The sequence below is a fragment of the Athene noctua genome, chromosome Z, assembly GCF_965140245.1.
Source record: "Athene noctua chromosome Z, bAthNoc1.hap1.1, whole genome shotgun sequence".
Taxonomy (NCBI): domain Eukaryota; kingdom Metazoa; phylum Chordata; class Aves; order Strigiformes; family Strigidae; genus Athene; species Athene noctua.
The window spans coordinates 4,477,962-4,538,909 of record NC_134077.1 but is presented as its reverse complement, the minus strand read 5'-3'; the positions used below and the strand labels follow the sequence as shown (position 1 = coordinate 4,538,909).

At 42.7% G+C, this 60,948-nt stretch overlaps 1 protein-coding gene and 1 pseudogene across 16 annotated transcripts; one reads left to right on the top strand and one right to left on the bottom strand.

The window, feature by feature from the left end:
* The first annotated feature begins 9,164 nt into the window (after window positions 1-9,164).
* On the top strand, window positions 9,165-24,193 carry LOC141973188 (elongation factor 2-like; annotated as a pseudogene).
* Window positions 24,194-25,210: 1,017 nt separating this feature from the next.
* On the bottom strand, window positions 25,211-57,515 carry PIAS2 (protein inhibitor of activated STAT 2). Of its 16 annotated transcripts, none has more exons than XR_012635653.1 (15): window positions 57,134-57,510; window positions 46,380-46,854; window positions 42,602-42,686; window positions 41,915-41,965; window positions 41,706-41,796; window positions 39,238-39,372; window positions 36,237-36,342; window positions 35,546-35,619; window positions 34,487-34,647; window positions 33,753-33,886; window positions 33,157-33,328; window positions 30,769-30,905; window positions 30,209-30,267; window positions 28,931-28,968; window positions 27,160-27,235 (listed from the first exon to the last, which is right to left on the bottom strand). XR_012635653.1 is itself a non-coding variant. In XM_074933208.1 (14 exons), the coding sequence occupies exons 1-14, from the start codon at window positions 57,155-57,157 to the stop codon at window positions 27,079-27,081; spliced, it is 1,521 nt and encodes a 506-aa protein (XP_074789309.1). In that variant the 5' UTR covers window positions 57,158-57,515; the 3' UTR covers window positions 25,211-27,078. The 16 variants fall into 16 exon arrangements, 10 of the variants coding, with proteins under 10 accessions (XP_074789309.1, XP_074789301.1, XP_074789303.1 ...); XR_012635649.1 differs by lacking the exon at window positions 30,209-30,267 and adding an exon at window positions 29,289-29,450 and having other exon boundaries at window positions 27,164-27,261; XR_012635652.1 differs by having other exon boundaries at window positions 27,192-27,261.
* Window positions 57,516-60,948: the final 3,433 nt, after the last annotated feature.

Sequence of the window (60,948 nt, the reverse complement as noted above, 5' to 3'; positions counted from 1 at the left end):
TGATTCTCTGAATTTCAAGATTAGTGGGATAGTCAAGGGCTCAAACCCACAGGCTGCTTGAGATGAGGGGTTACAAAGTTAAAAAAAAAAAACAACTATGGCAACAGATTAAGGAAACTTCCAGTTTTAAAAGCAGTGCTACCCTTGAATATCCCAAAAGCTGGTAGTGAAATTATTCACTGCCTTTCAAAGATTATTATACCATACAGCTTCAATTTACAGCTAATAGGATTTTCTTTTCACAGTCCTTAAAATAAAAAATTTTACACTTTTTCCGCTCTTTACAGGTTTACTGGCATCAGTTTCACAGATTTGCTAACACTGTATTGGTCAGGTACATTTTTGCTGCCATAAGCGCATCCATCACAGGCTTTTATTCATGTAGAAATATTGTAAAGCAGAAGATTCACAGTAGCATTTTGAAGTAAATGGTTCACTGCTTCCTTGGTGAAAAATTTGCAGGATTGGTCCCTGTTAGTGGTCAAAAGATTATGTGAATCGTCAATTGTAAAGAAACAGTTGCCCCATCAGGTATCTTAACAACAGTGACAGCTTTTCTTGCAGAGTGGCTTAGTAATAAATTTGCATTTTTTTTCTTCTCATGCATCATACTGGAGATCACATCCAAAGAGGTAATCTACTGAAATATGGATAAACCTGCTGTCCTCAGAGGATCCCCTCAGAGTTGTTAATTAAAAAACCTCAGAGGTAGGTTTGGAGAAGTGTGATAGGTAAATAAAACAAATAGGCTACAGATTGACCTCAGTTAACTGTGGTGTCTTACCAGCACTAATACTGCAAATCAGAAAATATTTTTGTCAATACATTTGAACAACACACAAATAAGACCCTGGATTTACAGAACAAGCTACATTGTTGTCTAAGAGGGTGCCATTCTTATCCAGGCAGGGTTCAAATTTAAACTGTTCTGGGGGAAATTCTATATACAAGTAGGCAAAGGCAGACTTGACCTCTTCAGATGCACTCAGAATTCAAGATCTGGGGCAACACCAGTGTGGAAGGTATAGAGTAATGATAATGGAGTGCCAGCCCTGAATTAACATGCTCCCTGAGAAAAGATATTGCTAGTTCAAAACCAGACCGATTGGGCTATCTGGCTTTCAGGTCAGAGCTGCCTTCTGCTTGGCTAACCTGGATGATAGCCAGAGAAGGTCCTGCCTGTCTACACAGGCCCATGTACAAATTATGATGGATAATACCCATCCTCTAAACCACTGAATGATATCAAAATTAATCTGTATAGACAATGGGACCATTCGGCTCAGTTACAGTCATGGAAAACCAAGTATTCCATGCACTACAAAGCAAGGCAAATCTATCTGAATTGAATGGAAAGCGGAATCTAGATCAAAGTGCATCATGCACTACATAGGAAAAAAATATGCACGTGTATGAGAAATAGTGGATCCGGAGCAAAATAGGGTAAGTGAAAACAGATTAAAAACTCTGAGAAACACTGGAAGCAGGAAATGGCTCCTCCTCTTCCATGATGGCTTTTCCTGTCACACAGGTATTAACTAGCAAAGCAATCTTTTTCCTATGTTCCAATACATCTTAGTGAATAAGGACCCTGGCTCTTTGTACCCTCAACACAACAGTGAAGAAACACTGGGTACAGTTTGGACCAACTTCTTTCCTTGAAGCCTCAGCTACACTTTTACAAGCCTCTTTTCAAAGTTTTCCAAACCTCCAAAATTTGCTATGGTCTGCTCTTATTTACACTGCTCTAAACACAGAATAATTAATCACTTACATGAAATCATTTCGGATTCTTCTAGGCATACCACAGCATATGAAAAAACTCAAGTCGGTGCAGAAGGCAGGTACAAAAATAATGTATCACTTCAATTTCACTTATGCCCTTAAAATGTGTGCTGAATGGCACACAGCCCTTGGCTGAGCTATTTCTATAGGCACAACTTTTATTCTTCAGGCACAATTTAGGAGGGAGAATAAGGTGGAGAGAATAAGGAGAGTAATTGCTCCAGAAATACAAATGAAGGCTGTGCTCTTAGCAAAAAAAAAAAAATGTGGGAAGAGGAATGGTTAGCACCTGTAGGATTTTTGTAGGTAGTGTATAGCCTGAAAGATACCTTGTGTAAGAGCTGACGTTTTAAAATGGAAAGGAGGTCATATAAAGAATAAAATACCCATGAAGATGGCAAGCCAGTAAACACTGAGGGTTTTGTTTTTTCAGGGAGCCTGTTAATTTGGAAACTTTTCAACAGTTCTGTAAGGTTCGTTTTCCTGCACAGATTGGCATAAATTGGAATGCAGTAAAAGACAGAGGAAAATAAATTTCATTTCAGTGATATTTATAGGAGCATGGCTGTGCAAAACAGTCCTAAAATTGTGTTTGTGTGCACACGCAGTCACAAGGAAAAGCTGGTTTTATAATCAGCCATCAGGTCTTCAGAAAAAGCTCTCCGTGTGGACAGAGCACTGCGCTTAGAAGCTGCCGTTGTCCGTGTAAGGAAGTCCAACAACAGTGCTGACCAGATTTTCAGAACAAAACAACAGTGCTTTTGCTCTGTTGTGACACAACTAGCTTGATTAAAGGAAGCTATTTGATGTCTGCTTCACGATCCCTAGAAGATATGCTAAAAGAAAAATGAGCCCTTGGGTAGAAAAATCTTGCCAGCAAAGTATCTGGCGAACATTTCCTCTTGTTCCAGGAAAATAAATAAAAGAGCACGTGTAATGTCACAGGGGCTGAATGACAAGAAGCTTTCAGCCTTTTTCTTTCTTGTCCAGGTAAAGGACATTGGTAAAATAGACTGTTTTGGTTTGAATACAGGTACTGACCAGGCAGCAAAGGCTTTGGGCTTACAGCCTATTCAATAAGTTACTAAACTTCTGGCCAAAGGTCTGGAGCTCTCAGATCTAGTTTTCCTCTGTTACAGTACCACTTTGGGTGCAGCTAATACCTGCTCTTTAATAAAATGAGCAATGCCTCTGAAGCAACATGTAATTCTCAACTTCCGTGGGCCATTTATTACCACTGAAATTGCTGTTTAATAAAAAAAAAAACACCTGCAGGCCAGAATTTCCTAAATGACATTCCCACCTTCTGCTCCTTTCTGAGTGGTTGCTCTCGTTATTTTGATGTCTTAAATGTATTTGATTGTATTAAACTCTAGCTAATTGAGTAAAATCCTGCAAATTCTCCTTGAGCAGAAGCTCTGTTAGAAGTAATAGGACAGTGTTTTTCCACGCCCGAGGCTGGAAGCGGTTTCTGAAAAGGACTGTTCATGCTGTATGGCTGATACAGCCATTATTCCACTCATAAGGGCTTTATTTATAATAAAGCGCTTGCATCATAGTTCGATTGTATATTTTGCTTTTCTGATCTTCCATTCTTGGGAAGTATTACTGTTTAAATTTTCCCTTAGTCTTATCCCAGGAGTCGGTGCTTTCAGTGTAGACATTCACGCGCTCACTCCGCACTTGACAATTTAATTACCTCATATTTCTGAAAGACGTTTTCGGGTGAAAGTCTGTATTAAAAATGCGAAGCGCTGTTATTACTTCAGTGTCTTTCATGACAGCGAGTTATTTTTTAGAAGGCACGCGATGTCATCTTCGCGTTTCAACAGGGAACCGATCAGTCACTTAACCTATTCTTAAAAGTAACTAATGAGGGGTTATGGCACCGATCCTGACTGCCTGCTCAAAGCAAGACATCAAACCAGCCGCGCTGACACTCAACATCCCGAGAGGGAAAAACCTACCGAGGCGGTCGCGGCCGCCCCGGCACCCGCCGCCGGCCTCGCTGAGGGCAGGGTCGGGGCTCCGCCGAGATTTCCCCGGGCTCTGGCGGAGCCTGAGCGAGTGTCAGGGAACTGTCGCGGTGGCGCGGGTCGGGGCTCCCTGTCACGGGAGGGTTAACGATCCCCAAGCCCGCCGTGCGGGCGGGGGTGCCCGTCCCCTCCCGCCACCCCTCGGAGGAGCCGGGCGGTGGCTGAGCGCGGGGGTCACGGCGGCGTGAGGGGCGCCGGCCACCGCCCGGCCACAGCTGCGGGGGGGCTCGCAGCGGCAGCGGGCAGCTCGCCTCCGGGGAAGGGTCGCCGCGGGAGCAGGCGGCAGCCAAGCCCCGCCGCCCCGGGGGGGAGCCGCCCGCCCCTCGGCACCGAGCCCTCGGCGAGGGGAGCGGGGCGGGGAGGGGGATGCTCAAGCCCGGCAGCAGCTGATCGCGGCTCGTTCCCGCCTCCCGCAGCCCGGCTGAGGCGGCGGCGGTGCCGGTGGCGGCAGGTGGGACCCGGAGCCATCCGCCACGATGGTGAGTGCTCCCGCGGGGCGGCCAAGACGCCGACCCACAGCCGTGCCCTGAGGCCGCGGGGCTCTGCCCGCGCCTCCACAGCCGGCGGCTGCCGGCGCCGCGGCGGCCATTTTCCACTGGCAGCGCTGCCTGCCGGGCCCAGCGGGCAGGGAAGGGGTGGCGGGCTGGAGCCGCCCAGCTGGCCCTCGCCGGAGCACGATACTTTTCGGCAGGTTCTCCTTGTTCTCTCTCAGCCCTGGGGGCTGGCTGAGGCGGGGGGGAGGCGGTTCCCGCCCTCCCAGTGCTGACAGGAGCCCGGGGAGGAGGCGGTGGCGGCCGGTAGCGCTGAGGCGGTCCTGGCCGCGTCCTTTACCGCCCGGGGGCTGTGGAACAGGGGCACCGCTGGGCTTCTTTTATTTGTTTTTATCCCCTCTTCGTGCTCTTTTATTAGAAGGTTGCAATGCGCACGAGTAGGGAGGGTGCCGCTGCTTCTCTCTTTCTCCTCCTTCCGCAGGTATGGGGAGCACACCTTGTCCCTGTAGGTCACGGATTTGAACCTTTCTGTACGTTTTGCCCACCAGCATGTGTAAACTTTGGGGTTAAATCCTGATCATCTGTGTTTGTAAGGCTAGGAGATGAAAGCATTGCTCCCAGTGATGCTTGGGAAGGGCTATGCATAGCTGTGAATACTTGTATTACGCAGTGCTGCACTGCACCGGTTTTGAGGAAAGATAGTCTGACCTGAACCAGACCAGCAGCATTTTCTCAAGAAAATCAATTTGTCAGAAACTCTGGAGGACGGGTTGTGTTGGTTTGGTCTTAATTTATTCTTCCCCTTAAGAAGCCTGCTCCATTATTTTAAATCACTGCAGTTCCGGTAATGCATTTCACCTGTTTTGTGTCTCTTTTTTTTTAATTCTAGTGAATCAGAATTTACCAGCCTGTTTCTGTGACGAGCAGATGCTTGTTCACCTTTGCATTTTTTAATGATTAATGCTATTGGATCACTTTTTTTCCTAGTCTTGTAATCTTTCCTTGTGTAAGTATTACTGTTTACTGAAATGGACATCCTGGTTACCTATGTCAGCTTCAGTGTGTGTTTTCATTTTAATTTGTTTTTAGAATGTGTATTTCTGATTTGAAGCTGTGTAATGATTCGTTACAATAAGAATTTGAAAATCGTTAAGAGAAAGATGCTCTGCAGAAGAGGAAGGCAGTCTAACCCGGAGGCGTTACTGATAGCCAAGGATAAGCAACACTGCAGTATGGGCTACCCAAATGATGTAATGCAGTAGTTAAAAGGAGCAAGGTCATTCCCTGGCCGTAGTGGCTGTGAAACTTGAGGGTTTTGGCAAAATCGATGTTCTGCTTGTAATAAAGCAGTAATGTTTCTCCCTTTTATAAATACCGCTTTCATCTTCATTTTTTCTTGCTTAAGACCTTAACCCCTCTGCAGCAAGCATTTTGTAGGAAAAGAACTTTGATCCTGTTGCTGTCTGTCACTGCAGAACAGAAACTCTGTAACAGCTCTTTAATGAAAAATTCATTTAGGATTAAAATTGCTATTAATTTTTAATCTGGCTTTGTGTTTTCAATTGTATTTATGACCAAAAGAATTGCGATGCAAGTGCGTCTCTCTTACAGAACAGCACATACGGTCAACTCTGTTTTGGCATTTGTGTAAATGAAATGATAAATAAAATGGAAGTGGATAGCATTTATTAATGCATAATCCTGAAGTTCCTGCCAGAAGGCCTGGTAAGGCATTAGTATTAATGCTTGAATTGAACTCTTTATCTTTTATAATAGACTATGCTTTACTGACAAGATAATTAGCAGAAACTTAAGTATGTTTTACTCAGTTATATTAACAAGAACAGTTGCTATGATATAAGAAAGTGAATTAAAAGTCAGCTAGCAGTGTTAAGCTATTAAAAATACTCATTTAGGCCAAGGGATGAACCAGACAGTAATAAAGGAGTGCCAGTTACCTAAATTTGGCTCTCAGTATTAACTTCCTACGGGCTGAAATATTCATGCCCAGGTGCATTGTATTGTTGTAGGCCTGGCAAAAAGTACTAACACAGTAATACCTAAGACAACAGACCTTTGGTTTCTGGGAAGGGATGCGGCCTCGTAGTTGAGCAAAAGGACAAAGTTTCAAATACAAATATGATCGTGTTGTTGGCGTTGGCTTGCCATGAGACTTACCAGCAGAAGCTGTGAGGTCACTTACAGAGGCCTGCCTCTGCTTCCTTAAGTGTGATGACTTCTTTTGAGGTGTAAGACTAGATCTTTGGGTCCCACAGTCTGTCCAATCCCTTAAACTTGGTTGTAGATGTCCCTTGTCCTTTGCCTTACCCCCACCTTCTACCCCAGTACTGCCTGACCTGTTCTCTTGTTGTGTTTCTCAGCTCTCCTTTCCTTCACCGTGACATAGTGATTCTTATCCATCTCAAACTCAAGCTGCTCCAGCTCCGCCACAAAGTAATAGTAATGTAGCAATGATTTCTTGAAACACCAACTAAATCCATCAGACTAACATTCTGCATCCATGTCCTGTATAACAGTCACACCGCGTACCTGTTTATATTCTGCTTTTGTAGCAGTGGGACATAATTATCCCAGCTGCATAGTAAGGCTCCATTGTTTTTAGGCACAAATCAAGCTTTTACAAAAAACAGTACCCTCCTTTCTCAGACTATATGAATAGCTTCAGCAGCCCGTAGGAGAACATCCAGTTCTGTCAGAGGAACATGTGCATGAAGTTAACATTTAGAATTAATGAAAATAGACGTGCATAGGAAGCCTGTGTGCTTAAAATATGAGGAAGAAATAAACTGTTACAGTCATCTCTCTTTCTTGCCCTGAAAGAAACCTACAACATAGCCTGTGTATATAAATGTACTGGAAACTTGGAGGCAATGGGAAAAAAAAAATAGAGTTTTTAGTTCAAAATGCGACATCTGTACTAGTTAAATATTTATCAGAAGTAAATTTCATTTGTTCCATTAAGGAAATGTATAATTGGCAAATACAAAGAGCACGTAGGTACACATGTCAACACTTAAGTATTTATTTACATTATGAAATAAGTGTATCTAGCACAGCTCTAGCACTATACTTAATTCTCACTAAGTACTCGTGGTTTTTTTAGCAAAGCACAATTTAAAAATAGGGAAAATGATAAAAGTAGAAAAGAAAAGTAGTGGTGCTGTTTTCCCTAAAATGGAAAAGAAAGATTTCAGGTTCTACAGAAGAATGTAAATTTTGCTGTGGAGGCCAGGATACCTCAGAACATTCTAGAAAAGAAATATAATTGTTTTTTATTAAACTGAAGAATAATGTAACGGAACAAAGTCAGACATGAAGTGCCTTCACATGAGGTCGATCACTGACAAAACCGTAAGCATACTCTAAAAATTTCAGCAGAAAAAAAAAAGGGTGGGTTGGTTATTTTCTGCATTGCAGGCTTTGAGACAGGAAATAAACTATAAATGTAGGAGAGAGTATTATTTATAATACTTTTTGGGGGGGAAGAGGCCAGGCTGCTGCTTAGTTTGCATATTTCTCATCTCTAAAAAGAACTTTTAAAATTAAATATTCCCTTTTTTAATAAGAATTGTTTTCTTGAGAAAATGTACAATGAAACAGTTGAACTGAAGTTTGACAGTATGGGAATATGCAGTAATGTTATATATCAAAAGTGTATCTGTTCGTGTGAAAAAAAAAAACATTTTGTCTCCTAGCTTTAATTATATTCTGAGCTGGATTGGGATATTTTTATTTAAGTAATGGCTTGTCCTTGCAAGAAGGCAGGTTTCCTGTGTTCAGATGCACTCAGTAAGACCCAGACTGTGTTAGAAACCTTTGTTCGTGTAGCAATAGAAATGCATGTTTCATTATTTCTGTGTCATTTGCAACTCAAACACAGATGAGGAGCCTATTTAAGTGTTTTGAATAGTACATTTTTCTTCACTTGAGCAACTAGTATAAACTACTGATGTGATACTTGATTTTTTGTGTTTGTTTAATATCCTTCATCATTTTTTCCTCCCAGTTCTGTCTTTTTCTGTGGCCCTATGAAGTACTTCATGCATTAAAGGGATTTGCAAGAATAGCCACGTGCACTCCTGTGACCTACAGGTGACTGACTCTTATTACAGAATGAGATAGACCAAGATGAGATAGATCTCAGCTTCCTTTGCGAAGTTTTCATGTGTTTAATACATAGATACCAGGGCTTCTGAGAGTCAAGATTATTTTTTTCTTCTGCAGATTGAAGGAGGGGAGTTGTTCTTAGCAAGAAATAGAAGTATGTAAATGAGAAGAATTTCTGTGGTCTTATTTGTGAGAGTGGCTCTAAAAATGTTGCTTTTTGGTAGTTTAGTCTTTAAAAAGGTTTTTGACTGAGCTAGCCCACCAGTTTCTGGAGCTGGTATATTGGCTACAAAAGGAGAAGACCCAGCCTCTTCTGGAAGCCGGGAAGAGTGGCTCACCCGAAAAGCCTGGGGAGATGGAGAGCTGGTGTGGGAAGAGGACTTGGCGAAGTGAAGGGCAGGGCTGTGAGGAGAGGAGAAGGATGTGTGCGGAGCTCTGATGAGAGCTGTAGCTTGCAGTTGTGTGCTGCACTAACCCTCCAGTAACATTTGGTAGGGATGAGCTGTTCTGTCTCCACAGGTGGATTCTTCATTTTTGTGGTAGTTGATATTTTGTGATATGAAAGCTGAGCTGTTTTAAGTTATGCCTCTGCTCTTACTGCTTACAGAAACATGCCAAAAATGTGAACAACTATTTGTAATACTAAGCTTAAAAGTATGAACAACTTCATTTCTTCCTTAAATTGCGAATTTAATAACTAATAGTAAAAGTTTAAAATTTCACATGGACATTTGTCTACTTTAAGAGGAAGCAGTACTTGTTTGGTTTTTTGTTTTTTTTTTCTCCCCTCCCCATCCAGGTGAATTTCACAGTAGATCAAATCCGAGCAATCATGGACAAGAAGTCCAATATTAGGAATATGTCTGTGATTGCTCACGTTGATCATGGCGAATCAACCTTGACAGATTCCTTGGTGTGTAAAGCAGGCATCATTGCTTCAGCCAGAGCTGGAGAAACACGATTCACAGACACGTGGCAAGATGAGGAAACGTATATCACAATCAAGTCTACGTAAGAATTTGTATCTTCCTCTTCTTATGTTTTCTTTTTAATCTGAAGACAGATAAGTGGTTTGCTCAAAGCTTTGCATCTTGTCAGGTTTTTTTTTAAGTTGACATGTGAATCAAGCTGTGCATTACAGAACAGAAGCTCACAGTCTTCAGAGTGCAATCTGGGCAATGTTGGATAAAGCTTCTAAGTGGTATCTAGTGACCATTCTTCCTTGCTTCTCACTATGGAGAAAGATGCATTCAGATTCTTAGTAGTAACCCTTTTTTTTACTGGATTGCTTACAGACTAATAACCTGTTCCCCCAAGCCACTGTGGTGGGCCGTGTCTTTTTATTATTACCCCGTCTTTGAGTCTGCAACTGCAAAGTTAACAAGTTGTAAAGTGATTTTGAGCAGGACTCTTAAGTGTCTGACAGTGATATGCTGTGACTGCTATCTTGAGGTGCTGATTTTGCATAAGAATTAAAAATAATTACACCCGAAGCAGAATTTTAGATTCTAAGAACTTTAGAAATTGAAATATTGAAGTTGTCTTGTGGTTTTTCATTTAAATACATCAAGAAATATTGGCACGGTAATAGAGCAGGTATAGTTCCCTGACCAATGAAGATTTTAAAATCAGCAAATGATGAAACTTTATTAAATTTTAAAAATTAATTTTCTTCTCTCACAGGGCAATTTCTATGTATTATGAACTCTCAGACAACGACTTGGCCTTCATCAAACAGTGTAGGAATGGTTCGGGTTTTCTTATTAATAGACTCCCCTGGACATGTTGGTTTCACCTCTGAAGTTGTAGCAGCTCTCTGTGTCACTGGTGGTGCCCTTGTTGTGGTTGACTATGTTTCAGGTAAGCATGCTCTTCTAATTAGAAAGACCTCAGTGTATTTTATTTTCCTCTTCTTAAGAAAAAAAACCCCATGAGTGATGGAAGAAGCTTCTTTCTCTGAAAGTTTAACTTCTAATGGTATGAATTCTGATTTGCAGTTTTAGCCCATGGCCTTTCCTGTAGTTTAGTGGATTATATCCACTTTGTATCCATCTTGTGATTTGAATGTAAATCAACTGAAGAAATAGTAAATCTTGCAGTAAATTCCTAGGGAGTGGAGCTGCCTGTCATTCTTTTCCTCCTCCAGTTAGAAAATGGAGCAGTGCATGCAACTGAGTAATGATGGTTTCAGGGAGCACTGAGACTACCATCAAATTCTCAGTTTGAATTCCCAGTCACCACTGTGCAAAGTACATTAGAGATCTTGCCCATGTATATAAGGCATGTCTTAATTGTGCTTATATTTAAGGGGTCTGTGTACAGACAGAGGCTGTTCTGTGGCAGGCTGTTGCAGAACGTATCAAACCAGTACTGATGATGAATAAAATGGATCGTGCATTGCTGGAATTGCAGCTGGAGCCTGAGGAACTTACCAGACATGTCAGCGTATTGTGGAAAGTGTCAATGTCATCATTTCCACGTACGGAGAAAGTAAAACTGGACCAATGGGTAATATTATGGTAAAGAAAACGTTAAAACTTTGCTGTGGTTGTAATCCTATTTTGGAGAATACCAGCCTTGAGATGAAACAATTGCATACATTTGTGGCAGTTAAGATCTCTGGCCAATCTGAAGGAGCTGTTCTTCAGTCCCTTTCCACCCCCACTGTTTCATACTTTTTCTTTCAGGGATATTATTTCAAACCAACCAACTGAGGAGTGAAAATAACTAGGAGAGAGAAGAGAATTCACAGAGCAGATTATCCTGCAGTGGTAATTTCTCACTAACAAAATGTGTAACCTCAAGCCAGTTGCTCAGTGTCAAACATCAAATGTCAGACATTTGCCTGGGGCAAACTGCTGAAGGGAGACTATGGTTTGAAATTTAAGGCAAAAGACCAGAAACCAGAAGATTACCTTTATGTGCCTGGCTTTGCTGCTTATGTCACTTACACGACAAGAAACATGGCCTTACTGCTATTCCTGACTGTTAAGACAGTTCATTTGCTCTTTTCTGATCTGAAGGTGCAAGTGTCTGTTATTCTACCAGCAGTTATATCATAATATGCTGGATATCTCTGGAAGGATGGTTTGAAACTAGAAAGGCAAATCATATTTCTTATATTGGAGCTGAGAATTGTCAAATAAGAAAACAAAGTCAATTGCAGGTCTTCTCTGGTGGTCCAGATGTTAGAGTAAGGAATTGTCAGAATAAGGCTGCTTCAGATATTATTTTTTCCATCAAATATCTACAAGACAGATGTTCTCACCAGAGTTTTCAGACCTGGTTGCCATTGTTTAAATGTGACCGTCCTGTACTAGCTTGTTTTATGGCTAAAACTGACTGCAGCTTAATCTAATTACTGGAACAAAGGACCTTGTCTAGGATTGTATTCCGATTCTTATATTCCATGAATCTCGGCCATTGTTAAGTCAGACCAGTTTTATCTGTGTGGCAGGAATGAACCACCTATATTTCAATTTCCAGACAAAGTCCACTAACAATTCAGCTGATATTCTTAATGAAGTCATAATCCTCTAAATCCTACTTAGCACTTTATAAATATATTTCAGAAGTTTTTATTTCAGCCTTTGTTATAAGTATTTTCACTGTGTGATACAAAGTAAGGTTCTCGCTTCAAAGTAATATTTAATAGACCCATTTTAGGGGAAATACTTCCTTGTTCTATGTTTCAGAAAATATTTGGCATCTTTACTGATCCTACCTGTCATTGAAAGCAATTCATACGTTTCAAATCTCTGTTTTGTGAAATGCATTCACTTTTTTTCCCCCTTCAAAGATCGATCCAGTTATTGGTACTGTTGGGTTTGGCTCCGGTCTGCATGGTTGGGCATTTACTCTGAAGCAGTTTGCTGAGATGTATGTAACCAAGTTTGCTGCCAGAGGTGAAAAAGCACAACTCTCTCCAGCTGAGCATTCCAAAAAAGTGGAAGAGATGATGAAAAAACTCTGGGGTGATAAGTAAGTGACACAGTACACATGGAATGAATGTAGATATATGCTTAGATACTACGGTAGCTCTCCAAGAATATCAGTGATGCATACCAGTGTGTCTTCAGTTTGTGCTTTCACAGGCAGCTTAGCAAGCTAGTTAGAGACATAACTTTGTAACTCCTACAACAAAAATATTTGTGTATCTGGGAAAGGCAGTTGCTTGTAGCGCAGATATGCTGTATGTGCCTTCTGTGGTGGGTTCTGATAACCTGCTCCGTAAGAGCAGAGAGAGAAGATTCACTCTCAGAACATAAATGCTTTTATTGAACTGCGTAGGTAAAACTAATACACAAGACAAGATTATGGACCATATCCAGTCTTTTGGTACCAGTGAGTATTTCTGTGAATTTAATGAACCTTAAATTGTATCCCATAGACAATGTGAGTTCATTTCCTATTAGATGTGTACAAAGCTTGCTCTTAACTGAATGTTTTATACATGTGTGAAAATTTAATATATTTCTGATGCCTTACAATAAATTAACCTACCTTGACTCATGTAGCTCATAGGGTCTCCCAAGATCTGTCTTGTATGGTATTTAAATGGTGTTAGCAGTGCTTTGAAAGACAGTTATAGATAACAGGGTGAAGTAGGAGAATTCTTGGCAACAGGTTTGCTTATAGTACCTACTTCCCTGTAAAAGCCTAAAAATGCACACTGAAGTCTGTTTTTAAGTGTAGTAAAAAACCTCAACAGCCTAAGCAAACAAAAAGCCATCCTTTGCCTCCTCAAACATCTAACAGTTATTACTACATTCAAATAAGGATTAGCCACTCTTCTGCTGTTTTAATCTCTGCTTAACTTTGTAAAAAGTTAAAAATATGCTTTTAAAAATAACTAAGTGGAAATTTGCAGGAAAATTGAGTACTTCTTAAATTCAAACTGCATGAGTAAAAATAAACATCTTCTTTAGATACTTTCATCCAGCAACTGGAGAATTCAGCAAATCAGCCACTAGCCCAAATGGAAAGAAGATGCCAAGGACATTTTGCAGCTTGTTCTGGATCCTGTCTTTAAGGTAAAGCAATATTCTGTCTTGATTTGATTGCAAGGGCTTAAGGGGAGACATTTTTTAGTTTAGCAGGTTACCTCTTAGGAAAGCCATTCATATTAGAAGGTAGGTCCATACCTTCTGTAGAGACTAGAAAAATTCTGCAGCATAAGAAAAATGTGCAAAATGTGGGACAGAAGTAGAAGGCAGCAAATGTAAATGGTCTGTTCACTGAAATGTCTATTTGGCGTATCATCAAATTAAAGATTTGTATGTCTTGTGTGTGAACCTCTTCTGATAGGCATTTGGAATTTCTTTTGGAATTAGAAATATTTAATATAATTTGTGAATCTTGAGCTGTATGATCCTTGCAAATAGTTTCTCAAACAAAAGCCCAGAAAAGAGAAACCAAAGGGTTTTCAGATGTACAACATGTTTAAGATAAATGGCAAGCAAAACCTGTCTCTGTTATATTACTTACTCTGGTCACTATAAACATGTTTCAGATCTTTGATGCCATTATGAATTTTAAGAAGGAAGAGGCAGCCAAACTGATAGAGAAACTTGATATCAAGCTAGACATTGAAGACTGAGATAGAGGGAAAATCACTTCCTAAGGTAACTTGGCCTTTCTACTTCATTAGGATTGCCAGTGTGGTAGCGTTTCTTATCCTTGAGCTGTGTAATGAGAACAGTTTTGCAAGTCTTTCTAAAATCCGCAGAAAGTTACCTTAATTGTATTTTTATTATCTGATCAGTGGTTAATTTGTGAGTCAGGAATGTCATGATTTGAAATAAGGTGCTTGGTAAGGTATTGCACTGAATTTGCTAGAGAGATAGCAGGACTTGTGTGTTGCAGCATACAAAAGGCATATACCTGTTTTGATTTAAGAAAAGGTAGAAAATTTTTGTTTCATACCTGGAAAAAAAACCTCAATACTGCCTCCCTCCCTCTTCTCAAGGTGTAAATGCAGTGTCGATTGCCACACATGTATGCTGTGGCTGTGTAATCAGAAACGTGGTTTCTGGTTGGCTCTCACAAATTCCAACATATTCAAGAACATTGACAAATTCTGGCCAGCCTTTTGAAGAGTAATATCTGAAAGCACGTGATCCCTTTCTATGCAGCACTGAATGCTAAGAGCAGAGACTTTAAGAAACTGTCCGGTTCCTGTGCTAACTGGTGTTCTCCTCGGGTATGTTAAAACCCACAAGAAAAGGGAGCCCAGGGCATACATGTGGAAACTTCCTGAAGTAGTCACTGGAGAAGGGAAATCCAACCACATCGCTGTGGCAAATGGCTAGAGATTTAATAAAACATTTGGGTTTATTTTATCTTCCGTATATGAAATAAAATATGACCATTCATGGACCTTTTGCTCTCTATTATTGTAAGCAGTTGTTATCAGAGAAGAAGGACATTTATGTCAGGATATTAATGTAAACCAAGAATCCTAACCTTTCTGTTGAAATGTAAGTCACTAGCCCAAGGAAAAAGAGACTGCAAGGAGTGCTGCTTTTCAGTAATTCAAACATACAGTTATGTTCATATTGCTTGTTCTAGAGAAGTATTTTACTCCTCGCTTTTAACAAGACTTAAGTAGTTATAGGGAAATTTTAAATGGTTGTCATGACTTTTTACACTGTACCCCTAGGTGTAGTCTTCTACCTGCTACCCAGAAGGTTTATCTGGGGGTCGGTTATTATGTTTGTGGAAACACTTTTTAATTACGTTGCGAATTTTGGGTCCCTAGGCTGTGATGCACCGCTGCCTACCTGCTGGAGATACCTTGATTCAAATGATCATCATCCTCCTACCTTCCCCTGTAACAGCACAAAAATACCGTTGTGAACTTCTTTATGAGGGGCCACCTGATGATGAAGCTGCTACGGGTAAAAAAAACTTTTCCAGCTTACCAGCACTGTCAAAAATACAGCACCCCTAGTGCACAGAGGAGTAAAACTGCCTAAAATTAATTTGGCTTACGTTTCCATGTTATAATGATAATTACTAATTTGAGGCTCTGTTAGAGCAGAGTATTATAAAAAGTAAGAAAGCAAAGGAAAAGCCTTGGGGTACTACACATAAAACTTGCTTTAATTTATACTATATGCTGGATGCTGATGTGTGTGAAACCACACTGTATTTATTTTAGATTCAGAGAACATGCGGTTGAGATGAGCAGGAATATGGTATGTAGACAGATGGAGCAGCAAGTTCATTACCCTCATTCTCTCTGCAGCTTTGATTATGGTCTCCTACTGAATCCTGTGGTTTCTCCTCAGTCACAGTCAGAATCATAAGATCCTTTGCTTTTGAACACTTCTAACGTGTCGCCTGGTAGCTGACATGTTGTTACTGTTCTCTGATTCACTCTCAACCTTCAAGGTGGAGGATGAAATTCTGTTAAAAAATGAAACCATCTCTGAGTTATCTGAAGGTGTGCCTGAGATCATCTCTCGATAAAGAACAAATAGCTGAAGCTGAATCTGATACAGGGCTGTTGGTCTGATGTTGATAGGAAGGAGTTAAGTTTTGAAGAATTCATTTGTGATATGATCATCAACTTGAGTACTTTCAAGAGGATTTGCATTTTTTGGATTTGTGTAGATTTGTCACTTCCCTCAGAAATCCACAAATATTGAAATAAATAAATCATATTTGAAGTCATTTTCTAGTCCATTATTAGCAGAAGAGAAGCTTATCTGTGATGACTCCCTTCCAACCCAAACTGTTCTGTGATTCTATGGCATGTGTGTTTAATCCTCTGATAAATTGTTAACTCTTTCTCACAAAGCCAGAAAAGGACTTCTGGTTAGACATCCTGCTTCTGACCATGTCATCCCTATGATCACTGAGGATGCAAATTTCTAGCGCTGTGTTTTGTCTTCTGGGTTCTAATGGATTACCGGAGATCTTTAAATTCCCCTATTCGGAATTTCTCCTGAGACTAGGTCATGTTAGTAGAGATTTAGTGATATCATGGACCCTGCTACCAGAAGAGGGAAGCTTGGGCAAGCAGGGAATAAGTACTAACAGAGGTCTCAGAACTGAAAGAAACAACAATAGTGATGATTTGTTACCTTAACAAAAAAGAATCTTTGATAGCTACCATAGCTATAATTCATCTGTCAGCACACCTTTGTCCTTTACTAAATGAAAAAAAGAGGAGCTGTTAGTAAGGTTCACTGCATTTTGGGAATCATATGTATGTAGTTCTAAGTTTTGAAGTCTAACAGAAAATGTGTCTGATGCAGTTACATATTTCATTGCAGGTGCCAAAAACTGTGATCCCAAAGGCCCTCTGATGATGTATATTTCTAAAATGGTCCCCATGTCTGATAAGGGGCGTTTCTATGCCTTTGGGCGAGTCTTCTCTGGTATTGTTTCTACTGGACAGAAAGTTCAAATTATGGGACCAAACTAACACCTGGCAAAAAAGAAGATATTTACCTAAAACCCATTCAAAGGTAGATGGAAATAGTATATTTGTTTTGAATAGGAATGCATACAAAAACAAATACTTGCTTTTAGTTTCTGGAATCCTAATGAAACAAAGATCATATTTCTTTTGAAGAGTCTTTTTTTCCTGTTTAATAAAATCAGTAATCCAGAGGGATTATAGGCAAATAATAGGCAATTTTCCTTTGTGTGAAAAGGCTTAGATTTTTGGAAATACTGGGGATAAAACAGGTATTCAAGGCTTGTTGCTCATCCTCTGTAGAACCATTTTGATGATGGGTCGTTATGTTGGGCCCATTGAGCATGTACCTTGTGGCAACATTGTTGGTCTAGTTGGTGTTGACCAGTTTTTGGTGAAGACATGTACCATTACCACCTTTGAACATGCCCACAACATGAGAGTGATGAAATTTAGTGTTAGTCCAGTTGTACGTATTGCTGTTGAAGCAAAAAAATCCTGCTGATCTGCCAAAGCTAGTTGAAGGTCTAAAGTGTCTGGCCAAGTCTGATCCTATGGTTCATGTGAGTGTTATCTGTAAGTTTTAGCTTTAGAGTTATGGGTTTGCAGCATTCAGCTTCATTCACAGAGAGCAATTTATGTGATCTAATGGCATGGCTGTAGGCTCAAAACAGTTTTCAGTTGTGATTGTATGAGCTAAGACAAGATAAACAGGGCTAAGTTCAGTCAGCATTTGAATAGGAAGATCCTGAGGAAAAACACAAACTCTGCAGCAATTAGTGTTGGATTTTGAGCAGTACTTTTTCTTATACTTTTTTTTAATGTTCATGTACCTCAGTAGAACAGGATCTATGCTTAACATGAAAGTACCCAGTTTTGTTGGTGAAGAGATCTATGATGGTCCTGGAAACAATATAGAGATAATAATATGCTAAATTGTGTGAATATTTGGGGTTGAGCAGTTTTGGGATCTGACACTTTTCTGATTTAATGTGTGTGTTTTTCTGTTAACACTAATAAATTCTTAAAATATTTACTCCTTACTCTTTCCTCTTCTAGTGTATTATTGAAGAATCTGGTGAACACATCATTGATGGAGCAGGGGAGCTGCATCTAGAAATTTGCCTTAAAGATCTGGAAGAAGATCATGCTTGTATTGCAATTAAGGTATTCAGGAATCTTTGTGGACTGCAGTGTATGGAATATGACTAAATATCAACCTTTGAATATATCATCTTAATTTGCTGTTGTTGGTTTCCTTAGAGCAATTCCCTTAAATCAATTTGAAATTTTTTAGACCAACCGATTAAGTAATAAAAGGAATTCTTTGTTAGTTCACTGAAAGAGCTTAAAATTAAGACAGAGGTGCGAAGGAAATCCAGTGAACAGGAAAACTGACTTGAACAATGATGTTAACCATAGATGTGCTACTGAAAACGTTGTTTCTCTTGATGAAGCTAGTGGAGCTTGCCTGAGTGACTGAGTGAAGCTGGCATTAACACACTGCCTTAGGAGGGTGAGACACAGTTTATTGAATGGCATTTGATTGGTGTATGGAAATCATCAGCTTCCTACTTGGGAATTTCTTTGTCTTTGATCTGCTTGACAGAAATCAGACCCAGTTATATCTTACCGTGAGACAGTTGGTGAAGAGTCAAGCCAGGTGTGCTTATCCAAATCTCCCAACAAACGCAACAGGCTGTATATGACAGCTCAACCTTTTCCCGATGGCCTGGCAGAGGACATAGACAAAGGGGAAGTTGGTTCCCGTCAAGAACTGAAACAGCGTGCACGTTACCTGGCAGAGAAATACGAATGGGATGTGTCTGAGGCTCGTAAGATTTGGTGTTTTGGGCCTGATGATACCGGTCCAAATATCTTAGTTGACATCACAAAAGGTGTCCAGTATCTAAATGAAATCAAAGTGTTGCTGAGGTTTCCAGTGGGCTACAAAAGAGGTAAGTGTAGTTCTGTATGTTGTATCTTGTGTTACTGAAATGTATCTGAGCTCCGTTCATGTGAAATCTTCAGAAACTGTCAGTAACTGCTAAGAGGGTAGTGAGCAAGCTGGAGTTTGTACCCACTGGAGAAATTATGTCACTTATCCTATGTAATGAAGACATTGTTGACTGTGGGTATTTTAACATTTGTTCCGAGTGCAAGTTCTCACACGCTAGAGGAGCATTTGAGTCCTTCCTAGAAGGACGTTGCTGTGTGTGTGGTGAACGCTGCCTTGGTTCAAATAGAGCTGTTCAGCACCAGCATGATTTAAATCAGGCCAGAATCCTGCTAAGTGAAGGTTCCTATCTTGGAAACTCCCAAGTAGTATCAAACCTCTGGTCTTCCCCTTTTAATACTTCAGGGTGCCTTGTGTGAGGAGAGAATGAGAGGTGTTCGTTTTGATGTCCATGATGTCACTCTGCACGCTGATGCTATTCACCGTGGTGGTGGGCAAATCATCCCTACTGCAAGGAGAGTTCTCTATGCCTCTTCTCTTACGGCACAACCCAGGCTTACGGAGCCCATCTATCTGGTAGAAATACAGGTAGGCAATGGGGTATTACATACAATATCATAGAATCACAGAATCATTTAGACTGGAAAAGACCCTTAAAACCATTGAGTCCAACCATTAACCTAACACTGCCAACAACAGAGACGCATCAGACAGATATATAATCATGTTTCCACATTCTCTTCCAGGAAACCATGATAGCTCTGTTCTGTGTCCTTTAGGTCGGTGATGCAGAGACTTTGTTTGAAAAGAGGTTTTTCATTCCAATGTTAGGAAAAAGTTAAACAGAAACAGGAAAATACAGAGGTGAATTATACTGTTCTTTATGAACTGTCAATACCTGTGGGAAGTTATAATTTGGAGGTCTTTTTCTCCTCCTTTCATTCAGGAGAATAATGGGCATTGTAAATAAACAGAAAGAGCAGCAAGGATTTTTTTTTTATAAGGTTTTTTTGAGCTCTTTAAACATTAACTTCTGTCCTTTGAGTAACTGTTTTTTCTTTTAAAATTAAATTCTTCTATAAAATAACCTGGAAAATATATTCCATGCTACAAGTATTTATTTATCGCTAGATACAGCTATTGACATGACAATTTGTCTTAACTGTCTTAAAAGGAATTGAAAGATTTAAAAACCTGCTTTAAAGACGAATTCCAGACTACGGTGCTGAGTGGTGAATGTCACATACTGCTCAGAAGAGGGAGACAAGGGACTTAGATGTGTAAAACCCCAACAGAGTAGACAACAGTGAGAGAAGTATCAAAGTCCAGACATAAACACTTATTAATTTCCCACAGTGTGTTAACTGGATACACAATAATTGTCTAAGTGTATCACAAATTATGGCAAGCGATACGATATGCCCTGCATTACTTAATGATAACAAAGAAAAGGGGGAAAAGAGAAAAGAGGAGACACAGAGAGAGAGGAGGGGGTGGAGATAGACATCCCTGGGCCAGTTTCCTGCGTTGATCCCTTTGACAAGGGATCAAGGATGCATCCGTTGTCTTCATCACTTCACTGCTTCTTCATTCCACTTCATTTCGTCTTCACTCTACTGTTGTTCCCCTTGCCCCCCCTCAGTTTGCACACACTTTCCTTGGGTCTGTGCCCCAGGCCGACCTCGTATCAATGTATCATGTATCTGAGGAGGAGTAAGGTGCTTCATGGGATGTTGTAACTGGCATGATATTGTTACTCTTCATTAGACGTTAGGGTTGTCAACTTTAATACGCATTTCACGGATAATGAAGCAAAGGTCGTTCACCAGACAGATGGTCCTGAAACTTTACAAGATACCCCAGAGCAGAACCCTCCTGTCTCCACAGGGCTCCCCCCGCAGGCCATCCTCTGATATCCAGGCAGCTTTGTCGGCTCCCTGAGCGCAAAGCCTGCGTTGTCCAGACTCCACATTATCCACCCCGTGACTATAGTTTTGTCTTGGGGTGCTTACGAGTGTTTGAGACGTTCCTCAGGAAGGCTCGGAGGGCCTCTGTCCCCCCTCCCTGATCTTTACCACGTCTCATCTCTCGCCATTGTTTGTGCTTCTCTCAGGCTGCTTCTCTCAGTCCTTGTTTCAGAGAGTTACAAGTTGTCTCTTACAGTGGGCAGAAAATCTACCAGCTCAGTTGCTTAAAAAATGTTTTAGACCCAAAGGCTGAAGGAGATTTAGTGCAAGTAAGGACAAAACCGCAAAATGGAGAATTTTTTCACCTCTGACTTATGAGACATGTCGTGACAAAGCAGAGGAGTTTTACAGCCTTAGTGCTAGGTTTCTAAGCAAATGCATTTTTTTTAAGTACAGTTTTTATCAGAATGCTTGTCAGCCATGTTTAGTTCTAGGATAAGGTACAGTGAGATCCTGTTCGTATAAAATTTGCATCCTGTAGTAAATGCATTGATAACGAAGCACTGCAGGACTCTGCTATCTTGTGCCCAAAGATAGCCAAAGGTACTTCACTGAGCGTATGTACTTTTGCCTCACTTTGTTTATGTGGACTACAATCTGGTACAGTCTGTAGCATATACAGTAATTGGAAACTTCACGGTCATGTGAGATAAAGAAAGCAGGCAGAGCTTCTGAAAGATGTCTTGGAAGTGAAAGTGAAGCCACTTGTTAGAGGAGAGAAATTTCTCTGAGTGAGGAGTCATTGTGTGAAAAACATCAAGAGAGCTGTCTAGAGGGATTGTCTAATGCTGCCTGGCTGTGTTTAATAAGTGGTGATGATCTCCTTTCATCTAACGCCATAGAATTTTCTTTTTTATAGTGCCCAGAACAAATGGTGGGATCTATGATGTGTTGAACAGGAAAAGAGGACAGAGACAAAAAGATTTTTGAAGAATCCCAAGTAGCAGGAACTCCGTTGTTTGTGGTCAAGGCATATCTACAACTCATTTGGTAAGATTCTGCTTCTTTTGTTACACACATGCAATTAAAGAAAGACCTCTGTGGGATCAGAGAGACTTAAGAATTCCCACCTATTAGCTCCAAGCTTTTTCCTGTTGTCTCTTTGCATCTTCAGAACAGTTTACTCCTTTTTTTTCTTGGCAGCCTGCTTCATGGGGCTTTCCTGCCAGCAGAATGCCGAAAAGATGTGGCAGTTTCTGCACACTTAGACCTTTCAGTGTACACCAAATTCAGTTTCCATCATTTTAAATCGAGGTCTTCTGTTGAAGCAAGCCTGAAAGAAAGAGTTGGTTTGTGACAGCAGGCTAGAAAATTTGGTAGTGATTTGAATCTTCAAAAGGACAGAGTGCCAGTCTGAGTAGATTAAATGACACTACACCCTGTTGCCAATCTTAAGACTATTTTAAAATAACCACCTGATCTTTCTTATGCTGCCCCTGAAACTTCAGCTTTTCAGTGTGGTACAGAGCCCTTTGGTGTTGTGGTTTGTTCGTGTCCTATTTCCCTCCTCCCCATTTAAAAATGCGCTTCAAGAGTATGACAGGAAGTTTACCAGCTTCATGGGGTGTGTTTGGAACTCCCCATACAGTAAAACCGTAAGAAATGTCATGTTTTATTTTGGAGGGGGACTCTTTGCCAAGTGTGGTGACTCCTCAAGTAATCAGTGATGAAATAAGAGATGCTTAACTTTTAAAGTCTAAACTGTCAATTTAACTTCTAAAAAGAACAACCTATATGTGTGTGTGTGGCTGGGTTTTGAGTATTTGGGGTGTTTTTTCCATAAAGCTTAAAACAATTTGATAGAGACCCATTTTCCAAACACGGAAAAACAAAAAGCAGTGCAAGCTTAGACTGGGTAGAATGTGTATTACACTGGGCTCTCAGTCTCAACATACATAGCACGTTAACGTCTGTATTCTGTAAAATTGCCTTTCTAGTTCCTTGCCAAAGCTGCTGTTGAATCTTGCTAAAATAGCAATCTAAAAATGTGGGGAAATACCAGTATTCCTGTAAACTAGTGGTTAGAAGCGGTTGTACAGAAGTGAAGTCTCAGTTCACAGGCAGCAGCTTTTCATGGGACTGAATGTTTGGGAGAAGGGGATGGCACTGCTATGAGGATGAGGAAGTGGGAAAAGAAACACCTAAATATAAAGTTTTGGTTTTGGTTCCTTCCCTAACAGCTGCTAGCACTTGACTCCTCATTTTGACTGCTGCTGAAGACTGAACTAACGCTTCTGTGCTACTGACCATAACCCCGAGATCTCAAACTGAGGGGTGTTGGTTGGTTCAGGTCCTGAGACACATAGAACATCATTTTCCCCATATACTTTTCTATCTGTCTGAATTGAACTTTGTTTGCCTTTTTATTGCCAATTTACTTGGCCACACAAGATCTTTCTGCAGTTCTTTGGAGCTGGCCTCATTTTTACCTCTGCTTGAAAGAATTACCTGCAAAGTAGGGGTTTCCTAACAGTACCATACCCAGGCTCTGGAAGTGTTTTTAGGGTGTTGTCTATGCAGAAATCCACAATAAACCGGTTTTATTTTTTTCCTGTAGCTGCCTCATCCCTTTTTATTTTTTTCTTCCCATTAGGTTTTACCACTGACTTGCGATCCAACATTGGTGGCCCGGCTTTTCCACAGTGTGTCTTTGATCACTGGCAGATTTTGCCTCGAGATCCCTGTGATGCAAATTCTCGTTCTTGGCAAGTTGTGGCTGAAACACGTAAACGCAAAGGTTTGAAGGAGGGTATTCCACCTCTGGATAACTTCCTAGATAAGTTATAATCACTTCTGGTTTATGTTGTGTGAAGTACTGCGCAGTTTTGTCCTGATACCATTTCCTCATAAAACAAGGAAGGAAATGGAAAATTGTCACAGTGAATACGTACAGAGTGTTAATATGTTGTGAATAATGGCACAATCACCTACTAAATAAATAAAGACACGCTAATTTGATGTATGGGACTGTTATTGCCTCTATGTTGTCTGTGGTCACTGATGCCTGTGTCAAAAATACGTATTTAAAAAAAAAAAAAAAGTTGCCTAGTACTAACGGTGTTCTTTATAGTTTGCCTAATCCACAATTGTCTTTTAACCTAGGAAGCAGCTCCCTTCGTTGTTGCTCTTGCAGAAATTCTTGAACTGTCAGGTTTTGTCCTCTCAGCCAGAAGATGCATTCTTTCATTTCCAAACTTGAATCCTCTGGGCTTTTGAAGACTGATAGTGAAAGGCTTGCAGTTACAGGTAAGCTTTCTAGCATCCAACACCTAGATTTAAAAGCAGAAATACAGAAAATCCCCAGTAATGTTGGAAATGCCTTCAATTCTTGCTGCTGGACCAGTGCAGAACCTCCTTGGGGCTGGTGGTGTATCGCTGGGCAGCAGAGTCCTGCCTGCATGGCTCACAACTGTTTCAGACAGCTGTATCTGACGTGGGAGTATGAAAATCAGAAGCCAGCTCAGGCTAGTAATAGCCTTTATGTGTGTGGGTATAGCATTTTTGGAACTAGTATTCTAGCTGCTAGCTCACTTCCAGAAAATGCAAAGAAAGATGTGATGGGTGGGGAAAAGGCCAGCTCTTGCAGCATGCCTTTCACTGCCCGCTGGTTGTCCATGCTGTGGAGGGACGTTGTGTTGGTCTCATAAGCTTTGATTTCCTTCTGCAGTTGGGTTCACGGTATCTTTGCTATAGTCCGCTCAAAGCGGTAACCAGGTACTACTTCCATAGTGGAAACAAAGAGGTTAAGAAGTCAGCTAACCCTTTCATCTGAGGTTTTTCTCGTGGTAGTTCTTGGATAGACATTGTGATGCATTTTGGAACTTGTTGAAGGAAGAACAAGCCGAAGACCTGTCTAGCTGCAGCGGACAGGTTTGCTTTGAGCAGGGCCAGAGTGGCACAGGCCTCAATTAAGTTGCAACTCCCCTGTCCCCTCTCTACCCACCCCTGTTTAAGTCAGTTTGTTGTCTTGTGGAAGGCAGCACATCAAGTGGGTGCTACAACATCCACCAACTCGAGTGAATTAAAGGATTTAGGCATTACACAAGCCTAGTAATTACTTACTGTGTGTCCATCAGCGCTCACCTGATCGCTTGCCTTGGACAAGAGCCTGCGAGAACTCAGCGCTCCCCTGGAGGGGAGAGGTGCAAATGCCTTCAGTCACAGCTGTCATGGGTCAAGGTTTGAAGCTAAATGCAACTGCAAAACTGCCCAAAACAGCTGGGGAACTCAACCCTACCTCAGTCCTGACAACTAACTACTAACCAGGGTGCAAAAATTAATTTAAAGTTCCCATTGTATTTTATAATACCATGAATGGTTTAGAGCACGTCCTAAAAATGGCATTTTCCGACATACGTGTCTGAGTCACACATCAGTTTGGCGTTAAGAGTATAAACAGCATCATCAGCAACAGGTACCAGTTTAAAACACTTTATTCAGAACAACTGTGGAACCTCTTTCCACACTTTATTTAATAGTTCAAGTCACTGTGCAATTGTGATGCAGAAAGCACTGATCTGCTGCAGGCCATCAGGAAAAATCATGAGCAGCATGGCTTTATTGGAAATAAATCACACTAAAAACCGATTCTTAAAAGGTACAAAAAAAACAGATAAGGAAAGGAGAAGAAAGACTGGATGCAATATTAAGACCAACATGTGAATTTGAAGGCTGATGTGAAAGATCATACAAAAAAGGCAATGAGGAGTAGTAATGCAGTGTTAAAGGTACAGGCAGACACAAGATACAATACATCCAGCTTCTATTTCTTATCCAGGTACTTCGTTCAAATACTGTAACAGCAGTGGAAGGCAAAAAGCACCAGACAGCTGACTAAAGAAATAAGAAAAAAGGAACACAAAATTGGGAAAAAGTGAAAGCTGGTAATTAGGGAAGGAATAATCTCAAATACAGTTACTCAACAGAAACACAACGCTTGGAAAAGCTGCTGTGTCAATGTGTAGATTAAAACCATTATTCAAGCTCTGTGGAAATGACTTCATTTTCCAGGTCTGTAACCTCTTCCACATACAGTACTGCTGAGGTTATGCTTGGAGGTGTGTGGGGAGATGCTGCGTACACACAACAAAGCAGCAGACCCAGAGGAATGAAACAGGAGGAAGTTACTTCCATTGATTTAAAAAAGCCGCCATTGAATTAGAAAAGCCACCATTAGGAGGTGTGTCATGTGGGACAAAGCATAGTTAAGCCCTAAGCCTCCAATTAGGGAGGAACACTGTGCAGCTACAGCTTTTCTCTTCTAAAACCCCTGGCCTCCCTCCGAGGCAAACTGGAGTGCAGCATTCCCAAACAGAACAGTCAGTCGAGTGACAAGCCAGGAGCAAGAGAACCTAGAAAATAATGCTGCACCGGAGAAAGTAATTCCCATTTTATCCCCTTACAGCTGCCAGGAAGGCATGAACGTCCCTTTGTCTGTTGAGGGACAGCAGTTTCAAGGAGAGTCACCAAGGCCTTTATAAACTAAATTTGAGTTTGGAGGCCTTCCTTCTAGCACCTCTTGAAGTTATCAAACCACAAACTCAACTACAGCTTGACTGTGCATAGTTGAGAGTTTCTGATGGCAGGGAGACATCCTAATTCTGACATGACAGCACAGAGATTGTGTAATGCAGGGTTTGCATAGATAGTTTGTCCCCTCCCCAGCATAAGACCATTAAGAGGAAGAAGTCACATCTTAGGATTTTGTTACATTTGTGGAAAACATGATATCAGGAGGTAAAAACCCACCCCACCCACTTTACAGAGGTTTCCCCTCCATCCCCAGGGAAGGGGGTAACAAGAGACCTACAACACAAGTCATGGCTATTTCAAAGATTCATTGTCTTACAGGAAGTTTATTACAGGCCCCAGTGAAAATACTGAATTCATCAATACATACACTTACGCACCTTTGTCCAGGTTGTAGTTGTTCTGGAGTGGTTAAGTGCCTTTTTTAATAAAAAAATTTGTTTTTACATTATTGCTGTGTTTTACAACTTTAAAAGACATCTGTGGAATTCATCCAGCAACAGAAAAAAGTCAGTTTCTCCGGAACAAGCTAAAAGCATAAAAGCATGTTCTGAAGGGGCCTTTTCTACACCAGCTATTTAATGAACAAGAAAAAAACCCTATCACTTCTGTTTCTAGTGTAGACGAAGTTACTCCATTTTCCAGAAAGCAAATCCTTTCAATAAATACCAGAATAACTTCTGAGATGCTGAAAGTTCCAGAGACACAAGCAGCAGCTCTGTGCAATTCTCCTGGGAGTCCCGTGCTGCCCCTTGTTTCAGTCCAGTGAGATGATGTCGGGGGCACTGCCTCCACCGCTGATTATCACTCCTGTCTCGCTCCTGCTGGAGGAGCTAACGTGCGTGCTGCTCTCCTGGTGACTGGTTGATGTGATAATGCTGCCAGGCGTGCTGCTTGTTAAGGTTGAGGTGAGACTATCCAAAAACATAGGAGGACAGTACTGCTTGAAACAAACAACGAAGAATGAAGAGACTAACTGCATGAGGGAAATGTATGCTCTGAAGATACATCTTCCCTACAACAAGCACAGAACACGTTATGAGCAGAACCTCGTTAACACATGCACAGCCAGAACCGGAGTGCTGCAAACCAGCGAGTAAGCAAGCAGAGATGGTAGCCATGAGCCCTTCTCCCTCATCCTCCTCCCCCCCCCTTTTTTTTTTCTTACTATCTGGTTAGCTTGAGCATTGACTAGCATGTTAAGAAACACTATCATGTCCTTGATGACCACAAAAAACCCCCAAACACCTTTGCAGTTGGAGAATGGGCACAACAGCGTATTTCAGGCTCCTTTCATCACGAAAAGTAGCAGAATGCTTTTTGCTACTTCAACGGAGGTTAGAATAATTCCATCCCCTCAAAGGGCAGCAGCTGTGCTAATCAAGATTTTCATAGCATATACCTGCAATGATACATGCAGGCTTCTAAACATTTTAGCAGTGATAAATGAGCCCTGATCAAGCCTGATTGAGAAAAATCACTAAGTTGATTTAAGTTTCCTGAAGTGGAAGAAGCCTTCTCAAAGCAGTGCTGAATATTCTAAGCATTTCGAAACAGAACATGGTTGCTAGGTGTCAGAGGAGGATCATCTCAGACACCCCCACACATGCATACATACGTTGTTCAACACACCTTTCTTTCTCTTACCCTGCGGATCGCAACCTTGGGCCTATGTTTAGAACTGAGCCTGAACTGTTTGAACTGTCCAAAGTGGACATTTCAGAGCAGCATACCTCCTTCCAGTCTCCCACAGGAACCAACTTCTGCTATTCCCACTTTTGGCAGTTCAGATCTCAAGGTCAGGCAGAGTATTGCGCAGAGATCGCAAGTGGAAAGAAAAGGAGGAAGTTCATCCTTTGTTTTTAAGGCAACAGAAGGTCGACTCTGTACTGCAGAGTCCTATTACTGTGGTCTTCTAGTGACAGAGATATGAAACAGGGTCTGTTTCAGACCCTCTTGTCTTGAGGAACCGATATCCCACCACGTTTCAAGGTTGTAGTCTGTAAGAGTCTACCTACTGTAAGAACCACTCTCCCTAACAGTGTAAAGTTTAAGTTTCCAGGAAAGGAAAAGCACCACCTAGGTACTTTTATCTGCGAAATTTCCACATAATCCCAAACCAGTGCGGTTTAGGTGTTACCTGGAGGGATTTATTTTAAGACTGTTCAGTCATGTGCCCATCAAATTCATGAAGATATTTTCTTTAAAACTTAATCTTCTCCTAGTATCAAGACCAACAAACAGCAGCCAGTGAAGCACATTTACAGAGGTTAGTCTGGGCTACAGACACACAGTATGAACTAAGAGCACGAAGTAACACGATGGGTGTATTCAGGTCAGCAGTGTGCATGTATCCACTTTGGAAAGACAAGTTATCAATAAAGAGCGAGTTTCCACGCCTGGATTTATCCTGGTGAGGCTAACCTGAATCCTCCCTTAAGGGCTCTTTGTTACCACCTCTTGCCAAGAAAATGGATTTTCCTGGCCTGTGATTAGGTCTAAGCGAGTGGACTGCAGACATGGCATGGATGATGACAGCGCCCTGATAGTTGTTCGAGCAGTATGTCACAAAAACCAGACTTGGAAATTAATTATGTTCAGAAACATACCTGTGAATCAACTGGGATTAGTGAAAGAAAATCCAGACCTAGAAGGAAGGATAATAAGTTGATGTATTTTTCTTTTATTTGGACTCAACAAATTTAAGGAACATTTTTGTGGTCGTAGAACAGATTTTGCAATTGTTACAGTTTCTAAATGGAATATACCACTGTGACACCACTCTCAAAGACTACTTCAGGCAGCAGCAAAACCAGTTATCTAGTACAAGTGGCTCTTTTTAAGAATGAGAATGACATAATGGTGATTATTCACTGGATATTGCAGGGTGGTTCAATGTGGTTGCTTAGATGGAGGTTGCCGTTTGGAGCTGTTGGTTCATAATGCAAGTTTCACTGCATATTGTACCTGACTTGGCCAAACTGGGACATGAAGAGTGTCATCACATTAAAGATGCTGGAATGAAGTAAAGTCACAACATGCACAAGTCCAAAAACAAGCAGCAGGTCTCTTCCTCCACCCATGGGCAGCCAATAAGGAAACATTTCTAATATCATCCCCGTTTTGTGTCTAGACAAATAAAAGGAACGAAGAAGAGGAAACTACAATAGTTCAAGGTATATCCTCTAAGAGCAGTGACAACTAGCGTCTATCTTATACACCATTAGCGTGTAAGCATTCAGGGTAAAGATGTTTAAAATTACGAAACCAATGAGAAATTACAGCCTTTTTTGTTTTGTTTCTAAATATTGGCCTTGTGTTTGCTATGTCAACAGAAAGAAATGGTAAACTTCCTCCCTCCCTCTCCCCTCACCTCCAAATCTGTTCTGGCCAGTGGCATCTCTCCTCCTCTTCTCCATTACAGAAAATTTTTGAAGGAGATTTAAAATCAGCTGCTTTTAAAGAATTGACAGCTTCCTTTGTTCTTACACGTTCTTGAACTTCAGTTGATAGAGAGAGACAACAGTTCTCTCAGCTTACTCTCCTATCCAATTTGGGAAGACAACTGATTTCTTAACAAGGGAGAAGTGGAGGGAGGGAGCAGTAAGGGAACCAAAATGGACAGAGAAACAAGGGGAATGATAACCATCCCATTGCCAAACTGGTGCTGAAAGAAAGGAAAAAACCCAGAGATGTTGCAGGGGAGAAATGGAGACAGGCAATGCAGGGGGGAGAGGGAAGTACAGGAGGCCAGTGTGACACCTGTCACCACAAGTCACCATTTCCTGGGCTCTGGGTTCGTTACAGCCGGCAAAGAGAACCCCCAGAGTCCCTATATACAGTGTGCTTTTCAAGGACCCAGGATAGAAAACAATCAGTTTCCCCACCTTTTGTCTGATATTTAGCAGCAGTGTTGAAGAACACATCATAGGCATTTAGGGTATGTCTAGGTAAAGAAAGTCAGTAGAGGTCAGCTTACATATTGTAGCTCACCTTAACCTTTTTCATACAGTCTAGACAAGAGCACCACTATAATCAGCTAGCAGAACATCTCTACATCTAGGGCTGGGATGAGTCACTGCCATCATACGTCTGTAACTTAAATAAGCAGCTACTCTCCCTCGCATCTACAACACATAACAAACGGATGTTTGCACAAAGTCTAACTGAATATAGAGAGATGTGTTTCTGGCTGCCGTTCCAAAGCGCCAGTTTGTACCCCAGAAGCAATTTTTTGCACATCCCTTTTGCAAAGTGCAATCCGAAACTGGGAAGACAGCCTGCACTGGACTTGTCTAGACATCAGTGAAATACTGCATATAGTCTTGTTCCATTAAAAAAAAAAAAAAGTTGATTGATTTTCCCAATTTTTACACCACCACCCCCCCCCCCGCCCTGCATATTAGTAAGACTCTCCGAATACACATTAAAAATAGCCAGCACCTACCTGGCAAGTCTGATGAGATATTGGATATTGGGTGATGGAATGGTACTGGATAGTCTGTTAATGAAGGAGGAATAGCAGCAGCATTGACGGACGTCACACTGGGCACTCTGAGAGCAGATGGATGATACATCAGAACCCTGTTTTAAACAGCGTGGGAAATTACAAACAACCTGGCCGTTAGTTAGGGAAGAGAAACGATGCACCGTTGTGCACTCTCATTCACAAGGTCTCACGTGTTACATCACAACTGTGGCACGGCTACTCACTACACAGTATTCCACTCTAATTTCCTCTTTCATAACAGTCTTCATAATAACATGACCGTATTGTGGCTCTCAACAGCAGCTGTGACATAAGAGCAAGCTGGCGTTAAAGGACAGTGCTGGATCATTTATAACAGTCTACCACTTGGAGACAGAAATCTGTGGAGCACCCTGGGAGGAAGGTGCAGGTAGCCAGAGCCACGAGGAGAGCGCGCGTTTCCCATTTCTCCATGTAACTGTTCCTCAAGGCTGACCTGTCAATGTCAAGGGCACAACTGACCCTTATTCAGCCCCTGGAGCACAGATTACATGGGTGGGAATTAAATATCAAACCTGTCTTTACTCACAGCCTGGGCCCAAGCTAAGTTCAGCTCTCCAGGAGTATGCAGCTGGTTAAAACCCTTCTGCATCCCCACCTTCTGCCCGATTACTTCACAGAATCATCTACATTGGAAAAGACCCTGAAGATCATCCAGCCCAACTTCACGGCACTGTTAAAGATGGTGCCGTGGGCATTCAGGCACCAGCCACGTGCATAAAGTACTTCATGAACTCCAAGCCAGGTGGAAACACCTGGACTCCCACTCCCAGCCGCTCTGCATCACACCCTCCAGCCCACCAGCCATGAGTGTTACCCACTCAAGTCTTCCTCCCCAGACTGCTGCATTTACACTGCTTCCGATTTCAGACCCTCCCTTCTCAAGCAACTCTTATACTTCAGCCTATGTTGCCCGTGCCTATAGGAAGACACCCCAGTTTTGCCAAAACTAGCATTCAGGCAACATTGTTTATGGGAGATAAGCTATTCCCCAAAAGCCTGGCTTTGACCTGGATCTGAAAAATGAACACACACCATTTCAATACCCAAACAGCAAGGAAAAGACATTGGTCACAGATAGACAAGAAAACTGAGTCCTTCCACAATTACAGTTGCAGGTAGCCGTCTCAGACAAACACAGGAGCACAGAGAAGTCTTGGTGCCTTCTGAAACTTCATTAAGAGATGTATTTGTAGTTATTTTTTCTCACAAAAATAAGAAACAGAGTCGTTCACCGAAAGAGCTCTCCACAATCCTCACAAAAAGCAAGAGCACTTCAGTATCACTGCTGGAAGCTGCTGAAGCTGACTATTTTCTCTACCAAAGACCACACATTCCTGTGGACTAAACACAGTACACCTGCTCATTACTTCAAGAGCTGGCCAAACAGAAAGGGGTGGTTTTTACTGCTATTATACACACAAGACATAATACACTACGCTGAGACACACAGACACGCCCGTCATGCAATGCAGTAACACTAATAAGCCATTCCTAAAAGCTGATGCTTGGAACTGCCTCGTGGAGCAGGGACTGCTGGTGAGCCTAACCACTGCTCCCTGCGGGCCAAGAGCAAGAACTTTACAGAAGCCACAAAAAGTAACTGCAGCCGAGTTGCACGGACTGGGACGGACAGACAGAAGAAGGCACAACAGTCAAGAAGGTGGTTAAGCCTTCTGCCGAAGTCAGGCACGACTACGGAGATGGAGCAGTTGAGAGAGGACTTGGGAAGTCGTTGGTTGTGCTAACCAAGGCATAGGACTGACTGGTAACTATGGCTAATGAACTCTGGAATGTCTTGGACACTGTTAACAGAGAGATGGAGGAAAAGCTTGTCTTGAGTCTAAACAGGAAAGCACCTCCCTTCCAAGACTGACAGGATGGATGAAACACACAACTCAGCCTGCTTTCCTGGGCACCAGAGCAGACTAGATAAAGGGTGTAACAGACAGCAAGAGAAAAGCCTTTAAGATGACACTAACTTAGCGAGAATGCGTAACGCTCCTCTGCCTGGCATAACCCGATTTCTCAGGGGAACCCTGTCCAATAGCTTAATCAGCTTCCTTTTCTATGGAGAAATATTCCTGCAAACACAGCAACAGTCAGTGCAAGATTGTGACATGTAAAACTATTTAAAAGTGTTTTTCCTGTACAAAGGTACTGCAGCAACACAACCTTCCGCAAGGAGAGGCCTAGAAATTCTCTGGAAGTGTGGAGCTGGATCCTGAAGAGTTACAAGTGCATTCATCTACACATCAGTTTATCTGAGACATGACAGAATAACAACTAACTTTAAAATTGACAAACCCTTTGGTTGGGCTTCCTTGTGTTTCAGACATAAATACGCACTTCCTTTTGGCAGGAGGATCTTCCTCTTCATCAGAAGAACTTTCTACCGTCAGGTCAATAACATCAACTTTCTTCTTGTTTACCTCACTGGCCTCTGTCACAGAACACTGTTTGCTAACCACACTGGAACCTAAACAAGAAAATAAAATACGTTTTTTAAAAGCTGTTACGATCAGCAGTTTCTATTTGCAACAGAACCAGCAACTCAAATCCTGTTTTAGCTCAACTTCCTGGCCACTACAGAGAATGTTAACAGCCTGGGAACTATTTTATCAGTATTCTGCATCATGTTGAGACTATTAAAGCACAAGCTTTAATCCTCACCAGTTTAAGGACCTAAAACAAGAGCAACTTTTGTTTTCTTAACTGCTATTACAAAGCAGTTAAGCCCAAAAATGCACACTTTTAGAGATATAACCCTTTTTTTCAGTTTAAATAAAAGAAGTATTAAGCCCTCCACAAAACAAACGTCAATATCCATACACGTTATACAAGCTACAACTGAGTCTCCAAGGCTTTTTGCTGATTTGCAACCAGCACCCAGATGGACATACTTTCTATTTTGGTGCTCTGTGGACTTGAGACATTCACAGCTTCTTTCTTTAGCCTCATGGGGCACCAGGCACCATCTTCTTGGAATTTAATCTCATCCACATCTGAACATTCATTAAGGATTTCCATAAAGAGCCTGAAAAATAAAGTTGAGTGGTTTTATTTTTGATTCCAAGTGCAACTTTTAAGTGACAAGGAGTCACAGCTGAAAAGTTAATTATGATCACCTTCAACCTACTGCAAGTACTCTCTCCCTAGTTCGTGTTACCTGAAAGCCTGTAATTATGGCCTTTGCAGACATCCAGACACTGAAACCTGAAAGTATCCCAGCCTACCCCTGTTCCACTCCAACACCTGCTGGAATTCATAGACTTCCACATAGAAGCAGAAATCATCACGCTTTGGATCAAGTTTGACACTTGTTTATGAGTTAAGGTTAAATTTTAAAGTTTATAGCTTCAGAGATAAGGTCATGTGAAAGCGAGACCTATCCTTAGAGTCACACTTGGATTTCTCCAGAGGAAATATACTGAGGCTGAAGAGTCTGATGACCCAGTTAGGAGATAAACTTGTGCAGTTTCTGACAAGGGAATAGAAACTAATGGTCTAATGTTTCCTCCCAGTCTAAAGCATTCTGACAAAGAAAATAGTGTGAAATGGCTAAAACCCAAGTCTCAAAAGTATCAATCATGAAAAATGTTAAGTAATTGTGTAGTCTGCAAACCCAGTCTCTTACCCATCTAATATTAGGCTCTCATAAGCTGCCTTTTTGTCACAGACAGGGCAGATCCAGGTAGGCTTCCTTTCGTTCATTTGAAGATAAAGAGCAGCATCAAAACATTGCAGGTGTGTGCAAGTAACAGCCCGGCATGGGATTGTCAGTCTCATTTTCCCCAACTGCAGGAGATGCATTTAAAAAGTGTCAGAACAGAAGAGAGTGAAGTAGGCCTGGACGGCTAACAATGAAATCAGAGGCAGTAGGTGAAGTAACTGTCTCTTCTCACTACAGAGGTGCCCAGGTCACTGCAGGCAAATCCACCCTATCAAAGCACATACAGTGCACTTAAAGGAACAATAAGACCACCCTCAAAGTCTTCACTGAGTTGAAAACAGTCAGAAACATTGCCAATGGACCTACATCAATGTTATTTCTAGGATTTTATTTTTATTAAAAAAACCTTTAATGAAGCACTCTCTTTTATAATTTTCTCTTAGCCAAATATTTCAAGGGTTTTTGTGAACTCCACTTATGTTAGACTCAGAATGCTGTAATACTTGTTTTAACATTTACCTTAACAGACCAGTTGTAAACACAAATCCAGTTTCTACCTGGGAAGAGAAACCCCAAGGCAGCGTTACCTTGTTACGTGGTGATCAGGGGATTTTTGTTTGTTGTAGTAGCTGGCTGTAAGCAATACCACTGAGACGGGGAGATCTTAAGTTTTATTTACCACTGTATCCTGTAATTATTCTGTCACCCTGCCCAATTAGTGTCAACGCCTCAATATACAAGATTACCTACCTCTTCTAAAGGCCTCACTAGACACACATGAGTAGCAACTTGGTTCTGACTGCATTACAACTGAGGCACTCGCAGTTCTAAGCCACAGCTGGCTGAATGCTGCTACAACCAGGTGCTTGTAGATGCACCCTTCTACCTGCTATCCTATATTAATGAATCAGGATATAACAAAAGCCAGTGAAGTTTCTAAAGCAGGGCCTTTTAAAAGCAGCCCAACTCTGCACTAAAGATTAAAGTACAAATCTGCATATAGTAATTTCCAGCCACACTTACAGGACACATCAGAGATACTCGCAGACTGGTTGTCGCAATCTCACTATCAGGATCTGCAGTTAGTTTTTCTTTAACTATTAAAATAAATTAAGAAGTTATACACAGACATCATTATTTAAAATGCTAATCTTGATTCACCAGTACATGTACTTTATTTCCCGCTATCCAAAAAAAAAAAAAAAATCAAGCACCTAGGAAATTAGTTCACAGCAATATCAAACAACAATAGTTTCACTGCTTACAAGCAACTGGCAAACACTGTGCATCGCAAGATTGTTTGATGTGCAGCAGATGCACTAACAGCCACAAGGGTTAGTACAGCAAATTCAACCCAACATGCCAAAAGATAAATAAAATAAGCATCAATGAGTGAGGTACGAAGCCATGAGGTATAAATCAGCATCACATGCAAGGGAAGAGAATTTAGGACACCTACCGGCCCCTCACAGCCCACCCCAGTGAGTGGTGCTGGTGGCATTCCTGTAGGAGCACTTCAGATGGGATCTCTAGGTGTGCTCCCTACCAGCACTGACAAAGTGCGTGATGCCTCAGCAACAGCAAAGGGAACCACTAATACTAATACTCTGGGCATGGACTTTCTTTTCAAAATGCTGGAAACCCCCTAAGTACTACCTGTTCTCAAGAACCACCAACCACCCTCAAAAAATACATGCAGGCAAATCAGACTTACTCAGTGCTCTGGAATGATCAGGGTTTCTGATACCTTTCATTTTTAACCTCTGCAAAAGCATAGCTGAAGTGAGCTGACGAACGAGATACACAGACATGGAGTAATTCTACAAAAAGAGTGATTAAAGATTAAATATTGATTTCATACAGCACTTCTGCTATGACAACAGATTACTATTTACACTAGTTGTAGCACACAGTAAAAACAAAAACATGACAATTTTTTGCTTAACTGTTATGAAAAGCATGGACAGACAGCTTCACTACTGTGAAAGAGTCCAATACTCCACCAGAATTCTCCTGCCAATCAAGTCCAATTGCCCTATGCTGGTTGTGGTTTAACTGAGAGTAACTCCACAACTACAGGGCTCTTCTCCTGGAAAGATGATTTAGGCTACCTAAGGTGACGCACCTTCTCATACATGCAGTCCTTAAGAACTTCTCCCTTTCTCTCCTAAACCCTTCCCTTTCTGCAGTGTCAGAGACAATCACGTGACAAAAAGAAAAGATGAATGGTCTTTCAGGGGCTAACACAACACTTTCAAACAGCACACAGCTGCACTGACTTCCTGGTACCTCTTCTTTAGCTTGCTCTGCACTTTTAAACCAAGCCTCATTACACCATACCCACTCCTCTGAGGCTGGCCACGTTCCCTAGCATTTACTACTCTTACACTGCTTGCCAGCTTCCTTTGTTGCGTGTTCACTCTCTCTTCAAGGTCACTAATGAAGAGAAAATTCTGCAACTCCCGCTACTGCAGAATAATAATGGTTTCATCTGTATAACACACACAACCTGCCATCTCTTATTTCCACTCTCTGCCTGCCACCTGCTTATGGCTCCTGTACTGTCTGGGTACTGCATAAGAATTTTAAACAAGAACACCTATTGTCCTGCTATTCCTTTACCACCTATAGGAAAACCAGCTCTTACCTAGATGAGGAGATAAACTCATCTAAATGCATGGGAAACCACTAGGAAAAAATGGATTTTTTAATTTTTCTTAAACAATGACCATACATTGCACTGTTTATTGCCTACGGACAGAATTCCACAGGCTCAAGTCTGACCACCTCTGTGGGATTAACGCCTTCTCTGCCCAGCAGCCCTTTGCTATGGACCAAGCAGACGCCAGTCAGCCCTCACCATGTGAGCCTGCTGGCACTCCACACTGTCCCCACGGGTCTCATCGAGAGGATGAATGGCGACAGCTGTATGCGAGTGCTGATACTTAGAGCTGAGCACCAACGTGAGACCAAAGAACTGGCGTTACCTCTCAGGGCGAGGGGGAGCGCTGGGATAACCTGCAATTCATCTACTCCCACGAGAGTACGTTTTAGCAGATACAGTGGGAGAAGAAAGCAGGGCTCAGCCAGACTCACCAAGACCACACACGCAACGCTGCACCCATTTCACGATTCTTGTGCCTTATGACTGGAAGCAAAGGCTTCGATCTTTCCCTCCACCTCTGTTTTTAAAAAACACCCAACTTTGCTAGCAGCACTGCGTTCATTTATTTTATGAACGTTGGCTTTCTCTCCGATTTCTTTCTAAAATTTTAATTAGTGTATAAAAGCTTATACTGGAGTCTCACTTTGAAACATGTGGCATCTCTAGTCCACAACTTTTGATTTTAAAGGAAAAAAAAAAAAAAAAAAAAGAGGTAAACTACTCTAATAACTGAATCCAGAAGGACTTAAACAACTAGTCAGTCACATATAGAAGAGTTCTTGACTTATCAACAGCTGAAAGGGCTGCTGCAAGAGCTATTTAAACCTGGATGAATTCAGAACTTCCTCACTCTTCCCCCCTTCTTTCCTTAGTAAATCCATAGGGGGATTTCTGAACATCCACACAGCCATTTTAAAGGCTAATTCCTTTCCAACTACCCTTAGTAACTGCAAGCACTAGAGAGCAACAGGTGTCACATTTCAGTCACCACCCCCTTTACCTCCTACCACCTGAGTCTAGCATGCTTTTCCCCCCCACTGCAGCTTTCCATTAAGTTCAGGACTGTATTATGAAGAGGCTTCAATCTTCATTTCTTCCCCCAGCCCTCCAACCTTCCCCACATTGAGTCAATTCTCCCTCAGGCCACCCCAACTTCCAGAATACTCTTCATTTTTAAGAAAACACACACTGCTCAGATACCCCGCATTACAAACGCTCACACCACACAAGTATGATCCAACCAAGCATGTTTGAGATCTATCAAGCCCAGAAACAGCTGACACCAGCAGCCTGACACCTCCCCAGTAAACCCTTCTCAGAAATCTGCTGTCTAAGGGCTTTCTGAGCTGGAAATTCCACGCCTGTTTTGGTTTATTTGCAAGGACAGTTGTAAATCAACTCATAGAGAGACCATTTTCATGTTAAAAAGGAAATCTCAAAACAACAGAGATGGAAATATCCATCAACCAGTTATTCCTATGAAATAAAATTTTGTAAAACTACTTAGTATTACTTGGTTAAAAAACACAAAAATTCTCAAAAGCAAACGCATGTCTCCACCCCTACAGCCTTCGCATATCCAGTCAGCTTAAAAAGCCTTCTCCAATGGACAGTTACAACAGACACTGAGAAACATGCCTTATAATATAAGGCTACGTAATGTCATTTTTCACAGCCATCACGCTACAAGGAAGAAAGCAGGTTCTCCTTCTGTTGTTTTGCCATGTCTGAACTGTTTTGTACTATTTACACCATGAAAAGATTTTGGTATTTTTGACACGCATTTCAGGCAACCCCTAACAGCAGGCTTTCTAATGTGAATTCTGTAAGGAAGTCTTTGCCATCTGCATGCAAATCTCATATATGCTACTATAAACTACCCTGTTTCTAGAACAAACTTTGTTTCCTGGCACTGATAATAAGTTCAGCCACCTAATACTAAACACTTGTTGGTGTATGCCTTGCCAGCAACATCAGGCAGTGGGGGAGAAGGAATGCTAGATGAGGTTATTTAGACAATTTTTCACACCCCACAGAACATACAGTTTACCTTTCCAATTTCAGAAGCCCAGGAAATGGAAATCTGGTTTGGCACTGCTGATGACAACCTAACTAGAGAAGTTATATTCAAGGGGCGCCCAGGTCGCTTCTGTTCAATCCCATTTTTTGGCGGTGGTGCATATCCCTATGGGAAGAAAGGATGAGGAAAGTGTTACCAAGTCTCCCTGCCACACTCTGAAACCTGCTGGAACAGATTTGTTAGTTTTAAACAGATCTATGGGAAGCAGAGAAACATAGAAGCTCTCTAGGCTGGAGACTAAATTCAACACTTACTCTGAGAAATATCAGTCTTTGATAGTCTAACACAGTAAGTCAGCCACAATTTTAAAGCATTTTTGGCTCAAAGTGGTTTTATAGAAGTGCTTAAAAGGTGGAAGAGAACATAGTTTTGGTCCAGGTGAGTTCACTGGAAGAGTAAAAAGTAATGTTGATGCTTTGATCTTCATCCCACCACCGCCCCACTGAAACAAAGTAGAACATCACAAGGACACAGCCTTAGTGACAAACACAGCAAGACATGAAGAGTTAATTCAGCATTTCACACCCAGGAAACATTTCACTGATTCTATGTAAGAAACGGTGGAGCTCTTGGAACAAGATTTTACATGTCCTTGGTGCCTGCTTTGCCTCCCATCAACTGTACCTAGACCCATCAGCAACTGGTTGTCACTGTACACTGCCAGGGCCCCTGAAGAGCAGCAGTACATGGAATATAAACTGTATTTATGAGCTAAAAGGCTTTGCTGTTGTCTGCAGAAACAAAAAGTGGATCTTGTTCGCTCAGCTTTGATGAAGAATTTCATAACCCAGACAGCTTTTCTCTGTAGTTTTATTTCCTATACAATGTACGTGAACTGAATCAGGAGCCATCCAGTTCCCTTTTGCTCCTAGGCAAGCCCATGCTCTCCAGCACGTCGTGAGTGGGAAGTACCTGCGCTATGTAAAGGAGCACACTGCCTAACTGCAGCTTATTCATCTCACCCTGTGTCTGTCGCTACGAAAGCAAGCCAGTCTGCAACAGAAACGCAGAGAATCTGTTCTCAGCTCAGCCAGCCAGCCTGCAGTCCACTCATCTGAAAAACTCATCCTGCACCAGAAGGATGCCAATAAAAGACTGCAGCCCTGTTTCTTGCAGAGAACTGACTGCCAGATTTCATTTAGTTCAAAATAGTGTTGTTCTATACAAGAAACTCTCCCAGACAGGATATGCTGGAAAAACACAGGCACATACATTGTTATCCGGAGAAACACACACATTCACAGCCTGGAAAAAGAGTTACTTTGAAAGACCTTAAGACTGAAAATAAAAACTAAACAGCCTCTTCCACTCACTAGCCAAGTATACCATAGGATGATCACTGCCTTTAATCCAAGGACTCAACAGATGTCACATCATTTCCTAGGTTTCCAAAACAGCTCTGTTACCAGTCCATACGTTTCACCTGACAACCAAGCCCCGGCTGTGTCTCACCACTGCCCTTTATTAATTTCAGACAGGACTCTTGCTTGCAATGACAGAATAGGGACTTGAGCTTCCACAGGCAGCTCTGCCAGGCCAGAGCACCAGGCAGCAATTGCTGAAAAACTTCCCCTAAAGTGATTCTCACCCCAGATGAGTGACACAGTAGCTACTGGGAACCTTACCACGTGTGCTTTATCACACAACACAGAGGCAGCAGATGTATGGGTACTGTTGACAATTTCACACTTAAAAGAATTAATGATTTGCCATTTCTTTAGTAAGACACAACAGCTGCAGCGATTTACAGAGTATATATCCCAGCTGCTTTGCTGTAGTAGGCCTTTCTCTACTATGGTGACTTTATAATGAGCTTACGTGGATGCACACACCATCCCTGCAATGTTTAGGAGAGTATTCCCACACACATTGTACCAGCCACAATAATCCTGCTGGTCTCCAACCTAAAATGAAGCTGCCTTGCTTTCAAGACAGCAAAGATGCAAGTTATTTTCTATTTCCCAACTTATTTTCTTTTTTAGAGCCAGACTATGCAGTGCACGTGCTTCATTTCAATCACACTTTTGATACCATTCCCTCATAACAAGAAGGAACTCGAGCCAATCACAAACACAGACAACCCAAACAGCATGGGCTACCATCAATCAAGTCAAATAAACTCAGCTGAAGACCTGTGAGAAGGATTCCACATGCAGACACAAGTTTTGTTTTTGACATATTTTGTTGTGTTAACTGTAACAGATGAGGTTTGCTATAGGTGGCTAAAACACAATTAATCCATGCAGTGGCTGCAACATGATTATAGTAGTAATGGTTATCTTGCACAGCAAATGTACAAACCATGTGCGTAACGTTAGTAACCAGGGAAATTTGAGTGATAACAATAAACAGCTTGATTGTTTTAGCAAGCTAACGTTACAGAAAAAACACACACTGCAAGTCACAAAGAAGCCACAAATACATACAAACAAGCTTACCGGCAAGGGAAACAGCTTCCCATTTACTTTAATACACAAACTACTAGGGTAATTATCTTCTTGAGGGCAGCTTGTCTCTGCTAGGCATAACCTATATCCCCAAAAAGAGAAAGCGTCATTTAAATGTCACCACATTCGTATGTCCCCCACAAACATCTAGACTTGTGTTACATTGGTCAGTTAAGAAGTGAACACTATAAAAAAGGTACCTTAACTGAACTTGGACAGTGTAATCTCTCCTGCCCCCTGGCAAGAAGTCCCTGTGACAAAGAGAAAGAAAGAGAGAAGTATCCATTTAGACAGCAGATCTCATATTATTGTATTATGCAGACAGAACCGGCAAACTGCCCCAACATCACTGTGCTTTGCTCTTATTCTTCTTTGACTGAGCTATGAACAAGTCTTCCAAGCGACACCTCTGTTTAGCTACTGCAAGTAAAGCAGAACTTTAGGATCAGCGTCCTCTGTCGTTTATAGTGACAATAATATATGATGTCGCCAGAGAGGAAAAAACCCTATGAATTCTCTTGGCTTACACCATAGGTCTTGCAACAACATGAATCCTGGGACAAAAAGATAAAAGCAGCCTTCCATTCCTGCAGCCAGGAAACATGCAGGGAAGAAAAGCTTACCACCTCTCTAAAATAGTCACAATTATTTGGAACCAACTAACTGTTAACTTTTTAGTGGCACAGGATTTACTCCAACTGCACATAAATTCTGCACACAGTAGTTCTCGAAGAAAACAAACCAGATAAACTCAGCATAACTTTGGTGAGGATTATCGCTCTGCATCTGCAAGACTATGAGATGCATGAAATGAACCAAAACACCCACTATTTCTCCTGAAATTTTGCAAAAGTTTACCTGTGTTATGCCTCACTCTTATTTCTTACCTGGAAATACAGATTTCTCTGACTTGCTGAGGTGTCAAAGCAAAGATAAAAAACTTCTCTTGGAACCTCTGAATACTGCTCTGTACTAGAAAAAAAAAAAAAAAAAAAGACACACAAAAGAGGTTTAGCCATGGTGATTGAAGTCATTGATTAAAACAGAAACTGCAACTGAGGTTTTCCTGGAACAAGGCGTAAGTCACTTAATATAAACAAATTGTGGTTGAACTGCATGTAACTGTCAACAGCAAAGCAATGGAACAAATCATTCATTCAACTATATTCGGATGGCTTAGTATCACATTACACTTCAGTACCAAAGAAGCTTGGCAAGCTGCATTCAAACAAGCACACAACAAAATGTAACACTGGTTACCTGACGAAAAGAGTACAGGTAGATGTTTACAGATGTTTACAACTGTTTTAATGTCCTACAAGAAGAGAACGTGCACCAGAAGTTATTAATGGACAGCTGGTAAATTACTCAATTCATAAACAGCTAAAGGTAACTAAGCCTTTGGGAAGGAAGGGAGGGAGCACAACTCCTAATGCCAGAGAAGCCAGCTAGACTTCATGTCTAGGAATTGCCACTCAGGAGCATTTGGCAAACAAATACAACTTTGATCTCAGAATCCTACTTGTCTATCAATGATGGGAAGCAGTAATATTTTAGTATTAAGGGTTCACAGTATGTATATTACTTTTCTACTTTCTTTCGACTAGAGAAGTTAGAAATCTTGACCTGAAATAAAGGTAGAGACTTGTCCAACAGTTTAAAGTAACCAACAAAGTAGAAGAAATGCAAAAATAGCACAACTACACCAGGCAAGTTTGGAAGAGCTAATCTGTCTTGTACACTGTGACATTCAGAGAATATGCTCTCTATGCCCAGAAAACACACACAAGAAGAAACCAAACACAAAATAGAACCCAGGTGGAGCAAAAATACACACACCCCAAGTTCCTCAAACAATTCAAAACAGCTACGTTGTGCACGTATGTGCACACACACACCACAGACAGCATTTACCATTTTAAAATAATATTCAAGCACGTATAAAAAAGATCACAGAAATATTTTGTTATTTAATTGACCGTGGGTTAAAACTAAACCCACACCTAAACCTGCTCTTGTGTTATTGTATTAGTGTAAAAGAACAACTGCACTCGCCCTCTTTAAAGAGTCACTGTGAAGCGAACTATCCTTCTAGCTCTCTGACCTACCTGTCTATTTGGTTTCTGAATCCTTAACTCTCAAACACACAAAACTTGTTTGTTCCATGTCCAAATCACCCAGGTGTACTAAGTGGGACTATAAGCTAACCACACGCGGCAGGTGCACCCGTCCAGTGAAAACAGGGCTTCTTAGCTGCTGAAGTGTAGCAGCTCCTGGCTGCCTTTGCTCTTGGGGCTTCAGGATAGTTGGGGCCTTTGGCTACTGAGCACAGATCAGATTTGGCCTGGGTATAAATGGAGTCCCTTGAGGAGCCATTTTGAGCTCACCCTCTGCATGAGCACACTGCAGTTGAGGACTCTCCCCTTGGGTTGGGATGCTGCTCAAGGAAACTCCTTGAGGTGACGTGGGTTGGGACACTGCCCTGAGCAGGTCCTCAAAGTTGAGAGCCCCTCACTTCTTAGGTGAGTGATAGAGTGTTTTGGGTTGTCATTAAACCCTAAGGAGTTGTTCTTTGTTATGTGTTTTGGGTTGTCCTTAAACCCTAGGAAGTTGTTCTGTTCTCCTCTCACAGACATTTGAACCTGTAATTTGCAGAGGGCTAGCTAATTGTGTTGACAATAAATTTTTAATTTTTGGTGGTTGCTTGTTTATTTGAGAGCTTCCGTAACACCACATCAATCTGAAACTATTAAACAAAGGAAGACTCATTTCCAAATTTGCTCATGAATCCATGTTAACAGTAATTTTCAGCCAATGTTCATATCCTTGTAACATCAGAAGGGTCCATTATTTGCCATTCCTCACATCTCATTTCCCCACTCCTCCTCACACAGATCTGAGCTGTAGCTCTGGCTGCTGCCATCTTCGAGTATTGTGCTCTGGAAAGAGTATGAAGGCAAGCAAGCACTCAGTTAAATTAATTCTGTCCCACTTGCCTACATCCTAAAACAAGCCAAATGTTACAGGACTAAATAATCCTCACTCCTATGACAACTGGGCAACCTGAAATGAAGTGCCTACAGTCTTCAAAGGAAAGAGGAATTTACATGCAGCGCTAACCCCTAAGGAAGCATTTTCCTTTCAGAAAAAAAGGATCACTTCCACAGTTAAGGAAAACAGCTGTTAGGGAAATTTCTAGCATATCACTATCACTTCTAGATATCATTGACCAGGAAACAAAAGGTAACTACACAGCAGAAATATAACATGGAGCATATGATGCATTTTATGGGACAGAGTGACTACGTGGCTGGCAACCAGTCTGGTTAACTATGAGCCAAGAGTTGTCCCATAACACAGAGTAATTCAGGAACCTAGCTCCTGCGCACAACAAACATAGGCAGGCGTCAGGCAGGACACAGTGGTGTTGACAGATTATGTCTGTAAAGGTGACGGCAGCAGGAGCCGTAGAGCTGTCCAAGACCACAGCAGCTACTGTACCAATGCTCAGGTTTGATACTGAACTTTTCTCTAACAGGGTGTCATGACACACAAACATAAGTGACAACAACTGGCCCTGTAAATAATGCTTGTTAGTAATGTTTGCTGCTTTGGGTGCTGGAGGATGACTAGGGATCAGTGTATGTCTCACCGAGGTCCAAGTCACAGCCTAAAAGACTATTATCAGTTAAGAAATTAAAAAGTTTTACAGGATGCAAACAGCCTGCAAAATGCTGAAGTGTTTCTAAACAATATTACTGAATAGTTAGGGAACACTTTCTGCCATGTAAGGTAAGACAGGCTGAATTTCAAGACAGAAAACAACTTATTTCCAAATAATTAAGTACATTTAAGAGTGAGGCATTTGAGGAAACTAAACTGAGATTTCAAGTGATGTGGAAGACAACGGCCCACTCCACATTTTAATACAGAGTATGGCAACAACCCGTAGGCTGAGAAACCTTCACTAATATCAGTACAACACTGAACCTTGCTGCACAAAGTTACCTATTTCAGTGTCAGGCGTCAGAACCAGCAGAACTGTTGCAGTGCGATAAGCATAATCTAACAAACCAGCGACCTTGTTCTCTTTACGCTGTTGCAATTTATTAATTTCCCTATATAACCCTGAAATCATTTTCCTGTTGGCCCTGACCGATGGGTTCCTCACTTGTACCAGGCAGAGACTTCAAGTCCAAATCTTTCTGTCAAAAGTAGAGGTTCAGACTAAGTATTAGGAAGCATTTACTTGCCAAGAGGGTGGTCAAACACCAGGCTTCCTAGAGATGTGGTCAATGCCCCAACCCTGTCAGTGTTTAAGAAGCATTTGGAAAATGCCCTTAACTATCACTCTAACTTTTGGTCAGCCCTGGAGCAGTCAGGCAGTTAGATTATTATTGTAAGGTACCTTTCAACTGAACTAATTTAATACTCAAAAGACAAAGATCTTTAATCATATAGTATTTAAACAAGAGAACACTATTTTCTGAAGTGCGGCTTGACACTTCTGGGCACAAGCAGTGAAGAGACGACGAGGGTAGGGATGAGAAGGGGAGCTTCTACTTTTCCGCAGCTGCAAAAAGCCATTTAAGTCCGGACTTAGTACTGTCACAAGCAACACCTATTCCATGAATTAAACAACCTACAGAGCTATTAAACACTTACCTAGACTTGTAGGTTTTATGAGCACATCAAGCACATCATAAAAAGGTAGGCTTTTCAGCTGAACATCGGGATGAACGGGTGGAATCGGAGGGGATGGCTGCTGCATCTCGAAGTGGGGCTTAGTGTCCTGGAGGAGCACAGAATTCACAGGTGAGGAAGGAGACTGAGATGTGACTGAAGTAGAAGGGAGTGAGTGAATGCCAGCAACAGCCAGGTCAGGCTCAACTGGAGAGGAACTACTGTCCAAGTTGAAAACCGTGGGTTTTATAGACGTTAAGTCTGAAAGTCCTTCAATCGTCCTTGGGTACCGACGCCTATAGAGTTCTCGGATTTTTATCTGAACTGCTGGGCTGCAGCCGCTCTTCAGTAAGTGAAGTGCCCTCATCAGGAGGTCATGTTTCCTCCCACTTTTATTACGTCCAGCAAACCCCAACAACACTTGCAGTTCAGAAACACGAAAACTGGATACCATATTCTAGAAAGAAAAGATATAAGCAGAGGTGAACCAACAGTACCCCAAGCAGGCCATTCTGAGGAGCACGGTGAAGCATCTGAACTTCCATCATTATAGTTTTACACTTGTTACCTTCAGTATTACCCATACCCTTACTCCACACAAGAGTACAGTTAGATTAAAACAAAGAAGGTTGAGTTTAGTTGTGTTCATAACTTCAAAACACTTCTGTTTCCACACTCAAACAATACCAACAACGAAATCATACTGAAACCCATGCAGCGCTATCTTAAATTCACAGGCAGAAGAGGAAGCTGTATCACTTTATGCATCAAGGAAACAACAAAAAAAATCAGATTAATCAGAATTATCACCTGTCTTCCAACATACTTGAAGAAATAAAATAAGGAAGTGTTTTTAAGTTCTGCATAGTTTATTCTGAAAAATCCTTTATTTTGGGCAGCATATTAAATGCATGCATGAACAGAGACAGGCACATCAGGTTTCAGTCTTGAAAGGGTGGCACAGCAAGGTGGGCACTTTTTGTAAAAGCTACTAACATACTAACAAACTGTTTAACCAACATAACTGATTCTTCCAAAATGTCACAGAAAACCTCTTTTCCTTTCATATCACATTCTGGTATCGTGGGACACAAAGATCTCTTCAAAAAGGAAATAATACTATTTGCTTGGTTATCAGTCAGTTGTGGAAGACTGAGGACTGAACTGGGAAATCATTAACAGGAAGATTCTAATTTTTTTAAAAAACCCAAGAAATAAAAAAGCCCACTATGTGAGAGGAAGTGATCTTCTCTCCCCATCACTACAAATGGCTACAGGCACATCATCTCACATTTTTGTGAGCAAGCTCTCTTTTCAGAGGTATAAAATTGTTCAGAATTCTTCTACACAACTTCCTATTTCTGTGGGACTCTTCCACCATAACAAGGAGGTTAAGTTTTAAGCATGAAAGAATGTCTGACTTTAATCTGTACTGCTGTACTGTACCAACTCCAGGCTCAAGAACTGACAAAGAACCTAACAAAGTATGAAGTAGTAGACATCTGAGATCATAAAAGGTAGTTTTAAAAACAGTTCAGAAGTGCATTGTTGACTTTTAAATAGTAGTCCAATACACAACATTTAAAGATTTAGGCACCGATTTTGGAGGGGATACAACTCAAAATGCAGTATTTCTTGTTTACCTTCCTTAGTCCTTACTACACAGTTAAGAGTTTACATCCTTATTTTCTAACACAGATCTGACCTCAGCTGAACTTTTAACCCAACGATGCCACAACCATGCAGTGAGCCACCAAAGTAAATCTGAACTTCTCCTGTGTCCCTAGCTGCTTGCTCGCTATTCTCTCCTTAATGTTGAGAAAGTCTGTTTTAGACAGATCAGGGAATGGAGCCAGATGAAAACTGAACTTCAATCACAGAATCATTTACGCTGAAAAAGACCTATAAGATCAGAGTCCAACTGTAAACCTCACACTGCCAACTCCACCACTAAACCACGTCCCCAAGTGCCACATCTACACTCTTTTAAACACCACCAGGGACGGTGACTCCAACACTGCCCTGGGCAGCCTGTTCCAATGCTTGGCAACCCTTTTGGTGAAGAAATTTTTTCTAATATCCAATCTAAACCTCCCCTGGCAAAACCTGAGGCTGTTTCTTTTGTCCTATCACATGGGAAAAGAGACCGACCCCCAGCTCTCTGCACCCTCCTGGCAGGGAGTTGCAGAGGGCCAGGAGGTCTCCCCTCAGCCTCCTCTTCTCCAGACTGAACCCCCCCAGTTCCCCCAGCCGCTCCCCAGCAGACCTGTGCTCCAGACCCTGCCCCAGCTCCGTTGCCCTTCTCTGGCCACGCTCGAGTCATTCAATGGCCTTTTTGGGGTGAGGGGCCCAACACTGAACCCCCTCAGCGAGGGGCGGCCTCCCCAGTGCCGAGCCCAGGGCTCAGATCCCTTCCCTGTCCCTGCTGGCCACGCCAGTGCTGACACAAGCCAGGATGCCATTGCCCTCCTTGGCCCCCTGGGCACACTGCTGGCTCCTGTTCGGCCAGCTGTTGACCAACATCCCCAGGTTCTTTTCTTCCAGACAGCTTTCCAGTCACTTCCCCCAAGCCTGTATTGTTGTAAGGGGTTGTTGTGACCCAGGTGCAGCACTTGGCACTGAACCTTGTTGAACCTCACACAACTGGCCTCAGGCCATTGATCCAGCCTCTCCAGATCCCTCTTGTGCCATTACAAGACAGCAGGAGGAAGCAGTCAGGACCTGCCTTTTCAAGGGCCACATTATATGACAACATGACCCAACTACTGGATGAGGGAAAAGTTGTGAATATTGTCTACCTGGATTTTCAAGAAGCATTTGACATAGTTCCCCACAGAATTCTCCTAGTAACACTGGCTGTCCATGGCCTGGATGAGCGAACGGTCTGCTGGGTCAAGCACTGGCTGGATGGCCGGTCCCAGAGAGTGGTGGTCGATGGAGCTAAATCCAGCTGGCGGCCGGTCACAAGTGGTGACCTCAGGGCTCGGTGTTGGGACCATTTCTGTTCAACATCTTTATTGATGATCTTGACAAGGACACAGAGTGTATCACCAGTGAGTTCACAGATGACACCAAGTTACGCAGGAGGGTCGATCTGCGTGAGGACAGGGAGGCTCTGCAGAGAGACCTGCATAGATTGGATCAGCCGCCAACAGTAACGGGACGAGCTTCAACAAGGGCAAGTGCCAGGTCCTGCCCTTGGGCCACAACCACCCCCTGCATGGCTACAGGCTCGGGGAGGGGTGGCTGGAGCTGTCTGGGAGAGAAGGGTCTGGGGGTTCTAATGGACAAGCAGCTGAACGGGAGCCAGCGTGTGCCCGGGTGGGCAAGAAAGCCAACGGCATCCTGGCTTGTGTCAGCACTGGTGTGAGCAGCAGGAGCAGGGAGGTGACAGTCCCCCTGTGCTCGGCACTGGTGAGGCCACACCTGGAGCGTTGTGTCCAGGTCTGGGCACCTCAATCCCAGAGAGATCTGGAGGGGCTGGAGCGAGGGCAGAGGAGGGCAGCGAGGCTGGGGAAGGGCTGGAGAATCAATCCTGTGAGGAGGCAGGGAAGGAGCTGGGAGTGTTCAGTGTGAGGAGGAGGAGGCTGAGGGGAGCCCTCATCCCTCTCTGCAGCTCCTGACAGGACATTGCAGAGAGGCTGGGGCTGGGCTCTGCTCCCAGGGGATCAGGGACAGGACAAGAGGGAACGGCTGGAAACTGCCCCAGGGGAGGGTCAGGCTGGGCAGGAGGAGAAAATGTTTCCCAGCAAGAGTGGTCCGAGAGTGGAACAGGCCGCCCAGGGAGGGGGGAGTCCCCATCCCTGGGGGGGTTTCAGGGCCGTTGGGATGAGCTGTGGGGGATGTGGGGTAGGGGAGAACTTTGTAGAGTTGAGCTGATGGTTGGGCTTGATGAATCCGAGGGGCTTTTCCAACCTGAATGATTCTGTCATTATTCATGCATAACAAAACAACTATCTAAAATAAACCGTGATAATCCTTGCATCAGGTACACCCTTTCCTCCTTGTTGAGGGGAAGAGGTTATCCTATTTCAGGTACTGAATTTCAACATTTCCAGACAGCCAGTTTGGGTACAATGACACTTCTATCAAGCAGCTATCAGGGAGCTAACCCAGCAGACTTGAAACTGGTATTCCCCCAACACCCCATCAATAAATGCACCATGGATGTAACTGTCAGTGAAAGCAGTGCCACATGAGGTACTGGGTGGCTCACCCTAACTTGTGAAGAAGACACGAACAGCAGATGTCACTTTAATTGCATCCCAGCAACTTCTCTCAACAGAAAAATGATACAAGAAAAGAGGAGATACAGAACTCCATCCAGTTCTCAAGCTGCTGGAGAAGGTTAATTTCCACCTGGCACTCTCCTGATACTTTTCCTTAGTCTCACAAAGAGGGTGAAGAAAATAAAGTGTTTCAGTATTCATAAAAAAACCAGCTTGAAATACTATAACAGCATTACAGTCATGTCACATAAAAGAGAAATTATGTTAAAAGATAATACCGATATTCAAGAATTTACCAAGAACCTCATGTTGTGGTTCTGTAGATAGTTGCATAAGCTTGATAGCAGCATCAGATCCTTCATTTCAGATGCAAGCAGTAAGCATGATTCTGGATTCCCTTATCAGAATGCAAATGAACAAAATAATCCGTTACCTTGAGATTAAGGAAACAGCACGTACTGCAAAATACTGTCTATTACGTTGCCTGCTGCCTTCTGTGCATTCCTGCAAGTTACTCAAGGCGAAATGTGCAGTCAATCACGCCCTGAAACAGCTAACATTTTATGCAGAAATTCCACAAACTAGCATTTTATTACAAGATGGATTTAATTTTATTAAAAGACACAGGCTGGCTTCAATATATAGTCAGCAAGATTTTAAATTGACACATCCATTAAAAGTGCTTGGGAGCATAAAAAAAACAATACAGTTTTTGTCCATCAACACAAAAATCTTACATATGTTTTTGAAAGAAATCTTGCAAAAGTGAATTTTACTGAAAGTAATTAAACAATGGCTTTTGCAACATTTTCCTCCTAAAGCTGATTCTACATTCCCTTTAAGGTAACAACAACCATGTGCATGAACACACAGCTAGTCTGATCTATGCATTTTAGCTTATTATTCCATTTACAGATATATCAAAGTTGACACTCATTGTAATCAACAAGCTTTTAATGGAGGTATAACATATGCTTAGGAGCATTTATAATCATGGCGCAAGATAGATATTACTTCCAACAAACACTACCAAGTTATTTTATTCTGGGGTTCCAGCAATATTGCAGAAGACTGCAGCCTAGCTATTAACATGCTTTTCACATCACTGAATTAAGATTAGACATTTAAATTGTGTCATGTAAATGCCATCTATTTTCTCTTAAAAGAAGTTCTTTACAGCTGCACAGCCCAATAAAGAGCTTTTTTAACACAGAAGACCAAAGTCGTTTTATTTTGAATGTTTCTCCATGAACACAAAGAGTGGTTTGACAGAACTTTAAGAATGGAAATCAGACTGGATAATTCAAGTACTTTTATATTCCAGAAACACTTTTTCCCCTGAAATTCATACTTGAAGGTCGTAAGAAGTTTCACAGGGTTTTTTGTTTCTTATTGTTAAACTATAGCAACCATGATTCATAAGCAGAAATACTGTTCTAACACATTAAGCCGTAGGTGTATCTGGAATGGCATTCACTTCACAGGGAAAGTCCAGGAAATGCTGACACACTGCTGAAATTAAGGGCAGGCATGTTTCAGAGCAAAGCAAGGAACCAAGCACACCTCTCAAACAAGAGGTACATGATTCTCCACACTCCCCCTGACAAGGCTACCTGTAATTTTAGCAGACATTGTACTTATATGAATGAAAGGCAACCAAGGATGCCTGTTAAATTATTGACATACATCTATAATTTGTGCCAATAACTGTAGCTTCTAGGGCAATCACAGCTGCTCAGGTAGTGAACCCAACACCTGAACCTGCAGGAGCAATGCCAGTCAACTCAACAGTTCTAGTCTGTCTCCAGCTAAGAGCTCTGCTTCAGCCCCACTGGCTTCCAGATGGTTTCTGAAGTGTCTGAAGGCTATACAGGGAAGGGACACACCAAGGACAAATGCCTGCTCCTGACTTTAAGCCCTTTTCTGGACACTCATAGCAGAGAATCACATTTGTGACATCTTCTGCAATAAATCTGCATACATGCTGATTTACAGCAGGCTACAAATGTGTAATACTGTTAAGAAAGAGCAGCTCGTGTCTTGAGATGGTTGAAGACCTCTATGCTGACCCTAACTACAAATATAAACGTATTCTGGAAACTGATATAACTTTAGAAAACTGCAAGTCCTGGGAAAGAATGAAGATGTCACTAGTTACATCTGTGCAAATAGTACAGCACAATAAGCACAGCTCTGAAGAGCACAACAGTTGGTGTAAACAGCGTGACTATCAGGTCCTCAGTATTACACGAATTTTTCTTTGGGTAACTCTAGCCTGGCTCCTAAAGTAGGCATTAGTCTTCAAAGTTGCATGCACTTAACATAACAGTGAAAATACCGAATCAAATACTTGCATTAATTTCATGCAAAACAAAGCTTGACCCATTTCACTGCAGCCTCGTTTTTTAAGTACCACAAACTACATTATCTTCTTCCTCTTCTCCATCACTCAGCACAATCATTAATTGTAAATTTTTCTAGATACAACAAACTTTTAAGGTACCACAATAAATCTCACTGGTCTGAAAAAGTGATTATGCATCTAGGACGAACAGGGGAATTACGTACAGATACAAGATAACAGTGTACTATCGTAGGTTATTAACAGCATTTTATCAGAGGTTATCTTATGTAATACACTCCATGCTAACCACAACCTAAAGATCACTACATCACCAACAAACTTCTCGGTACCTACTCTGTCTATCATTTTAAGTTTACCCCAGATCAACGTGCAGAATTCAATTTCTATGTCAAACGCCCAAACTGGTTGCCATATACAGTACAATGTTATTAATACAGCTAAAATAAACCAGAGTAAAACAGATTGTTTGGCAACAAGCTTGAAGTAGACATTGTGAAAGTAACTGTTTCTTCTTGGTTAACAATTTAGAATGAAGCACTGCTTCACCTGCTAAACAGGCAAACACCATCCATTCAGACCCCAAAAATAAAGCAAAAGGAGCAGAAAGACACCAAATCTGGTACGAATGAAAGATCCCATACATACAAGAATGAGACTTCAATTTCTGTATTTTAATATGGTATCCTAACCATATTGCTCTTCACGTCTGAATCACCTGACCAGTACTGGCTGTGGAAGAGCAAAAATTAAAAGTGGGACTTTCAGCATTTATAAACCCTGATTTTCCAGTAAATTGTGTGTAAACTCACCCTCCACACAGGCTGTATGAGCACACTTCCAACTCTTCTCACTAAAATGATTTTTTTTTTTTTCCCCACAATGGCCATGAAACTGATCTCTAGCATCACAGAAATTAGTTTTGGCATAGGCATATTAATTTGCCTATAAAGAGTGGCACGCTTTTTTCCCCATAAAGATGAAACTAACAAATTACTTCAAAACCCACTTAAATACAAACTATGAGACTGAAGCTGTTATCTTCTAAACTAGGAATCTGCAGTGTCTCAAGGGTAGTCTGCACCCTCTATTGTTTGTTTCCAAATTAGTCAGGATGCCAGCAGAAACTTAGGAGACTCAAGAAATGTTCTCTCTCTCTAAGCAATAACATATAACTAACTGATCCTCTTATCTGCAGTATTTTGCTGGGATGCAAACAGTAGCTTCAAGCCAAATCTCGGTGAGTTAATTTGTTGGGAGCTGGAACCGTTTTCTCACAGATGGCTCTCAGAAGGAGCTGTAGTTCCCCACTCCTGGGCCAATTCTGTTCAAAAATGTGTTTACATGCCTCCACACCAGACTGCTGACTTCTGCTCCACGTCCATCTATGCCTGTGTAATCCCTCTGACATTCATGAGGCTACTCATGAGTGAGGATTACGGATAAAGGTATGAGCCATGTTTAAAAACAGCAGATCTGGAAATTTTATCTCAAAAGACAAGAAAGATACCATTGTGCTCACCACTTCTTCTCAGTAACTCCCTAGTGTCTCAGAAAATGGTAACCTACAGAATTCAACAAACACTACTAATCAATTAATTAATCTGAAGGTCTGAAAGGGGTAAACCTTATACTGGACATTTTCACCGGTATCTTGAAAAGTAGCGACTGTTGTTACAGCTACTTCCAAATCCTTTAACAAAACTGAAGATCTGCAAAAGGCATGATGTAATAGCAGGTTCCTTTGAGTCCCTTTGTTTTCTTTCACTATAGCCTCTCAATTATAATCCTTTGGTCATAGCTCCCCAGAACTACTCCAAATATCCAGAGGATGGCAAGGATGATACTAACAAATACTAAAACTATCCTTTGCCCTGAAAATAGAAGGACACTGTCCCTGCATGTTTCCCTCAAAAAAGAGCTTGAGAGAACTCCGACCTTCTGCCTTCAGTCAGTCCTCAACGATTTACTAAATAAATTCAAACTCTCCAAATTGCCCTAGTGGCCTTTTATGAGGCAGGTAGAGATCACATACTACAGGAAACTGCAATCAACACGAGAGTAGCAAACAATGCCATAAAAACGTTAATCTATAAAGCAGCAGTTTAAGATCACTCCTAAAGATCAATTCACAAAATCTACTGGCAGGGGTGGGGTGGGTGTCACTCTCTTCTCTGGCCAAAGCAGGAAGAATTGGTTGTCTGAAAAAAACTTAAACCTGCAGACCAAGTGCCTGGTATTCAGGCAGACACATTCAAACATAACTTCTTTTAAAACTACCCATGTCAGAACAGGCCTTGAAGACAGGAGGCAGTCTACACTATTCTCTTCAAAAAATTACCTAGAGCTTTCCCAAAATGAACCATGAGCTACTATCAGCCATAACTTGAACAGTCAGAGAAGCTTCAGTTCATAAATAAGATGAATGGGAACAGCAAAAGACATTTTCTTCAGACTAGTATTTTTTTAATTACTGATAACTTATTCTTTTGAGTGACAAAAGAGCAGTCCTGTAGCTGGCCTGAAACCCCGTTCCCTCTTCCCTCCATACTTCCTGTGTTACTTTTGGCAAGCCACTCAGGTGCATATATAATTTCAAAGCTATTTAGGTACCCAGTTCCCAGAGTCTATCAATACTTATGCATACCTAGGGAAGTGATTATAGCATTTTGGAAAATGCAGATCACAGCTCCAACTCAAGCCCAGAGAAGAGGAGCTACACAATGAAGAGCTATCTCTGCTACAAAGTTTACACCAGGGGTTTAGCCACCTACATAGCTACACCCTTTGAGAGAACTTGGAACAAGGGCTGAAAAAGAGTGAGAATACTAAACAGGAAAACATGTAAACACAAACAAGTTTTAAAAAAACCCCCAGCATTTAACTTGAGGAAAAAATAAGCTAACCCTTCTTAAACCTAAGACTGAGATAGAACACTCTTATCCCCAAATAAAGACACTCAGTTCTTTCAATGAGGTTTTTATAACCAAGCTTCTCAGCTACACTACAGCCACTTCAAGCCAAGCAGTGTTAGTGCTGGAAGAAGCCTGAGTGTAGGAAATGCTCCGGTGATTGCAGCATACTTCCCACTGTTGGTCAAACTAGTCAGGTCAGCCATCAGCCCTTTCCCCACACTAAAGCCTAACACACAGTGGTTCGTATTTAACCGACTTTTATTCCTTCCGTAAGAAAGGCTAGGTCTGGGGGAGGGTGGTCAGTATGCACATAGTATTCCTGCAGCAACACTTCTGCAGGTACAGATACTGCAGAAGGACAGCATTCTTCCAAACAAAGATACTCCCAGACTGTTGCAGGAATGTACTGAAAAACAAAAACAATGTAGTCGGCTCTCTGCGTACACACGTTAAAATATGAAAAGCCACCCCCTCGCACCGAAAAATCTGTTACATAAACTCCACAACTGCAATACAAAATACATTCAACTGAAGACAAAACAGGTCCGAAAAGAAATACTGGATTTCACGCTTCGCAGGCACAGTTCTCCTGGCTAAAAAGCGATTACCGACTTTTAAAAAATTCAACCGTCATTAGCACTTCCCCAAATTCAGTAATTTCTCAGACATTCTCCCTTCAGCTCGCAGCAAGGGCACCGCGGCGCTGGGCCCTCCCGAGGGCGCGGAGCCCCGCCGGGCGCCATGCGAGACACCGGCACCGGGCCGGGGCCCGGCTTCTCGCCCGGTCGGGCCGCCCGCAACAACCGAAACGTCTTCTAAAATGTCGGGGGACAGGGGAAAGCGGGGGTCGAGGGACAGCGGGTTCCCCGAGCCCCCCGCCCGCGGGAAGTGACAGGGAGGGTTTTCCTCGGTCAGAGGCGCCGGCTTCCACCGCCCCCCACCCGCGCTTCAGGGCGGCCCCGCTCCCTCGCCGGGGGGAGGCAGGGGCGGCCGTGGGGCCCAGGTGGTTTCCAGCGGGGCTGCCGCCTCAGCGGGAGGCGCCGGTTCACCGGCGGGGCCCCCCCGCCCCCTCCATCCCCCGGCGAGCACCGAGGGGCGCGGCGGGGGCTCCCCGGGAGGAAAGGCCGGGGGCAGGGGCTGTAGGCGAGGGGCCACCCCCCGCGGTGGGAACGGCCCGGCGACATCGCAGCGCGCGTCTCCCCGGCTCCCTCGGCCTCACTCCCCGCTCACCCGCAGCTCCTCGAAATCCGCCATTTTCTACCCGCTGCCGCTGCTGCCGCCGCTGCTGCTGCTGCCGCCGCCGTCGCCGGGCGCCGCCGCCACCATCGTGCACCCTGTGCGCGCCCCCGGCATATGACGAGGGAAGGAGGTGCCAGCGGACGGGCGGGAGAGAAGGCAAGGACTTCGCGCCGCCTTCCGGGGCCGTCCCTGAGGGGAAAAAAAAAAAAAGAAAAAAAAAAAAAGAGCTTTTTCATTTTTTTTTTTTTGTACTTACAGACCCGCCGGTACTAAGAAGGGCTCCTCCGCCACCCTCAGCGTCCCTAGCGTGCCCGGGGCGGCGGGGAAGGCGCCCGCCGGGCCAGCCAAGGGGCGTGACGGGGAGCGGCCGGCGGGATGGCCCCGCAGGGCGGCCCCTCTCCCCAGAGTTAACCCCGCGGGGGACACGCTCAGGGGTGAAGCGATTATTGCATTCACAAAAAAAAAAACAACCAACCCACCACGGCAAAATAACACAACAGTCTTGCGGCTGAAGCGTATCAAACGGAAAGGTTGGGCTGGCACTGTGATTTCGTAGCTTTCTTAGTTTTACCCATCTAATCAATAACATTCCCATAATTTGTGTTACAGTGATGATGTGACACATTTTTATCAATAAAAAAAAATGAAGCGAAAAAGTCACCGGCAGTAAGCTTCAAAACTGGGTAATGGGTTTCCTGCTGTAAGGGAAATGTTGAGACATTCACAGAAAAATAAACATCGAGGTGCAGCTGAGAATACTATTTTCAAAAGCAGCCGGAGATCATTATCTAGTCACAATAATTACCTAGTCACAATATTCGGTTTTACTGGCAACTCAGCTGTTAAACCAATCAACCAATTTATTGCAATAAAAAAAAAAGCAAAGACTGAGCCAACGAACAGGCAAGCAGCCAAACCAACCCAAACAAGAATAGAGACATTGGAGGGGGGGGAATAATTTCTGAAACACAAAATGTATTTACTCATATTAACCAAAAGGCAGCAGTTTTTGCACGAGTGACAGATTCAGAGCGGTAACTGCAACTGTAAGATCTCTCAGAACAAATACAAGTACACTACACCAGGAGCTTCTTAATGAGCCAAGAGACAGGCCTCAGCAGCAGCAAGCTCTGCTAGGAGGGATTCTGGCAGGCAATTTCAGGAACAAAAAACTGAGCTTTTGGAGAGGATAGTGATGCCTGCTGTACACACTGGCTATGGTCACTCAATATCGCTACAAGATCTGGACACACAGAAATATTTAACATTATTAGCAGTAATTTTGCAATAGCAAATCAGCTAGTCCAAGATAAACGCATAGTTCTGCTAAAGTTTTTAACCATAACCAGCTAGACTGTCCTTCTCTGCATAAACTGTGCTTGGTCTTGTAACAGTCAACTCCTTGAAGATTTAAACATCAGGACTTCATTAATTTCAAACCCCTTTTGTTAGTCAAAGCCAGGAATTTCCAGCCTCACAAAGCATGCTGTCTGCCACACCACTGCACGAGTTCAGCTCCAAAGTCCATCAAACGTTTCTTTTTCCCTGCAATATAATACCAGACTAAAGGGGCAAGCTGCAGGTTAGGAACTCTTAGATCATTAAAGCACACACCAGACCAAAGCCTTATCTCTCTTTCTTTCAGCACACCCTCATGTTTCTTCCTTTAAATACACCAGGAAAGACATCAATGTTCAAGCTCACACCAGCACCACACATTCCTTTTCTCATGTACACTCACCTCTCACTTCCTAACTACATCTTTCAACCTCCCCATTCTTCTCATCCCCAATATCCACTGAGGTAAGAACAAACAGATTATAGTTTGCGTTTTAACAGCTCACATGCATAAGAAGAGTTTACATATTAGCTCATCCTAAGTTCTTGCTTGACGAAAACAGTTCCTTAGAGTTCTTTTCATCCTATTTTGTTTTCCCCCAGTTTCCCCTCACAACCTTTCCCCTGCTCATCACTGGGGCTATACCCTTGAAAAAAACAAGTACTCTGTACTGCTGGTCCTCCTCAAACTTTCCTACATCCCTACCCCACAACAGCATAGGGCACAGGCTGGTCCTTCCCCACTCTGTTATCTCTATACCAAGGTTTCTCTCAAATCTCTCTCTTGTGGTTTTTCCAGTAACTAGAATCAGTCTCCTCTTTTGCTCTAGTTCTTCAAAATCCCATTTTTTCAAAACTCGTCACACACACATCAACTCCAGACTTATACTCCCCAGATACCAGGCCATCTTAGCAGCTTACCAACACTTTAACCTTTCCAACACTTCTCTTTCCACCAAACCTTTAAGATACCTACATCAAGCATTTGATGTTCTTCCAGCTGATACTTCTGCTGCTGCTTCTTACTGCACTTCCAGTACTTCCTCCTGCTTACGGGATGAGGGAAAGGCTGTGGATATTGTCTACCTTGACTTCAGTAAGGCTTTTAACACTGTTTCCCACAACATTCTCCTGGTGAAACCACCTGCTTGCGGCTTGCATGGGCACACGCTTTGCTGGGTAAAAAACTGTCTGGATGGCCGGGCCCAGAGAGTTGTGGTGAACAGAGTTAAATCCGGTTGGCGGCCGGTCACGAGTGGTGTCCACCAGGGCTGGGTGTTGGGGCCACTCCTGTTTAACATCTTTATTGATGATCCAGATGAGGGGATCGAGGGCACCCTCAGTCAGTTTGCAGATGACACCCAGCTGGGTGGGAGTGTTGATCTGCTCGAGGGTGGGGAGGCTGCAGAGAGACCTGGACAGGCTGGAGCCATGGGCTGAGCCCAACTGGGGGAGTTTCACTGAGGGCAAATGCCGGGGGCTGCCCTTGGGCCACAACAACCCCCAGCAGGGCTACAGGCCTGGGGAGGAGTGGCTGGAGAGCTGCCAGTCAGAGAGGGACCTGGGGGGTGATTGACAGCCGGCTGAACAGGAGCCAGCAGTGTGCCCAGGGGGCCAAGGAGGGCAATGGCATCCTGGCTTGTGTCAGCACTGGCGTGGCCAGCAGGGACAGGGAAGGGATCTGAGCCCTGGGCTCGGCACTGGGGAGGCTGCCCCTTGCTGAGGGGGTTCAGTGTTGGGCCCCTCACCCCAAAAAGGCCATTGAATGACTCGAGCGTGGCCAGAGAAGGGCAACGGAGCTGGGGCAGGGTCTGGAGCACAGGTCTGCTGGGGAGCGGCTGGGGGAACTGGGGGGGTTCAGTCTGGAGAAGAGGAGGCTGAGGGGAGACCTCCTGGCCCTCTGCAACTCCCTGCCAGGAGGGGGCAGAGAGGGAGGATGAGTCTCTGGAGCCAAGGAGCCAGCGCCAGGCCCCGAGGGAATGGCCTCAAGCTGCCCAGGGCAGGGTCAGGCTGGCTCTGAGGAAGGATTTCTGTGCAGAAGGGGCTGTTGGGCGTTGGAATGGGCTGCCCAGGGCAGGGGGGAGTCCCCGGGATCCCTGGAGGGGTTGGAGAGTCGGGCTGAGCCAGCGCTGAGGGATCTGGGGGAGTTGGGAACGGTCAGGGTGAGGTTCAGGGTTGGACTGGAGGAGCTTCAAGGGCTTTTCCAACCGAGATGATTCTGTGATTCCTTCCCCTCACAGAACCCTCTGCTGCAGCTCCTAAAGCATTTCCACACTCTCCCCTTAAGTCTTTTCTGATTTAAAATACAAGCTCTAAAACTTGGCCCAGCACCAGCCATCAGAGGAACAGATAACCTATCCTTCTTCACAGCCACCAGCTCATGGAGCATGCTGGGTTTGCATGTGTGGTAGGGTTTTTGGTAGCAGGGGAAGGGGCTACAGCAGTAGCTCCTATAAGAAGCTTCTCAA

Coding starts and splice junctions, on each gene's coding strand:
- PIAS2 (XM_074933200.1), bottom strand. CDS start 57,157: ATGGCGGATTTCGAGGAGCTGCGG. Junction 42,687..46,379: donor CATAAAACCTACAAGTCTAG/GTAAGTGTTTAA, acceptor TTTTTTTTCTAG/TACAGAGCAGTATTCAGAGG. Junction 41,966..42,601: donor AGAGAAATCTGTATTTCCAG/GTAAGAAATAAG, acceptor TCTTTGTCACAG/GGACTTCTTGCCAGGGGGCA.